The 70,773-nt window shown below is 35.4% G+C and overlaps 7 protein-coding genes across 11 annotated transcripts in view; 5 read left to right on the top strand and 2 right to left on the bottom strand.

Moving 5' to 3' along the window:
• Positions 1-17,482: 17,482 nt before the first annotated feature.
• On the top strand, positions 17,483-24,264 carry LOC112285370 (paired amphipathic helix protein Sin3-like 3). 3 transcript variants are annotated; one of them, XM_024526125.3, is made up of 7 exons: positions 17,483-17,906; positions 18,143-18,227; positions 18,641-19,555; positions 19,744-21,920; positions 22,086-22,446; positions 22,765-23,665; positions 23,877-24,264. In XM_024526125.3, the coding sequence occupies exons 3-6, from the start codon at positions 18,744-18,746 to the stop codon at positions 23,540-23,542; spliced, it is 4,128 nt and encodes a 1,375-aa protein (XP_024381893.1). In that variant the 5' UTR covers positions 17,483-17,906; positions 18,143-18,227; positions 18,641-18,743; the 3' UTR covers positions 23,543-23,665; positions 23,877-24,264. The 3 variants fall into 3 exon arrangements, with proteins under 3 accessions (XP_024381893.1, XP_024381892.1, XP_024381894.1); XM_024526124.3 differs by having other exon boundaries at positions 18,493-19,555; XM_024526126.3 differs by lacking the exon at positions 17,483-17,906 and having other exon boundaries at positions 17,913-18,227; positions 18,493-19,555; positions 22,086-22,451.
• A 3,136-nt stretch (positions 24,265-27,400) lies between these two features.
• On the bottom strand, positions 27,401-30,877 carry LOC112285296 (GABA transporter 1). The gene is made up of 7 exons (XM_024525976.3): positions 30,274-30,877; positions 29,659-29,889; positions 29,312-29,409; positions 28,947-29,133; positions 28,634-28,764; positions 28,309-28,545; positions 27,401-28,181 (listed from the first exon to the last, which is right to left on the bottom strand). The coding sequence occupies exons 1-7, from the start codon at positions 30,395-30,397 to the stop codon at positions 27,801-27,803; spliced, it is 1,389 nt and encodes a 462-aa protein (XP_024381744.1). The 5' UTR covers positions 30,398-30,877; the 3' UTR covers positions 27,401-27,800.
• Positions 30,878-39,189: 8,312 nt separating this feature from the next.
• On the top strand, positions 39,190-40,725 carry LOC112286039 (small ribosomal subunit protein uS10c). The gene is made up of 3 exons (XM_024527548.3): positions 39,190-39,452; positions 40,004-40,150; positions 40,258-40,725. Exons 1-3 carry the CDS (start codon positions 39,345-39,347, stop codon positions 40,570-40,572), a joined length of 570 nt encoding a protein of 189 aa, XP_024383316.1. The 5' UTR covers positions 39,190-39,344; the 3' UTR covers positions 40,573-40,725.
• A 150-nt stretch (positions 40,726-40,875) lies between these two features.
• Positions 40,876-45,764, top strand: LOC112286038 (hexokinase-1). The gene is made up of 9 exons (XM_024527547.3): positions 40,876-42,427; positions 42,826-42,976; positions 43,145-43,336; positions 43,434-43,511; positions 43,642-43,785; positions 43,884-43,982; positions 44,089-44,219; positions 44,357-44,438; positions 44,588-45,764. The coding sequence occupies exons 1-9, from the start codon at positions 42,135-42,137 to the stop codon at positions 44,978-44,980; spliced, it is 1,563 nt and encodes a 520-aa protein (XP_024383315.1). The 5' UTR covers positions 40,876-42,134; the 3' UTR covers positions 44,981-45,764.
• Positions 45,765-53,703: 7,939 nt separating this feature from the next.
• Positions 53,704-54,877, top strand: LOC112285548 (uncharacterized). The gene is made up of 2 exons (XM_024526457.3): positions 53,704-54,123; positions 54,412-54,877. The coding sequence occupies exons 1-2, from the start codon at positions 53,862-53,864 to the stop codon at positions 54,510-54,512; spliced, it is 363 nt and encodes a 120-aa protein (XP_024382225.1). The 5' UTR covers positions 53,704-53,861; the 3' UTR covers positions 54,513-54,877.
• A 7,040-nt stretch (positions 54,878-61,917) lies between these two features.
• LOC112286126 (MLO-like protein 13) lies at positions 61,918-67,690 on the top strand. 2 transcript variants are annotated; one of them, XM_024527742.3, is made up of 16 exons: positions 61,918-62,616; positions 63,159-63,216; positions 63,353-63,546; positions 63,728-63,844; positions 63,950-64,013; positions 64,132-64,232; positions 64,357-64,431; positions 64,604-64,689; positions 64,908-64,957; positions 65,119-65,159; positions 65,276-65,503; positions 65,833-65,868; positions 66,080-66,147; positions 66,328-66,388; positions 66,650-66,947; positions 67,253-67,690. In XM_024527742.3, the coding sequence occupies exons 1-16, from the start codon at positions 62,491-62,493 to the stop codon at positions 67,420-67,422; spliced, it is 1,773 nt and encodes a 590-aa protein (XP_024383510.1). In that variant the 5' UTR covers positions 61,918-62,490; the 3' UTR covers positions 67,423-67,690. The 2 variants fall into 2 exon arrangements, with proteins under 2 accessions (XP_024383510.1, XP_090108744.1); XM_090252618.1 differs by lacking the exon at positions 61,918-62,616 and adding an exon at positions 62,795-62,961.
• A 365-nt stretch (positions 67,691-68,055) lies between these two features.
• Positions 68,056-70,773, bottom strand: part of LOC112286127 (uncharacterized) — a 4,819-nt gene continuing 2,101 nt past the window's right edge. For both annotated transcript variants that reach the window (XM_024527746.3, XM_024527744.2), the window contains 7 exons: positions 70,252-70,535; positions 69,878-69,960; positions 69,645-69,701; positions 69,373-69,440; positions 69,130-69,242; positions 68,878-68,951; positions 68,056-68,501 (listed from right to left, as the gene is read on the bottom strand). In XM_024527746.3, the coding sequence (XP_024383514.1) occupies positions 68,385-68,501; positions 68,878-68,951; positions 69,130-69,242; positions 69,373-69,440; positions 69,645-69,701; positions 69,878-69,960; positions 70,252-70,535 (796 nt within the window). In that variant the 3' untranslated portion in view covers positions 68,056-68,384. The remainder of the gene's footprint in view (positions 68,502-68,877; positions 68,952-69,129; positions 69,243-69,372; positions 69,441-69,644; positions 69,702-69,877; positions 69,961-70,251; positions 70,536-70,773) is intronic.

The raw sequence follows: 70,773 nt of genomic DNA, 5'->3' as shown, positions 1-70,773 counted from the left end.
AGTCAAATTAGCATCTATGAAGCTTCTAAGAAGCTTTTATAGTAAATATTATAGAATTAACTTACTTTTATCTACTTTGATTTACTTCTACCTATTTATACATATAATTATTGGCTTACATATGTATGTCCGTGATAATACTCTTTTCTTTGATTACCTTAGTTTTAATTTCAAGTTGGTTGGTAATGTCACTTGAAATGTAATTTTTTGTAGAGCCACAATGTACAAGCTCTCAACATAACTATCTTCCTAGTAATTCCATCAGATGCAGCAATCGATTCTTTTTATAGTTATCCAAGGCCATGCCACTTGTCTCTAAAAGATAATAGCTATATCTAATACTGGCCCTTGATGGCTTTATTGAAGAGCCTTGTTTCTCTCATCTACTTCATTATTGACTTGGTGAATTTCTAAACTATGAATCCACCTTATTTTGTTGGTGATTGAATTTTGATATTTTGAATAACCTCCAATCTAGTGGCTTGACTTTTGACAATAGAAATACAATTTCTTTTGCACTAATATTTGTCATCTTTGTGATGTCAATGATCCTTATAGGGCATCAATTTCTATTGATATTGATTGTTGTACCATAGTATTAGATAGCAACATAGGACTTCATGCTATAGGTCATGCTCCAAGATTTTTGAAATCTATAGCATTGATCATCTTTGTAATCCTAATTGCTTCTTCAAATATTTGTAAATCATTTAATTTCATCTCTCCTAAAGCTCCAAGTTTCAAACCCTGTAGAAATTGATCCATCACCTTTGCTTCTAAAACATTGACAATTTGGAGACATAGGGACTTGAATCAGGAGACATAATCTTACACCAATCTAGATTGTATAAGATTTTTTTATTCATTGCGTGCTATCTTTTCCGCATCAATAGGCCGAAATTGATTCCTAAACTCGGTCTTAAACTCCTCTCAATTACAAAATCTACCTTGAACTCTATAGCTTTTAATACAATGTTGCCACCAAATGGCTGTCACATCTTTCAAATAGCTAGTTGTATACATAATTCCTTCAATGGTATTAACTCCAAATAGTTGGAGGTATTATCGCATATTGAAGAACCATTGATATACACTTTCTTGTCTTGAAGTTTGAGAGTATGTATTAAGCTTACTCAATTTCAACCCAGCATATGTTTACTTCTTATCCTAAAGGCTTCTATTTATCCTTGTAAAATAGCTATTTGGCCTAAGAGGTGTTGTATTTAAGCCTCTATATGGGACTGCTTTGCCATATCTTCTATGCTATAATTTCTTCTCTAGATTCCACTATTGTAATGCCTTCTCATCTTTCAGTTGATTTTTTAGGAATAGCTCAAGATAGCCTCAATACAATATCTACTATGACCACAATAACAAATCTCGATTTAGATGATGGTTATCAACACACTACCAAAGAATAATCTAATATTTACTCTGATACTAATAAAATAAGAGTAGTCTATCTTAAAAATCTAAGACTTATCTAATCCACAGTCATATAAAATCTCATCACAAAATAGGACAAAATAGACCAGAATAAAATGAAATAAAATTAAATAAAACTAAACAAAATAGGACACAAAAGACAAATCCGAGCAAAAAAAAATAGAATAAAATAGAATTGAGCAAGAAAATACAAAACCAAACTTTACCAAGGGAGAAGGTCCAAAGCCATATCTAACAAAATGCCAAAAAAGTTCGTAGCTAGACCTATTTATACTTGTTTTACTATCCTCGACCTTCTAAAATATTCCTATATGATGGACCTTATTTTAATAATTGTCCTAAAGTCCTTCTAGAAGATTCAATAGTAGACTCTATCTATATAACCACTTCAAGCCTTTTCTAAAAGGTTTGATGGTGGATCCTATCTAGATAATCATCCTAGGCTCTTTTGAATATGTTCCATATTGAATCCTACATGGTCCACTAATCTAGCTCCAATTCTAAAAACTTCCATAACTTTTCAAACATGATTCCAATCATCTATCTCTATGTGTAAACAATACAAATATCTTATCTATATCTTGTTACAACATAAATCTCAAAGAAAAAAAATCTCAATACATTCTTTTTTCATTCAAAAAGATTATAAAATCACTCAAAGATTATAATGTATTAAATTAGAATGGCTATTGCCAAAGATAATAAGACTAAAAAGTCTTGAAATAAGATTAAAGATTAAAAAGGCATTGATAAGAGTGAAGAAGACTTCACTTTTGCCTTCATATATACTATCCAACTAGAAGCTACATAACAACATCCTATAAAAATTCTAATATGTGTTCAATTTGTAAGATACATATCTTAAATTGCAAGGCAAGTTTCCTATATGTGTACCATATTGTTAGCTTATTGTCACGGCCATAATCATGTAAGCTAATAATTACATATAGAAATAGGTAGAAGTAAGTAAAAGTAGATAAAAGTAAGTAAATTCTATAATATTTAATATAGAAGCTTCCTAGAAACTTCCTAGATGATGCTTTGACTTCATATGTATCTTTAATTGACTTTTTGGATTAGAAACGTGGTCAACAAGTTGGCCATGTGCCACACATGTTGTTAGCTTGAAGATCAAGCTAACTATGTGGCCCACACGTAGAAAAACTTGCCTTGTAAGTCAAGGCATGTGTCCTACAAAGTCAACACATATTGGAGGTCCTATAGAACGTCGCCACGTAGCCCCTAGTTAGATAATATATATAGAGACAAGAGTGAAGGCTTCTTCACTCTTGTCAACTCCTTTCTTGCTTCTAGTCCAGGTTCAAGAGTCTTTAGTTTCTTGTCTTGTGGCAATAGCCATTCCAGTTTCCTTTTAATATACCTAATTGTTTATATTTTGACTTATTATATCGAGATAGCCTTTTTGTGTATATTTTCCCTCATCTAGTCTTTGTCCTTGACAGATTGACAAGAATGCACTTACAATATCAGAGCTTTGTTTTTCTTGAGTAAGAGTGGATTACCCCTTTCTCTTGATAAGACATAAGCATATTAGAAGTTTGCGGATTACCCACTTCTAAACTGATATTGTTCTTAATATCTTCTTTGTTATCAAGTCTTTCTTTTCTTTTGTCTTGAGCAGTATCAAACAAATTTTTCTTCTTAGTGTCATTATGGCAGAGCTTGTTGAAATGAAGAGTGCAATGGCACAAATGCAAGAGCAAATGAGGGAGTTAATGCTTGCGATGCATCAACTCAATTCACCAACACAGGAAAGAACAAGAATGGCAGAAAGTGGGGATATAGAGATGATCAGAGCTGCTTCAACATCTATAACAAATCACATTCTTTCTCCAATTGTACAACACCCTGTAAGCACTAGAGAACCAAGAATTGCCTTACCCGAGAAATTTGATGGTACAAGATCAAAGTTTCGAGGGTTCATCAATCAAGTACAATTGGCAATTGAACTTCAACCGCAAAGCTATCCAACTCCAGGATCACAAGTCAGGTTTATTGGCACTCTACTTTCTGGTTCTGCATTATCGTGGTTTTCGTCTTTTCTTGAACAACGAAATCCAATATTGGACAATTTGGAAGCTTTTTTGGCGGAGTTTCGATCTATGTATGGTGAACACGATGCAACTCGTGTTGCAACAAATAAGATCCAAATTCTGCGACAAAGAAATCGCTCAGTAACAGTGTATGCTTCACAATTTCGACAACTTGCAATTGACATCAAGTGGAATGATGCTGCACTCATCAGTCAATTTCTTTATATATTGCAATACGAAGTAAAGAAATTGATGCTCAACTTACTTGATCCTCAAACTTTGAGTCAAGCAATCGATTTGGCGGTAAAATGTGATAATCGACTTTTTGAATTTCGATCCGAGAATCATTCACGGGAACCTCAACGTTATTACTCAATGACAACATCAACATCTTTGCCAAACGTATATTCGAAAGTAGAAGACATGCAAATTGACGCGGTATGTTTTAAACCCCTAACTCAGCAAGAAAAGATTCGTCGTCATCAAGTAAGGATTATGTTTATAATGCGGAGAACCTAAGCACACTGCTCAACATTGTCCAAAGAAACGACGCAACTATAAAATGAGGGGTACGACTGTCAAAGAAGACAACATGTCGGAAAACGGATTTGTCCAGCTACAATAGGGACCGTGCAGCTAGAACCTTGTACAATTCCTAATGAAGGTCCTATCCTCTCCTCAGAACCCTCTCCTTGTTTTATAATAGACTTATATTTAGGACCTAAGAATTACAAAGCCTCTGCTTTATTAGATTCGGGAGCCTCAACATATTTTTTAGATGAACAATTTGTTAAAAGTCGTAAAATACCTTTTGTACAGAAACCTAAACCAGTACATGTAGAAGTCATAGATGGTCGTCCCTTGTCTTCTGGAGATGTCACTCATAAAACTCATCCTATAAAAGTAACAATAGACGGTCATGATAGCTACATAGCTTTTAACATAATTAAATCCCCATCCAATCTAATTATTTTAGGTTTATCCTGGCTAGAAAAATATAACCCTCAAATAAATTGGAATTTGCGTAAACTTGACTTTTCCCAGAGCGTTATTAATAGTTCTACGAACCAAGTCAAAAATTATAAGTCTAGTATAGTAAAACCCGTACTGATAGGTGCAAAAGCATTTATACACGCAGCAAAAGAAGGATCAACTTTTGCTATTTATGCTGCACCTATTTCTGAAAATGTAAAGACTTCAAGTGGCATTCCAAGTCAATATCAGGAGTGTCAAGACGTTTTTGAGAAAAAGAATGCAGATATTCTTCCTGAGCATCATCCATATGATTGTTCAATCGACCTTAAGGAAGGAACTCAGCCACCATTTGGACCAATTTACAGTTTATCACAAGATGAGATGGCTGAACTTAAGACATATATTGACGAGAATTTAGCGAAGAATTTCAGACGCCATTCAAACTCTTTAACAAGAGCTCCAATTCTATTCGTAAAGAAAAAAGATGGATCTTTACGAATGTGTGTTGATTATCGAGGACTCAACAAGATCACAATCAAGAACAGGTATCCATTATCTTTGATATCAGGACTCCTTGACCAGTTGAATCAAGCTAAGATCTATACAAAAATAGATCTAAGAAGAGCATATAATCTAGTACGGATCAAAGAAGGAGATGAATGGAAGACTGCGTTTCGAACCAGGTATGGACATTTTGAATATAATGTCATGTCCTTTGGACTCACGAATGCACCAGCTGCTTTTCAACATCTCATGAATGATGTATTTCGTGAATTCTTAGACAATTTTGTCGTCTGCTATCTAGACGATATCCTGATCTATTCTAAGAACGTCGAAGAACATGAAATACATGTTCGTCAAGTACTATAAAAACTTAGAGATGCATGATTGTACGCCAAGATGGAAAAGTGTGTATTTCACACTACTCAAGTTGACTTTTTAGGATATATCATTTCAAATGATGGTCTCATGATGGATTCTAATAAAGTCCAAACAATCATGGATTGGAAGATTCCAAGGACAGTAAGAGATGTCCAATGTTTCTTGAGATTTGCCAATTACAATCGGATCTTCATCAAAGATTTCTCACGAGTTGCAGCTCCACTTACACGCTTGACTAGTAGAGATAAATTCCAATGGAATCAAGAAGCGGAAGCAGCATTTGAAGCCTTGAAGACATCGTTTGTCTCTGCACCAGTCTTATATCGTGTTGACTTTTCCAAGGCATTTTTTATGGAAACAGATGCATCAGATTTTGCCTTGGGTATAGTTTTATCACAAATAGGATCAGATGACAAACTTCATCTGATAGCTTTTCATTCAAGAAAATTCTCAGCAGCCGAGATCAATTATGAGATCCACGATAAAGAACTTCTTGCGATCGTGGATTCCTTTTAAGAATGGCGTCATTATCTAGGAGGCGCTTCTAGTCCAGTCACTGTGTATACAGATCATAAGAACCTCGAGTATTTCATGTCAGCACGCGTGTTGAATCGTCGTCAAGCTCGTTGGAGTATGTCTTTATCAAGATTCGAGTTCATTATCACTTATCGGCCAGAAAAACAACAAGGTTTGTCTGATGCCCTATCTAGACGTTCTTATTTTGCACCAAAAGAAAGAGATGCAGCTTTTGAGCAACAAAGAACGGTCCTCTTGAAACCGGAGCAATTTCATCTCCGAGCAATGAAATCAACATTGACTGTTGATTCAACTTTTCTCAAGCAAATCCAGTCCAGTATGTCCTAAGACCCTCTTGTTCATGATATCGAGAATAATTCTTTCAAGTCTCATGATCCTTCTAAGTTCGAGTTCAAGAATAATCTATTATATTTTGAAGGACGCCTATATGTTCCAGAAGGAGAAGCACGTTTACGTGTTCTTCAAGCACGTCATGACTTTCCAGCAGTAGGGCACTTTGGATATAATAAGACTTTGGAACTCATATCAAGAGATTTTTGGTGGCCACAAATGTGGAAGTCAGTCAAAGACTTTGTACAATCATGTGATATTTGTTCAAGATCAAAAATTCCTCGTCATCGATCTTACGGACTTCTTTAGCCATTACCTATACCAGAACAACCATGGTCTTCTGTTTCTATGGATTTCATCATAGATCTTCCAAGCTCAAGATCTTATGATTCTATATTTGTGATAGTAGATCATTTCACCAAGATGGCACACTTTGTGCCATGTACAAAATCTATCACAGGTGAAGAAACAGCTAAGCTTTTCATTGATAATATCTATCGCTATCATGGATTACTTAAAGATATCATATCGGATAGGGGAACTCAATTTGTGTCAAGATTCTGGAGGACCCTTTTCAAGATTTTAAAAGTGGACATAAAACTATCTTCGGCTTTCCATCCTCAAACTGATGGACAAACAGAGCGTGTAAACCAAGTCTTGGAGCAGTATTTAAGGTGTACTATCAACTACCAACAAGATGATTGGATAACCCTTCTGCTATTGGCAGAGTGTGCTTATAATAATACAGTACATTCTTCCACGCAACAAACACCTTTCTTTGCCAATTATGGCTATCATCCACGACTTGATACTTTTGATTTTTCAAAAGTTGATAATCCTGCAGCAGAAGATATGGCAAATCGGTTGTCAGAGTTACATGCAATAATGAAGACACAATTGAAGGAAGCTCAAGAACGACAAAAGATAAACGCAGATCTATATCGTAAGGAGCAACCACAACTCAACGTGGGTGATAAGGTATGACTACTTCGTTGCAATATCAAGACTACTCGACCTTGTGACAAGTTGGACTATCGTAGGCTTGGCCCCTTTTCTATTTCTGAACAGATCAACCCAGTTGCATATCGGTTACATCTACCGGAGTCAATGAAGATCCATCATGTATTCCACGTGTCTCTTCTTGAACCATATAAGACAGTGGATATACAAGGAAGAAGATAAATGCCACCGCCTCCTATAGAAGTAGATAATAATGAAGAATTTGAGGTGGAAGAGATATTAGACTCAAGGTGGCGCCGAAATAAACTGGAATATCTTGTTCATTGGCGCGGATATGGTATTAGTGAACGCACATGGGAGCCATCCAGGAATCTAGCAAATGCATCAGCTAAAGTCAAAGTTTTTCATCAACGACATCCATCAAAACCAAGATGAAAATCTCTCTTATAAAAGAGACAAGATTGAGGCAAGATAACATTCAATTTCCTATCCTTGTTTATAACTTCTTTGCATTTGTGACGCTAATTAGATGGAGAGCCAACAACCAGCGGATTCAACTCAAGAACCTTTGTTTGCTGACCTGCCGGACGAGACATTACGATTGTCACAACCTTCAAGACGATGCAATCGTGATGAAGATCTTCAAGAACGACATGTTTTTCCTCGAATAGATGGTGAGATACAATGCGTTTGGTATCACGATTTGGGAAGGGACTCCCGATGTTTGGTGATTTTGCTAGAGGTAGGAACAACTCTTAATGGTGTTCCAAATATTCTATTCGAAGGAAGTTATGAAGGCCTCAACAATGATCAAATAACTGGGTGGTCTTCCCGCCCTGGTATGGGATACTACCGATGGTTGAGAGGCCCTATCAATCATCTTCGAAGAGAACAAAGATCAGAGTATGTGGCGAATACAATTCGTCGCATCATAGATTTCCTCAACATATGATGACCGCTCCTCGTGGAACTCGTCTCTAGAAGGGGGGGTAATGTCACGGCCATAATCATGTAAGCTAATAATTACATATAGAAATAGGTAGAAGTAAGTAAAAGTAGATAAAAGTAAGTTAATTCTATAATATTTAATATAGAAGCTTCCTAGAAACTTCTTAGACGCTGCTTTGACTTCATAGGTGTCTTTAATTGACTTTTTGGATTAGAAACGTGGTCAACAAGTTGGCCATGTGCCACACATGTTGTTAGCTTGAAGATCAAGCTAACTATGTGGCCCACACGTAGAAAAACTTGCCTTGTAAGTCAAGGCATGTGTCCTACAAAGTCAACACATATTGGAGGTCCTATAGAACGTCGCCACGTAGCCCCTAGTTAGATAATATATATAGAGACAAGAGTGAAGGCTTCTTCACTCTTGTCAACTCCTTTCTTGCTTCTAGTCCAGGTTCAAGAGTCTTTAGTTTCTTGTCTTGTGGCAATAGCCATTCCAGTTTCCTTTTAATATACCTACTTGTTTATATTTTGACTTATTATATCGAGATAGCTTTTTTGTGTATATTTTCCCTCATCGAGTCTTTGTCCTTGACACTTATACTATACGCTATCTACCAAATGTCTTGTATCTTGCCATCTATTTAAAAAAAAACTTGTTGTTCTTTAGGCTCTTCATCTTGATTTTATTATCTTGAAGGTTCCACAGAGAAATATATTATAAGCAAACTTTGCCAATGATAAAAGAATTAATTAATCATCTTATTAGTAACTGATACTACATCTCTAAAACTTGATTTACACACTTTATTTTTTTATTAGTTTGAAGATGAAAAGCCAAAGATAGCTTTATATCCATCTTTAAAATCTTAAAAATGATTATTTAAAATCTTGATACAATTGAATTTCTTTATTTGATATAATATCTTTAAGTAATTCATGATAGCAATAGATGTTGTTAAAAAAAAATTAATTATTTTTTTATCAATGATAAATTTTGTATATGGTACAAAATATGCCATTTTGGTAAAATGTTCTACTATCACAAACATAAAATCATACAAATCTAAGACTAGAAGAAATGTGATAAAATCCATAGATATAGAAGATTATGATTATTTTGGAATAGGTAATAGCTGAAAAAGTCTATAATATTGATGACAAGAAGATTTTGATCTTGAAAAAATGTCACATGACTACACAAAGTCTTTGATTGCTTTTCATATTTGAGGCCATCAAAAATCTCTTGATATTAGCTCCAAAGTCTTATTGTATCCAAAATATCAAGCTGTTAGAAAATTGTGACAAACTTGAAGAATGTTTAAAAAAAGGTACTTAATAAACCTTATTATTTTTTGAATCAACAATTGATCTTAAAATCAAATCTTAATAAAGACATGCTCTAATAGACTTAGAAATGATTTAAAATATGTACCAATGTAAAATATTCAAAGTTCTTATGATTTATATATATAGTGACTAGACTAAAAATACCTTTTAAATAATGATGCCATTCTTGAAATGAATCTACAATTATAAGAAGCTCTTTTTTGCGGATCTTATAATTAATCTCAGTTTGCTAAAAATTTCTCAGAATAAAAAGCTATCAAGTAGAGTTTATCATTTACTTCTATTTGTGATAATATTATATTTATAGCAAATTTTCATGTATATGTTTCTATTGAAAATGCCTTAAAAAAGTCAATGCAATATAAGATTGGTGTATAAATAAATGTTATCTTTAAGGCTTTAAAATATGATTTAATTTCTTTATTCCATTGAAGTTTGTCTTTATATGTTAGATGTATAAGAAGAGTCTCAATTTAAAAAAAGTTCTTAATGAAGATTTGATAATTATTAGAAAATCTCAAAATATTATATGTCTTTGATTGTTTTTAAGATCTTTCAATCTATAATAGTCTAAACCTTCTTAAGATCCATTATTAGGCCATCATTTGAAATGATATATTATAAAAAGTCAACTTAAATAGTGTAAAATATAAAGTTTTTTATCTTGATAAATAATCTTATATTTCTAAATTTATGTAGCATGTAACAAACATAAAATTTATACTTTTTTATGTTCTTAGAGTAGATTAAAATATTATTTAAATAACAAACAATAAAATCATTAAGAAATTCATAAAAAACATTATTTATTAGATGTTGAAAAGTAATTGATATATCTATAAATCCAAAAAGAATGACATTATATTTGAAAAGTCTATATTTCATTCAAAATACAATCTTCTATTCATCTTCTTCTTTAATGCATATCAAATTATATGCTCCTTATAAATCTATTTTTGTATAAATTTTTGCTTTATTGAATTGAATAAAAAGTCTTGAAATCAAAGATAGAAGATATCTATTCTTGATGGTGATTTTATTAAGTCATCAATAGCATACATATGTTTGCAAAGATCTATCTTTTTTCATCAAAAATTAGATGAGAGCTCTATTTGGAGATTTAAAATGGCATATGAAGTTTTTAGCCAAGTTCTCATTAATGTATTTCTTAAGTATAGCCAACTTGTTTTTCGATAAGCTAAGGTTTCGTTTAAATGGTGGTTGAACTCTTTTATAAAGATCAATTGAACAATCATACAGATGATGCTATGTAGCAAAAGTTGACTATTTTTTGTTGCATGCATGAAAGCTCTTGTACCTACCAACAAGAATTTGGTTGTATTGGACTAATGGATTTATATTCAATTAGCAAGTCTTGAACTAAACTATAAAAAAAATCAAAGTTATGAGAAGTCTACTCTATTTGAAGATTATACTTCTTCAGCCATAATAATCCTTAAATAACTAAGATTGAATAATGATCTAATGATATCAAATATTACTAAATTATTATAATTTTTATTTGTTAAAAGAATTATTTTTTAGATAACATCTCCAAAAGACAACAAATGACCATCTACGACTTCTACATGCATGGGTTTATTTTTCTTAACTATAGATATTTTTTGTTTTTTAATAAAAACTTCATCTATAAAACAAGCTAAAGTCCTTAAATCTAGCAAAATAAAGACTATGATTTTTTGATTCTAAACAAACTTCTATTACAAAATAAGATGAAGGATTTGATGAAAGAATAGGACATTTATTAGGTATTATATAAGATTCTAATTACATAATCTCTAATATAATTGAAAAAATATATTTATTGATATATTGTCTTTTTTACAATTATATTCTTTATTTTGTAGTATATATAATGGCTGAACATGATCCTTATTGTAAAGATACAAGTTTGATCTCTACTATCTTTTTTCAATGACTATTTTTAAGAATGATCGTAAACACTTCTAAAATATATATATAGATAATAGTGGCAAATTATGTTCAAAAATTGATTATAGAATTTTTTATTTTTAATCACTTAATTACTTTATTTTTTTCCTTTAGATAGAGTGCTAGGTAGATGCCTCCATTTACGACATAGACACCTCCTTATGTTTGCAAAAAATATCTGGAAATACAAAAAAAAAATCTAAAATAAATTATAAGAGATGTTATATCAAAATCTACGAATACTATTAAATATCTTGTTATATCAATATAAATAAGGAATAAGAAAAATTATGCTTTTATATATATATATATATATATATAAAAGAATGTTAAAATGACCCAATGTTTTACGAAATTGATCCACCTCCTCATTCCCAACTCTTACTCATTCCGTTCCCAACCTTCATCTGGATCCCCTCCGTCACCGTTACGAGCCCTCACATTGATCCCTATTTCTGTATCAAGAGTCCATGGTGAATGTGACAGAACAAAGAAAGAAAATGACCAAGCAGGTATGTCAATCGACCCCAACTCATTATCCAACGGCTCTATCGCGCTAAATCCCTCGTCAGTGAACACCTATTGGGAATCCGACCAGCTCATCAGGCTAGAAGCTGGTGTCTTGAGCTCTTCAGATTTCTCATTGCGCCCAGAAACAATTCAATTTTGCAGACTCAGCAGAGACATCAATGTGGAGTGTTGGATGGGTCATGCACAGAGCAGCAATTGTTATACAACCAAGGTTAGACTAAAAAAACACGGCCATGGTTGCATTATCTAAGCACTTAAAGAGTGGAACCCGAGACACAAGTTGCTGCAGCAGCAAATCTTGCTCTAGTCTCTCATTGTTGTGGTTCTGTTGCAACACAAAGCCCAAAGAGCTGGTAGCAATTTCTCGGGCTTGATCAGTGGCTAATTGTACTTCTGCATGAGTTGGTTGTAGCCTCCCTCACCAACTGCAGATGTCGCTGACTCTAGCCAATTGGTCATTTTCTCCTTCTTCCAAAGCACTTACCCTGCAATTTGTTGTAAATCAGCCGCGCTGCAAGAATTTAGCCAATCGTCCGAAAGGTAATTCTCCAAGTGGTCTGCTAGCTTGCAGTTATGGTTTACCAAGTGGTGCAAATCGGCAGCAAGCTTCTGCACCTGGTTGTGCAAGAACATCATGTTGTCCAGCTTCCTCTTCTCTCCTTCCTCTGGCGCCACACCTTTGTAGTGGTGCAGCACGGAGTCCAACTTCGGCTGGCCCCAGAGTAGTGGCGACGACCCGGCCATCTGTGGATGGTGGCACATGACCGCCACTTCTACCCTGCACAAGATAGAGAGCTCCTTCACCTTCTTCACCAGTTCCTTCTTCCTCTTGTTGTACGTAGCTGCTCGAGAAGCATTGCTCTTGATAGAAGGTCCAATGTTAAAACTCACAAGCTCATTTTGAGCCCCCCATCACCTCCACCCTTCTCTTCAAAAGCTGAACACAAATTTACAATTGCGGGACTCCTAAACTCTATCACCTCTATTTTAAACCTAGCCCATGTACGCACCTTCCAACACCACTCTGTACAACCCTCGAAGTTGATGGTATTCTTGCAGCGATCGCTCACAAATTCTAATCTCTCATTCTAAACAAGGAAATGGTAGTTTTCGGCACAACTACAACATTTATGTGGATTTTCAGGGAAGCCGCAGCATGTCGAAGATCTTATATATGATCTCGGCAACTGATTCTTTCCAAAGAGCAAGGACTTGGACAGCAAGCGGCCTGAGGTTGATGAGAACTGCAACAAAGACTTGACTGAAGACTAAACAACAAAGCAGACTTACATAATACTACTGGTCCTTCTGTTTGTCGTAGTTGCTGTGTTGTATTTTGTTCTCAGACTAAGGTGGACAGTTTTAATTCCGACCCTTCTCTTGGTAATGTTGCTGGCTGTTGTAACATCATTAGAAGCTTCGACAGATGGACCACATCGGCATTGCACTGCAACTAATTACAAAGACATTAGGTCCATCTTGGCCTCTAGACCTGAGTTGGTAATGCTTTAAACTATATTCCATAAGCTTCACAAATCTTAAATTTTTTTTTTGTGCTTGAAGGTTTCCCTCCATGTTGTGCCTTGGTTTGGTTTGACCTAAGTTAAGAGACCTTCCTATTGATATGGATATAGAATGTGAAGTATTATTAAGATTGTCTCATCTTCTTGAAATTATTGAAAGAGAATACAAAAAATTTAATCTTATGTGCAATCCACATGTAATGCAGTATTGGAAAGGATAGTACTAAACAAGACTTTTGGTGGAAAAGAAAAATCATTCATAGCTTTTGCACTAAGTGACAAAGCTCTAGAAAAAGCTTTCAAAAACTATTACTTAGTTTGTGTGCACACTTTTAGGCATTGCCTTGCATCTCCAATGTAGATCTCCTTTTCTCCACCAAAAAAATAGGAAACAAGAGGATAAAGACCCAAATCAATGGCCAAACTAACAAAAGCATCTTGTAGAAGTTGTGTATCAACCCTAGTTAACACTAGCTTGTTCATCTTTTTTCTTTGTTTTAGCACATCTTCCCCTCTTCTCCGATTTCTTCTTCTTTGAATTCATTGCAAACTCTCAAAATCATAATGGTATTGGTATAAGAGCTAATAACAATGATGGGGGATGAGAACTGCAATTGAAAATGGAGGGGATTAGAATGAGGACTAAGAATGGAGGAGGTTGGAATGAGGGTTAAGAATAAAGGAGGTTGGTATGAAGATTGATAAAAGTAACAAGGCTTGAGAATTGAGGTTGGGAACAAAGGAAGTCAGAATGAGAGCTAAAAATATGGAACAAGGATTGAAAACAAAGGAAGGAATGTTGGAATAAAGATTAGAAATAAAGGGGGCAAGGACTTGGAAAGAGGAAGATGAATCAATTTAGTAAAATAGTGGATCATTTTAATACTTTCAAATATATATATATATATATATATATATATGGATTTATTAATGCTACACCTCAACTTTGTTAAAGCTACACTTTCAAACCTTATAGTAATTCATTTAATCCTATCTTATTATACTCCCATGTTACATCATCATTCTTCATGAGGTAGCTTGTCTTTGGTGCCCAATTATTTCATTTGCTTAAGACATTGTCCAAGATTGCCATAGGTAGCTTTGTCATGATTGTGCAAGACTGAGATAGCTTTGTGCAACTCCTCACGATTCTCAATTGTCTGTGGCTATCATGGCTAGCAAACATCAAGAAAAGAGAAAGACTCAAAACTATAAAACTAGAGAAGTGTTTGTTGATTGGGATGGAATACACTTCATACACTTTCTGAATTGGCTTCATGATGGCACCATCATATCAGAGTTGGAGATGCCCATTTATCATGAGCTTCTACAAGAAGCAAAGTATTACAAGCTCCCACATTTAGTAGGTGCTATCGATTCATATTTGACTAAGAAACATGAAGACAACAGCAAGTAGTTGAAACAAGCAAAGTTGAGTGGATTGAAGAGTTTACACCCCTCTTTGAGAGAGTTGACGACAACAACAACTTGGAAGAGGCTAAAATGAGTTGCCATGATGTAATTGAATTAATGCATAGTCGACTATGATTGCAAAGAACAAAACTTTTAGGTCTAAACCTATCTGGTTTCAATTTAAGTGGTGGAAATTTTTGAAATATTTATCTCATCAATACTAATTTTCTTTTATTGATATTAAGAATACAAACTTGGAAAGTTGTGAGGCAACTAGGCTAATTTCAAAAAAGTAAGACTTTTGAATTATAATTTTTCAGATACGACAATCTTGGATTGTTTTGCAACAATGACCTCATTTCTATAAAAATAAAACATTGGTAGCAATTTAGATTTCAATTGATCTCATACTTGGTTAAACCTAGAATATTGCACGAAGTGCATTTTTAAATTCAGCTACCTAAAGTTACTGTATTTGTTGCTTCTTTGTTAATGTATGACATTTTTGTAGGTAATCAAAATTTTCCACAAAACAGTTGTTACAATACAATTCATTTTACTATCTAAAATTTTTAGTAGAATGAGGAGATTCATATTACTTACAAGACTCTTTTTTCCAAGTGAAGAGATGATTGAGGCAGTTCTAGATAGTAAACATTCAAAGAATGCCAAATTTGATAAAATACACCTTGAAAATGCAAGCTTTCGCAAGACGAATCTATGTTGCATGACATTTGATGGCACTAACCTTTCTAAGCCAAATATGTTGAGAATATGGTTAGTGAGAGCATTGTTTAGAAATGCCAATCTTACCAAAGCAAACTTGTCGCATGTAAACTTATATGACAAATATGGCTATTGGAATGGTGGTGTAGCTATTTTGACACAAGCAAGGTTCATTCAAGCAAACTTCTTTTGAGAAAATCTGAAAATTTTCAATTTTAAGGACTTTGTACACTACCATAGTGCTATCAATTTGAATATAGCAATAGGCTATACACTAACTGGATACATGGGCTAAGAGAAAATATCAATAAATTTAGAAATATTTTATCCAAATTAGGGCAAAGAGTTGTTTAGATAACTCGTCATTGTAGTAGTCACTGAATCAAAAGAGGTACAATTTTGAATGTAAACTGGACATCTAAAACCAATTCTAAAAGTTGCTTTTACTCATTGACATTTCACACCTCAATGTCAATTAAGTATTTCTTCAAGTGGCATGTGTTTTGCAAGTAGATATTCTATTACAATTTATTGTATAGCACAAAAAAATGAATGCTATGTAATATAGTTCAAATTAATACTACCACAATGGATTTGTACTAGAAGCTCATATATCAAGTTCAAACACTATATTGTTTTTGCACCTATGCCTTTCATTTTTGAATAGGAGTAGCGATCTGGACTTGTTCAACTTTTAGGATGTATCAAACTCCATACAACCAGATTTAGAGCAGCAAAATATTTAGCAAACAATATGAGACTAGTCTCAAGCACAGCTACTCGCCATAGTCTTAGGCAGCGTCTCGGGCAGATCAAACGATTGGGCACTAAGGACGGGCTACCTCATGGAGGATGATGATGGAATGTGGGAGTACAATGAGATAGGTCTAAATGAATCACAAGGTTTGAGGGTGGCTTTAACAAAGTTGAGGTGTAGTTTTTACAACTCCCTGTATGTATGTATGTATATATATATATATATATATATAAGATTGAAGTTTTTATTTTCTTATTTTTTTATACTTACATATTAAATTTTAATAAAAGAGCATAATATATTTATTAGTTTAACACAGATTTTGTTTTATTTTTAAAACTCATATTCCAAAGAATGATTAATAATATTTGTAAACATGGATAGACATGAGGGGGGAGGTGTCCACATATCTAAGTGGAGTGTCCACATAATAAAAGGGGAGGTGTCCACCTAAGAATTCCTTAAAAAACACTTCAAAGTCAATAAATATAAGCAATAGTGTTTTTTGTGTGAACAATTGTTTTAAATGATTGAACATATGATTCCAAAGGACAACAATCTCTATGTATATTTTAAAATAAAATCCCACAAAACCATTCATATTCAGAGACATGTTTACAGAAACAAAACCAAGTCAATATTTTTGAATATCTCCACCCTACATTAATTTGTTCTGATAAACAATTTCTGAATCATTCAAAACTTAATTACCACCTTCAACACCAAAAACATAACTTCAAAACAAACACAGCAAAAACGTTCAAGAATGCCAAGCACAAGTGCAACCAATGTTCTACACCTCAGGGTTTAGGGTTTAGTGTCCATAATGGCCCTCATTCAGACATGCAGACAAAGTTTGCCTATCTATGTGTTAAAGCAGACGAAGGTTGGATGCCCCTGAGACTCTACACCATAGCTCAATAACCCATAGACCCATTGAAGCTGCAGTCTAAAAGTGCTAGTTTTGCTATACAAAAATTACCAAAAAAACACAAAAATAAATAAACACACAGCGTACATTCTGAGTCACACAATCTTGCTGCAAGGTTGGGACGAATTAGGATTTTGTGGGGGGAAGCGGAGATGGACGGGATATGGCGAAGGACGTCAGCGATGGGGTGGGGGAGAGGCGTGCACAACGAGACTGCATCGATTGACTCCCGCTCAAGTCAATAATTGAGGTCATCGATTGAATCCCGTTGATCCGGAGCAACGTTTGAGAGCAAATTTGAGAGCTGCGTTTGCTTGTGGAAGGATTGTTGCGGAGTGTTGGTTTTTTTCCGAAGCCACCAGATCACGGCATCGGTCGCTGCACACGCGTTGGGTTTTGAGTCATGTCTGCACAACAGCGTGATCGGTAATAATCAGGGTCTCCGTTCCGGAGAGTAGGGTCTAAATTGGGTCGTCTTGGTGGGCCAACCTTTTTTTTTTTTTTTTTTTTGTTGATTCTCGATCCACGTAGCGGAGATTAACTTCGTTCGCAATGACTGAAGGAAGGCTCTGACGGCAGGTTTGGACTGGGTGAGTTAGCCTCTTGCAAACTCCTGCTCTACTCTCCCTCCTCTTGCGCACATGCCTCCTCTGTGCGCTTTGCCCTTGCGCTTCTCCGCGTCTCCTTGACACGATTGGTCGCTGCGTCTACTTCTTCTTCTGTTTTTTTTCTCTTCTTGTGAACCCTACGACGTGGCTCACTCATTGTCGGAATCTGAGGAATCTCGCAGACGCTGAAGTTTATTGCCTCCTGTTCTGTGGGCCAGTTTGGTTGCTGGGGAAGTCCATAGTCGTGGATCTCGCGTCTGATGGATTGCTCGAATGGACATGACCCGGGAGCGCATGTGAGAGGTAAGTGGAGAAGTTCTGTACGTGGCGAAGTGTTTTGTGGGTAGTTGTTATCTCTGGTTTCGTGGTGGTGTGAGAAGGGGAGCTGAAGTGGATGGGCTTTGATTTTTTGTGTGCTGTTCGGAGATGAGAGGATGCAGAAGGAGAGATGTGGGGGAGTGTGGAAGGCAGGAGCGGCGAGGTGTTGTGCGGAGAGAAGTTCATGTTTGTTTGTTGATTTTGTCGGGAGAATTGAGGATTTTTCATAATTAGTTGGATGGATTGACAGGTGAATTGCAAGTCCCTTTAGATCATGGGAAGGAAGAGAGCCCTTGCGATTGTAGAGCGCTTGATTTGGTGACTGTTCGATGGTAATAGTGGAGGTTGGCGGAGGGTGGAATCGTGGCGGGATATCAAATTTGGTGTGTTGGATGCAGGAGATGGGGCTGTCGGTATTAGGCCACGAGATCGCGGATTTGTGAGCACCATTTGTTGTTATTATTCAAATTTATAAAAAGGATTGGGCGTAGTTTTTGAAAGATGAAGAATCGAGAGAGTGGGGAAGCTGAAAATGGATTTTTCCAAGGGAGGAGAACCGCAGAGTCAACGGTGGGCGAGGCCTCTGAGACCGTCGCGGACAACAACCCTCTGGCAGCTAATAGACCGCGACTTACCACTGACGATGCGCTGGCCTACTTGAAAGCTGTGAAGGACAAATTCAAAAATGACAAGACTAAGTACGAGGAGTTTTTGGAGGTTATCAAAGACTTCAAAGCGCAGAAATTGGACACTGCGGGCGTGATCAGTCGTGTAAAGCAGTTGTTCAAAGGATATCCGAAATTGATTATGGGCTTCAATGCATTTCTTCCCAGAGGGTACGAGATCACGCAACCGGAGGAGGAGAAGCCTGCGGTAGAGTTCGATCAGGCGATCAACTACGTCAACAAGATTAAGGCTCGGTTTGCCACAGAAGAGATTGTGTACAAACAGTTTTTGGAGATTCTGAACTATTACCGGAAAGGTAATAAGACTATCAATGAGGTCTATCAAGAGGTGGCTAATCTGTTTGCTGACCATTCCGACCTGCTGGAAGAGTTCACATGCTTTCTGCCTGGAACGAGCGGTACGTGTATGGGAAACGATCGCCGCAGTTTTAAACGCGCGCAGCCAAATGTACGCCAAGCGGACGAGAAAGGAATTGGAGAAAGTGGGATGTCATCAATCGACAGGCTCAGAATTCGTGATGAAACGTCCTCTTATGTACAAGGCGAACTAAGTCGAGAACGCCCATCTGAACATCGTGCAGCCAAACCTTGGAAGGCCGGGGAGAAATCAGACTGGAAGGGAACAGGGTGCGTCGCAATAGCAAAAGCACATTACAATATGTTAACACCCTAATACGACGAATGAGACTACTTGCCATCCAGCGCCACAAAAAAAACCGCCTTGCATTTGTTTCATGAATTTGTGCCTGCATCCATAACTACATTCATAACCGTGCCATCATTCCTAACCTTGTTTCATGAATTTGTGAGGGCAGGCACAGGAAGGACAGAGTCGATAGGGAGGAAGGAGGTCGGGACAAGCAGAACGAATTCGCGGAGCAGAAGCCCGCGAAGAGGACGTCTGCCCGTAACGCGAGCGATGCCATCAGGAGGCAGTCGCAGGCTCGCGAGGGAGGTGAGGGATTCTCCGGGCCTGTCCCCCAAGCGTCGACGGATGACAAGAAAGCTGTGAAGAGTGCGGTCGGCGTGCATCACCCGTTTTTCGACAAGGTGAAGGCCCGGCTGTGCAGCCGAGACACGTACCAGGAGTTTCTGAAATGTCTGAACATCTTCAGCCAGGAGATCATCGGCCGCGAGGAGCTGCAGAGTCTGGTGGGCGACATCCTGGGGAAGCATGCGGACCTGATGGAGGGATTCACCGAGTTCCTGACGCACTGTGAAAATGTGGAAGGATGTATTGCAGGGGTGTTCACCGGGCTCAAGCTGGGGGATTTCGCGGAGACGGCACCGCTGAAGGTTGTGAAGATAGAGAGGGACGGTGAACGGGAGAGGAACCGGGAGAGAGAGCGAGATGCGAAGGAGAAGGAGCATGATGTGAAGCCATCGCTGGCTGCGAGGGAGGGGGCCCACAAAGTGGTTCCAAACAAGGACAAGCACATCAACAAGCCGATATCGGAGCTGGATTTATCGAACTGCGATCGGTGCACTCCTAGCTACCGGCTGCTGCCAAAGCATTACACTCGGCCGGTGTCCAACCATCGGACGGCGCTTGAAAACTCGGTGCTGAACGACAGCTGGGTGTCGGTGACCTCGGGGAGCGAGGACTACTCATTCAAGCACATGCGGAAGAACCCGTATGAGGAGAGCCTGTTCCGGTGTGAGGACGACCGGTTCGAACTGGACATGCTGCTGGAGGGGACGGCGATGACGGCGAAGCTGGTGGGAGAATACACTACGAAGCAAGAGGAGCAGAGCGGGGAGGCCAATGAATTGCCTCCGGTGCACGAGTTTTTTTCGGCGATGAGTTTGAGGTGTATCGAGCGGATATATGGGGATCACGGGCTGGACATGCTGGAGGCGGTTCGGAAGAACACGAGCCGAGCGATGCCTTTGATACACTCGCGCCTAGTGCAGAAGGAGGAGGAGTGGACTCGATGCCGGGAGGAGATGAACAAGGTGTGGTCGGAGGTGTACACGAAGAACTGCTACAAGGCGTTGGACCACCGCAGCTTTTACTTCAGGTCGCAGGACAAGAAGGCGCTGAGCACGAAGGTTCTGCTGGGAGAGATCAAGGAGGTGAATGAGAAGGGGAGAAGGGAGGGTGACGCGATGCTGGCGATAGCAGCGGGTAATCGGAGGCCACTGCTGCCGGATCTGCGATACGAGTTCAGCGACCTCTCGATCCACGGCGACATGTACCAGATCATAAAATATTCGTCGGAGGAGATCAGCAACTCACCGGACCACACGGAGAAGACGATGCAGATGTGGAGGATGTTCTTGGATCCAATGCTAGGCCTATGGTCGCGTTCGGAAGGGGTAGAGGACATGGAGAAGGGAGTGAAGGGGAGGTCGTCGGAGGGCAACGGCGGGGATGAGACAAGCATCCTAGAGCGTAGGACCACTCCACATGAAGGAGGAGGCATCGTGTGCGGAGATGTAGAGGTGGTGGGCGTGGAGGGATGTGGGGCTCGGGTGACGGCAGGTACGACGAATGGAGAGGCTCGGCAAGCAGATGGTAATGGGGAGAGGAACTCCGAGGACAGTGCAGGAGGAGGAGCCGGTGAGCGAGGTGGGGATGGGGCGGGAGAAGGTGCGGTGAGGGCTACGGTAGAGGATGATGGGGAGGGCACGGCTGCACGAATGGGAGGATGTGGGTGGTTACACACAGGAATTGTTCAGGAGAAGCAGAGCAGCGGGGCAGCAGAACGAGACGATGTGAAAAAGCGGGAAAATGCGGGACATGATGAGAACAGGGGAAGGAGATCGGTGGCGAATGGTGGCGGTTTCGTGGATGATGGCAAAGACAGAGGTGGTCGTGGCACCCCAGATGAAGAGGAAGGAGAAGTGTCTCCTGTGTCGGAGCGGGAAAAGCGAGAGCAGTCGAAGTGCAGTCCGCGTCGGGGGAGGGGAGAGAACGGCGTGGTGAAGCTATTCGATTATGAGGAGGTTGCAGAAGGAGCGGGTGGAGCTGAGATGGAGCATGAGCAAGGTACTTGTGGTTTGTGAGGGGTTAGTGTTGGCATCAGTGACGTATAACTGGACACGAGAGTCAAGCGTTCGCAGTGGTTCGATTTGTTTAGGAGTGGTCGTTGTGTGGTTTTGACAGCAAGCTAAGTAGTGGAATACTGGTTGACGCTGTTGTTTTGGTGTTTAGATGCATACGACGAAGGTGAAGAAAGTGCTCAGAAGTCGAGCGAGGACAGCGACACTCCGTCGGAAGGTGGGGAAGAGGTTTTGCCAAGTGAGGAGTCTGGGGACGATCAAGCGGATCATGATGATGATGAGGAGGATGCTGAAGGGAAGGTAGAGAGCGAAGGGGAGGCGGAGGGCATGACAGATGTGGAAGGTGGAGACGGGAATGGGAACTCGCCACTGGCTAATTCAGAACAGTCGTATGCTCATTGCAAGCCACTTGCAGCTCATCCCGGACCAGGTGCAGGGTTGACGGTAGTATCGCATTCGAAGAAAGGCGGAGGAATATTTTACGGGAATGACACACTTTACGTCCTGTTGAGGTTAGGTGTGGAATCCTATATGCTTTTTTATTGGCGATGGTGGTAATCGAGTATTTTGTTGATAAGCAGCAGTCATGATTGGAGGGGTTGGTTTTGCAAATGGAGTAGTATTTGTCCAGATCATCTCTATGGGCAGAGTGCTGAATGGTGGGAAAGTTGTTCTATGGACATCTCGTTGTCGTCCATGGCGACGAAGCGTGAAATCGTGCAGATGTGGTGACGGTGTTTGTTGCAAGGATGGAAGTGCAACATGTCTAAGTATATGTGATAAAGAGGTTATGTGGTGAGGTGTGTGACGAGGCTATTCTGTGTGTTCAGGCTCTACCAAGTTCTGTATGAGAGGCTTCTGTCAGCGAAGATGAACGCAGAGTTCGCATCGAAGAGGAAAGGCAGCGATGACGGCGCTCCCCCGAACTTGTATTCCCGGTTCATACAGGTGTTGTACGGGTTACTGGACGGTTTCGTGGACAACTCGAAGTTTGAGGACGAGTGCAGGGCAATCATAGGAATACAGTCGTACATATTATTCACGCTGGATGAGCTGATTTTCAAGCTGGTGAAGCAGCTTCAAGCAGCAGCGACAGACGACGTGGTACAGAAGCTTTTGGCACTGCACGCATACGAGTACGGGCGGGAGCCTGTGGATCTGGTATACTATGCGGATGCTTGCATGCTGCTACACGACCAGAGCATATACCGTTTCGAGCAGACGTGGATTCCAAATGAGTTGCTGATACGGCTGATGGAGAATTCAGACGTTCCCGGGAATAGTTTCGAGAGACCATTTCAGAAGTACTTGGATGGGCTTTTGACGTCAGTGCAATCAGGCAAGGGTAGGCAGGTATTTGTGGCACGAAACCTGAAGCGGAAGCTGGTGGTAGAGCGTTTGGATTACGGGGAAGATGTGAAAATATTGAACGGGCTGGAGATAAAGATGACATGTCGGACGTCAAAAGTGTCGTACGTGCTGGACACGGAAGACGTATTTTGGAGGTCAATGCCAAGAGGCAAGAGACGGAAGGTGAAGGCGAGGCCGAAGAGAGTGGGTCTGTTTCATAAGTGGATGCAAGAATTGGAAACTCTAAAGGGTGCGTAGGTAATTACAATTCGATGGGTATTCCAAGCCGGATGAGAGTGATCTAGCATCAGATTCAACATCAAAATCTTTTTCTGCATTCCGCCAAGACTAGAATGAATGGGTTGCGCTTTTAGTCATCAGGTACTTTCCTCAATCTCTTAAGTTTCCTAATGTGTGATACTTTGTGGCAGTCAGTATGAAGGTGTACTTGTAAGTACTTGTAAGTACTTGACAGGCACAGTGGTGATGAAGGAATTACTTAGAATGAAGTGGGGAGAGCATTTATAATAAGCCGCACTTAACGAGGTTTGTATCTGATCATTATGTGCGATTTGATGTGTGTTTTGAGCAGATTGCTGTGGACACGAAAATTGGGGTCCTGATTCCGGCGCGTCCTATTTTAATTTTGTGGCTTTGGGGAACTTCTTCTGACGAGTGTACAAGCCCTTGCTTGCATCCAAACGTGGTGTGACAAATACCTGGAAATGACGATCCCTCAAATCGAGCCCATTCTGAGGTCAGATTCTCTGCGGTGCTTGACAAATCTCGTGTTTATCTTGGGGTGCAGATGTGGTTAGATGCCATATGATAGTCATCTAGCAAAAACGAAGTCCACCTGCACTGTTGATCCCCCATCAAATGATGTTGTCAACGGTATATGGAGGATGACTGCATGGGGTCCATATGGCATTTGAAGCATAAATGTTTTATCTTTGAGGATTCAAAAATGGTTTTGTGCATATTGGTTGTTTGTGACTATAAATTTGTTGAATATAAAAATGTTCTATAAATGATCTGGTAATTGAAACTTGTGATATTTAATTTTTTGACACACACACACATATCTATATATATATATATATATATATAATATATTAAAACCTTAAAACTGAATATCTTTGCAAAATATTGACAAGCTATTTTGCAGAATTGCAATTTGTACATATTTATTCACAACACTGATAAAAGTTTGAAAGATTCTCAAAATATTTACTAAAATAAATATTTTGATGTATAATTTTTGCAATTCAAATTCTCTAATTTTATGATGTAAGAAAGTGATAAATTATTCACTTGTATTGACCAACTTAAACAATCAATAAGACCAACAATCAAAATGTTTGAACAATCTTATTTTAGGAGTAGAATGGTTATTATAATTTTTTAGAATTTATTATCAAAGATTTTGTGACAATCATGGATATAAGGCCTATCAAAGAATGAATTAATGATTTATAACTTTAGGATTATTTTACAATCGATTAATACTAAAAATATTAAAAAATATAAAAAATCAATAATATAGATATGGCTCTTCAAACATGTCTAAATAAAGCTCTAATTAGTAAGATGAAAATTCAAAGAAGTTAAAAAATTGTTAATATTAAAAAAATTGATGTGATTATAAACAATAAGAAAATCTAAGCTACAAATACGATTTGATTCTAAGATTGTAAAATACATATTTTTTAGTAATAAGTCAATGAAATATATAATAAAAAAATTTAAAGAATAAAAAATAAAAAAAATGCCATATGCCATTGCACAAAAATCTGTTATTGTGAATTTATTCTAAATTGTTTTGGTATAAATGAGAGTTTCAATGTATGTATGCTGAGTTGTGTAGTATGGAGGAATGTCTACTCAATAAAATGAGAGTGACAATCTATCAGTTTTTTTAAAATATTTAAAATTGTAGCTAATAAATCAGAGTATAAAAAAAATAATACTTTTAAAGCCATAAAATATTTTTAAAACTTTGGAATAAAGCTAAAATAATTCTAAATGGTTAAATTTATCTTGTAAAAAATGACCAAAAATTAAATGGTCCAATAATAATAATAATAATTTTATTTTTATTAGTATCCAAAAAAAATTATAATTTTAAAAATAATTTTTATATAATTAGTAATTTTAAAATATAGATAAATATTTATTTACAATCAATATATTTATATTACTATATTAAAATATTTTATAATTGATTATATTATACTTTTATCCACCTCAAAATAATCTAACATAAGATTAATTAATATTAAATTTTTAAAAATAAATTCTTCTTCATTGGTAAAATTATATAATAAAAATATAAAAATATAAATTTTAAAATATAAATATAAAAGACTATTTAAAAATATTCATAGTTTACTAAATTTAATCATATTTTAGTAATACTAAATATAGTTAGAATTATATTGAGATTTAAATTTCTTAAAAGATAATGATCAATTTAAAAATATATATAATAATATTATATATACACATATATAATTTCTTTTGAATGTAATTCAAAAATAAATTAAATAGACATTAAAAATAACACCTTTAAGTTTGATTAAGAACTAGGTTGACATGAATGTTTTTTTAAAATGTTAGAAGTTTTTATTGCTAATAGATAAAATAATATAATCTAATACAAAACAACTTATAAAAAAGATTGGGTAAATTTGCTAAATCAACTCATTTGCTACAATAATGATTTAGTTTAAGAATTTGTCTGCCAAAGGTGGGGGGTGTATACTGATGGGTGGGTGGATTTAACAATTCCCTTAATAAGTAGATAGGCTGTTGCTATTCTCTCACCGAAACTGGATAGAAACTTATAAATAAAAACTCTTTGCTTGCTGTCATAAATTGTTAGGCACAATGACGCTACCGACGAGAGTTATACAGCAGAAAACTTGTGATTCAGCTCTAGCTTGTTAGTGAAGAACATAAAAGTTTACTCTGTGGCTGCAATCATCAACAGCGTTGCAAATGTCGTGTGAATTGTGGAGAGATTTTATATGTAGAAAACATGGTAAACCAGGTTTGTGGAGAATGTGATTGCAACTTGCTTGGAGCTGCGATTTGTGATTGCTTCGAATGTCTTGCGATCCCATCTACGTGGGATTTGTAGCGGATGCGACCCCCGTTGTTGCTCCATCGTCCCACGCCGACACTGGCCAAAACCCAGTTCAGAAAAAAAAAAAAAAAAAAAAAAAAAAAAGCAGATTGCTGCAGATGGTCATTTTTGCGTGGCTGTTGACAAGCAATATTACTGAGCGATGGACAACAATGCTAGTATGGGTGAGAGAATAGCAAAACTTAGATATTTTAAACCATGTATCATAGCTAAAAACAGAAAAGGATCATTAATTCTACTTGGAAAATGAAAAATACAATAATTGTTTTAAAAGTTAGAAACAATGTGTTCCTTCCATTAAGTCTTTGTAATGTTTTTTGGAAGAAGATTAGAGTAGAGCATGTTCCTAATGAACTACAGACTTTTTTTTTATTTCTTTTTACTTAAAAATAACATATATTAAAAACTCTTAATTTTATGATATGACAGACATTTCCTGCACAAACAAGCATATAGAGACTGTAAATCATTTCTTTTAATATGTGAATTGTGTCACTTGTTAACTGTAATAGGACATATTTAATTTTAATCATTGAAAATTTTCATTCTATATAAAAATCAAAATAATGAAATGTATTTTCACAGCTTTTAATATCATTATACTACATAAATCAAATAATCAAATAAATTAATCATGCAGCTGTCAATTTTCAAAATTATATTCAACCTGGTTCTCGTCTTTTAATATAACAAAACACTTTTTTTCTACATCCTCTTTTTTTGCCACCCTCTATTACTTGATATGTTCTATGAAAATAACCCAAAATCAATATCAAGTTTGCACCACATCACCTTTACGAATCCCACATTTGATAGTGAATTATCTTGATTTTATTTTCTCTTTGTTTGTTTAAAATCTTTAGGGAACCTCATAGTCAAAGAAAGGATAGGAGAAAAATGTTTTGAGAGGAGAGAAGTCAAAAAGAAGGTCGACATGGAATTCATTAAAAGATACAACTTTCTGGTAGTGTAGGGAAAAGATGATCTGGTAGTTTTAGAAAAATATTAATCAAGAATATGAAGAATAAGTCTAAAAGTCATGCATTCTATCTAAAACTGCTCTCCAAAATTTTCTGCATCCAATTTGAACTAAAATAAAAAAAATAAAAAATACGTTTTTAGTGAAGACTTTGTGCTCTTTTCGGAATAATGCTGTGTAGATTCTTCTGCGATTTCACCTGTTTTAGGAAGAAATGGTCTTGTCTCTTCTCACGAAACCTAAACAGGTGGCTGCAGCTGTGCGGATCTACGCTTTCGCAATTGCAATTGCAGTTTGATCACCAGCTGATTTAAACTATGGCTTTCTCTCATCTCTCATCTCTCTCTCTCTCTCTCTCTCATCTGGCTTGCGTGAACCTGGGCCTTTTTTCATACATCCCCGAACAAATGATACTTTTGCACATTCATGTAGATGCTGCGGAAGGAAGCTATGCACCCAATCACCCCAACGACCGTGAACACTATAATAATCGTCCAATTCAACCAAAAGATTGGTTTCTGTCTCGATGGCTGGAACACAATCTGGTAGAACAGCATGGGCAGGACGAAGTCAAGCGGCGTATACCCAAACGCTCCAATCAGGGAGATGATGTCTCCGAAGAATGGAAGCATCGCCGCCAAGAGCGTTACCACTGCCAAGTAAAGAGACCGGAAGACAAGACGAGGCATTACATTTCGGATACTGTACTTCCCTTGTTTTGCATCTCCAGTTTTGCTTTCCAGCACTTCAGAGATGGGTTGTAAATACACCTACATCCAGTAATCGATTACCAGTTAAACCACCAGATTTTGACTGCATTGCACAAAAGTGTAGGGTGCAAGGGTAGAGAATGATTCATCAAACGAGAACATCCATGACGCGCGGATAACGGCTTACCAAACCAATGGCGAGAAGCTGTGCAACAATGGCGATACTTAAGATGCCCAACAGCCATGTCGGCAAGAGATCGGGACCTTTGTCAGGGGCGAGATTGTCGACGATGTTGCCTGATGCTTGGTTACCAAATGCCCAGTAGCCAGAGATTGCAACAGGGTAGAAGGTGATCAACACAACTGTGTAGCATAAGGCGATACCTTTCTGCATCTTCCCTGTTACAGGAGGCGCCACTGTTGCCTGCAGAGGTCCAAGTTCACAAGCTGTTAGAATAGGCAAATTTGGTGAATATTATACACCCGGAGAAATGCAGCGTCATGAAGTTTACCTGTATTTCAGGGATAAGAGCCACACCATATACTCCAGCCATGATGGATATAGCTGTGAAGACTCCGAACACTTTCTGAACAGGACTACCTGTTACGCTGTAGTTTTTCGGGGGTACATTTGGATTATGACCTGAAAAGGAGTACTTGACATTATCAATTTAACTGGTAATCTCTATCCAGAAATGCATGAACTCATTTCAGCTCTTTCCTTTTTTCTTTTTTTTGTTTTAATTGACACAGAAGGGGTATACCCAATGCATTGATTAGTGTTTTGTACCCACTTCAGCTCTTTTGAAAGTATTAGAGTGATACCTGCAATGATAGATCCGATCACGGCGCATGCGCTGTATGCTAAGCAGCAGAAGAGGGAGAAGAGACTCAAGTGTCTCAGTGAATGGAAAGACGGCAGCTGTGCAAGAATCATCATCACTGCACCAAATAAGGCTACAAATACCCACAAGCGAATTGCGCCATCCGGAACTAGTCCCAGATAGATGAGCTGCAAAGGCACGCACACCAAGCATCTTAGTATATTTAGAGTTGAGAAAAAGGTATCCTAGTTAACGGCTTTGAAACAAAGAACAGCTTTACAACATGTGACTCTACTCTTGAATCATCTTTGCTAACGGTTGAGATCTTAAACCGCCTATGCATGCATACAAGTTCGATCCTCTCACCTTGCAACCATAGCCACCAGTTAAGATAACTCCGATTAGCGTCACAAAACATACTCCAAACTGCACGGGTATGACAAACCAAATCGTCCATCGTTTCCCTGCAAAGGATTTGGAAACTTGTCATTCAGAACCTTCACATCTAGCCATGAACTACGTTCCTTTAACCCAAAATAAGACCGGGATTGTGCTGTTAGGTAGTGCCATTGAAACTTGGTTCGAAACTGAGTTTATGTAGATTAAATTGCATGCCAATACATGCTTAGAAGCAATTTAGAATTCACCAATTTTACTCTGCTTTGGCAATGAAAAACGCCGTTTTAGGTCGAGCTAGGTAAACAGTTACGAACCTATCACAACGTCGGATAGATCTCGAAACCGAAGGCACCGTTTCCCTTGAGAGGCATAATGTTCCAACACCCTGGATAACAAGCAGTACGCATAACTTGATACAGCCCCAGCAATGGTGAGCGCGAATAATCCAGGGCCCCACCCCAAGAAATGGAAAGCATACGGCAACGTGAGCAACGATGGCCCGGCTATAGCTGTGGTCAAATGATACCCTGCATGAAACCATGTTCCTGCAATAGAAACACCAAAAATATGAATCTATCATTATCAACAACCACGCACGCCGTGATTCCTACGCTATACCGCTACTGACGGCCGGTGAACTACAGGAAATGAGGACTAGCGACAGTCGACAAGACAAAGTTTTGATTTGCAAGGGCTTAACATCAATCAGGGCTCAAACAGCACCACAGAGACGCAAGACATGAATGATGCTACGGCAACACAGACAAACATTCCCCGTATAAGCTCACTGAAATTCTACCATAAACCTAACATTCGGCATCGAATAGCAGACCCTGAAGCACTTGCCAAGAGATGTAACGCAGCACCAGCGAAGAGAAAAACAAAACAAAACAAAACACGAAAGGCCAAGAGTTTGAATGCACACAGACCCTTGGACTCGAGCACGAACAGCGCCCCTGCATCCTTCGCCTCGAAACCCTCCTCCTCCTCCACAGCAGACCGATCTCTGACCAAACTGCTGTAACCCGTCCCAATCACCTCGAAAGCACGCATCGCTCCAGGCTAAATTCGAATCCACGACCCCAGGTGCTACTTCACCGACGATCTCACATTGCGCGCTAACACATGACGCTTGAGAGAGCACGAGAAGAAAGAGAACAAACACAGTCTTCGACCTGTTTGAGGTAGCTCCACAACCTAGCAGCAATCGCACCACGCCTAGTGCCAGACTCCACAACCAACACTACGCTCTCCTACTCGCCAGGATTCATTCCCCATTTCTGCTGCCCTGTCATGTCAACACCTCCAGGTTTGTCACATCTACTACGGTACTACTGCTACGTCGGCGAGTGGGATAATGTTGCAAAGCACGATTCTCTAGTAAGCTGGATCGTGCCTGCTGTAGCACATGAGCCAATCTCTATTCCCGTCACGATATTGTACAGATGTACTCCGGTTAAACTTGTTGCGTTTCTATCGTGGTCGACACAGATTCCGGCTTGCTTCTCCTTTTTCTTCGTTTTCCTGGACTGGGGCCCGAGTAAGTGGGTGGCCGCGTCCCTCCCGAGGGGCTTCACGTCGCTCCTCCACCGACACCTCGTCTTGGTTTGCAATTCCCTCCTTCGGTGGTGTACTTTCTCTTCTTTCTTCTTTTCTCTTTACTTGGAATAAATGGAATGTTTGTAAAACTATTAAAAACTATAAAAAAAAATAAAAGTATATATATATATATATCATAGTAAAATATATATAATAATTTTTACCATGAAATATAAATATGAATCATCGAGCAACTTGAATAATAATAGAGCCAAGCATATATATATATATATATATATATATATATGTATACTATTTTTTTTAAAAAAATTTAAGCCATCTATGAGAAAATACAAAATTTTAAAATATTCTTCTGAATTATACAATTTGAGTGTTTTAAAATTATGTAATTTTAAAACACTATAACATTCTTCTAAATTTAACTAATTTTTACAATTAGAGTTGTTTAAAGTAAAAATAAAATTGAATTCTATAAATAAAAAAAAAGTATTTTATTTATTCATTTATAATTTATACTCTATCAAGATTTTATTTTTTATTTTTGAACTTTGAATTTTGAATTTTCTCTATCATGCCAAACTAAGCCATTCAAACTAAGAATTTGTAGAATTAAGCCCTCTATATTTGTAAATAAATAAATAAATAAATCATATTATTCTTTAATATGGAATTACATAATTATTGTAATGAATAATTACCAATAGCAAAAGATAATTACATAATATACTATATTTATTATAGTTTGTAAGTCTAAGTTCTTAATTAATATTCTTATCTAATAAAATATATTTACAATATGGAAAGTTGGCCAAATAGTCAACAAAGGAAAGAAGAAGCAATAAGTGCACAACTTTCATTCACATTACATTTATATGAGATGAACATCAATCTACTATAATATTTTTATTAAAATTTATTATCCAATATGATTTTAAAACATTCTAGTTGTAAATTGATTAATATTTTCTAAATTTAACTAAATTTTAATAAAAGTATTTCAGTGTTTTAAAATTATATTGGTATAAGTAACTTGAATAGATAAAATTTAAAATAAAAAAAATAAAATAAAAATAAAATATTTAATTATAAAATTTATATTATTCTTTAATATGGAATTTAATAATATTATATTTAGAAGAAAATGTTTGTTTTTTTTAAGTATTTGTTTTTATAAAAATAAAATTGAAATTTTTCTTAAAAGGTGCCTTCATATATTTCAAGTGGTATGAATACAAAAAAAAACATCTCTTTCGCATGATTGGGATACGAAGGAACTTGAGAGGATAACTTGGGAGTGAAAGAATCAGTGGTATGGATTGAGTGATATTGTTTTCCCTCGTTCGGCACCAAAACGGCGAGTTCGTAATCTGCGACCTTCGCATTTCGATTTCTTGTGGAGGAGAATGTGGAGCGAGTTGATGTCTCTGTGATTGATTGGCGGATCTGCGTTGTCGGTGAAAGTAGGCCATTCAATGCTTTTGAGTACGGCAAAATCTCATCAATATAATGAATCTTAAAATTCTCTATTTGTCTGTTTACATAATTATTTGTTTTCAGAATGGAGATTGCATGCTGGGTTTCACAACTAGAAACATACTAGATCCCCCACACGTCAATTATTACTTGATGAGAAGTTGTGTGTACCTTCCTCCATTATCAATCAATGAAGTTGAAAGTCATATCTCTGTGGATTAAACCATCTACGTATTATTCTCAAACTTAGAAGTTACATCTCGAACATCTCTCCAAAATGTGATATTCTCCTTCTTCAAGAACAGAAACTTTGTGACTCTAAGACTCAAAAATTGGATCACAAACTTTGGTCTAATGCTGGTTTCATTGTTTTTGAAGCTGCATGTAGTTGTGTCGACAATGGCGTAGGAGTAGGATGAATATGTACCTTCATTTTTTCTTCAATCAAATGCTTAACTCACAATGTTGGTTCTTGTATGCACAACAAAGTTTTTTGGATTACTCTTGATAACATTTCTAAATTTTTTTTATGTGAATATAGTCAAAGTTTATACTTCTAATAAATACCAAGAAAAAAAATCCATGTGTGGCTAGATTTAGTAGATATACTGTCTCCTAGCACCTCTTATATTTTTGGAGGAGGTTAGAATATGGTTGAAGATGCAAAAAATAAATCCTATTTTTGTAGAAGACTTCTCATCAGAGACAAGGAGACTAATTAGAATTAATTTTAATCTCACTTTCTTCTTGCGGACTCCTTCAAATATGAAAATATATTGAATTACTCTTAGAACAATAAAAGAAATGCAGTTTGTGTATTCACCAAAATAGATTGATTTTATATCAATGCTATCTCATTATTAATTGACTACATCCATGATAATTGTATAAGAAGAGATAATGTATTATTTGACTACCTTCCAGTTGAGTTTACACTCCAACTTCAAAAATCTAAACAAAGACGTTTATACTACACAATAAATATCTTCAAATGAATGATCCTCATGTTCTTTAACATCAAAAAGAAACATGGACTTAACAAAGTAGTAGAAGATTTTTCGTCCATTAAATAAGAGTTTTTGTATGTTTTTATAGATCTTTTTGTAAAGAACAAGCATTCTTAAAAATAAGATGATACACTAAACTCTAAGATTAATTACAAGATGCCTATACCTATCTTCATGCAAAAGTTTTAGATCATAATATACAAATACATATTACAAGTATTTAAGACCAATTCAATTTGTTTAAGGATTGTTAATGTGATAGATAATAAATCAAAGAATTATTTAAAACCATAAAGAATTTTCATCCTAAACCTATTATCACTAAATTCAAGAATCTCTTGGATAATCTACAACAAAATTTCCAAAATATTGAGAATTTTGTTTTGATTTCTACTCAAACCTTTCTAAAAAAAACAACATAAGTGTATAGAAACAGTAGAAGCTTTTAACTTTTAAAAAAAAAAAAACAATATTCCCTGCAAAGTCATTGGTAGGATAAAACATTGAATTATCTCTTCTAATTAATTTAGTCAAATGTTTTTAAAAAATTAGATGAAATAGCTAAAGACAAGGCCCCAAGTCTTGATGCTATTAGAATTAAATTCTTTGAGATCTTTTGAGACATCATTAGGAATGACTAAATTCAAATGATTAATTTGATATTAGTTAATTGTTGTTTTCTTTTAAGTTTAATTAAAGGCCATCAGGTCTTTCTCCACAAAAGAAAAGAAAAAACCATGTTGTATAACTAAAGACCTATAATCTTAATAAAAACCTCTTATAAGTTATATGCCAAAGTCTTCCAACAATTAGTTCAATCAATACTCATAAAAATAAACCTTCTTAACCAAATAACCAATCTTCTTTTAAGATTCATCTTAGATAATGTATCAATCACACAAGAAATCGTAAATTGGCTTAAAGCTTCAAATCAATGTATTCTCTCTTTAAAATTTGATTTTTTTAAAGTCTTTGATAAAATATCTTAGAATTTTAAATTTTATGCTTTGAATGTTTTTGATTTTAATGCCTTAGTTCATCATGTAATCAAAATTTTCTTGTAAGGTACCAATTTTTTTATTGGTATCAACAACTTATTTATCAAATATTTTCCAATTAAAAGAAGTGTGCAACAAGAATGCCCATTGGTACCATATTTCTTTATTATGATGGATAATCTTTTTAATATATCTATTTAAGATGTAATTAAATATCAATAACTTAATAGCATCATCATTTCTTGGAATAAAAACCAATAAATTATACATGAGCATGCAAATTATTATAAAATCCTTATTAAAGATAAAAAGATAAAATAATAAGATTTTAATTATATATATATATATATATATATATAATTAAAAATCTTAAAATTGAGTAAAGATAGAACCTATATATATATATATATATATATATAATTAAAAATTTATTATATATTAAAAAATTAAAGATTGCATTTCAAAATAAATATGGTTCTTTTAAAACTATCCAAACGAAATGTTTTTAACAGTATATTTTGCTTTTTAAACTTACAAATAATCTAATTTTATTTTAGCACTCTATAAATGATGTATATTTTCAATTCTTAGATTTTTTTTCATAAGTATTTTGAAAATATTTTTGCTACTCCAAAAATATAGAGGATTATAAATTCTTTTAAGAACCAAGATTAATTATAAAATCTACAGCAAGGAATCTCTTGCAATATGGGTTCATTTAAAAATAATGTCTTTATTTAAAGGATGCATCTAAAAGTACGATTTATTAATTACAAGACCCTTACGTATCACATATCAGCATGTATCTTAAATTGTTGTCAAGTCTATTGAAACATGTATTTGTTATGATTTTTAATTAATATTATATTTTTTTAATAAACAAAAAATCTTATCAAATGTCTTGTATAGATGTATTTACCTTGTAGAAAAAAGATGAGATGTTGAATAGAATCAATAATAGATTATTTTTTAATTAAAAAACAATTACAATTATAAATCATAAAGTCAAAAATCCTACATTACAATATTTTTCTTAATAGAGTCTCTTTAAGTAGGTCAATATTTTTTTTTTCTAACTAATAAAAATAACAAACATAATAGCTTTAAAAAATATATATATATATATATATATATATATATTATAAAATCTATTATAAAATACGTTTATTTATTTCATAAATTTAAGCACAACATAACCTCTCAAAAGCACAATAATTTGAATAAAAAAAAAAAAAAAAAAAAAAAAAAAAAAACTAGATTTATTTTCAATAAATTTTTTAAAGCTTCAAATGTCAAGCAAATAAATCAAGACATAACTCTGAGAAAATAACATAATCTCGTGTCATTAAAAGAGAAAAAGATGTTATTATAAAAGTCATTGATTTTGAGGTCTTTAAGACTAAATTTTAAAAATAATTGAAAGTATCAAAAGATAAATTTTTAATAAGATTTTACTCAACATATTTTTTTTAAATCATCAATATATTTTGCAATAAGTTGTAACCTAGTCTAAATAGTAACTAAGTTTTCTTTTGAAGTCAATTATCTAATTATAAGATTAGATTTTTGGAAATCTATTAAAGACATAAATCTAGAAAAAATTCTAAAAGACAATACAATCATATATCACTTGAAAAATGAGAAAGTAATAAATAAATAAATAAATAAATAAATTGAAGATAGAAATAAACTACAATGGATATTATCAAATATAAAGAAACTAGAGAAACTTGAATGAATAATAGAATACAAGAAAATGAATAGTATAGTTTTATTCTTGATTGTATATACTAAGTACCAGAAAATCTTGTAGAAACTTTATAAGAGTTAAAAGATTTATAGTCCAAAGGTTAAGTTGTATGTTGCTTCCAATGCAACTTTTAAAATGTAAGAAACTTGTAAGATAAGTTTGAATAGCCACATGACATATCTATAAGGATTTAAAAATCTAATTTGTATTCAAAATAATTCTTTAAAATCTCTGAAAGAAGATATAATTTACCTGACTTATTTTTACCTAATTTAGCTAATTTCTATTTATATAAATATAATTTTCATTTAATACACGAACCTTCTTTCTAGGGTCAAGATTTTTTATAAGTTGATAAAGACTTAGATTTGTAAGATAGTATTAGTAACAACTTTTAATCCATATTTTGCACAAAGTTAGTCAATAGATTCCTTAAGCCATCAATAATGTCTAATTCAAATATAAGAAAAATACTAGGTTATTTAAATATCATTAAAGCCGTTTTAAATACTTTTAAAAAACATATTTTGAATACTGTTAGATATAGTGTCAACTTTTAGTAGTATCATAAATATCAAGGGTCTCTTTTTAGATTATTATATCATGAATTTTGCATCTTGCTAATTTTTTCAAAATAATATGTAACTTTAAAGATTTTTCATTTCAATTTTGACTTTGTGAAGGTTAAAACAACCTAAGTACTTCATCTACTAATCCTCCAAATGAAAACATTTAAAATGAATTTGTTGACTATTCTCTATCCTCCAAAATTGTTTTAAAAAATTGACCCATTATTATGTTTCTTGTGATATTAATAAATATTTTTAAGATTAGGCTGTCTACCACCAAAAAAATAAAATAATAAGAATTTAAGATTAGAATATTTATAAAAAATTATATTTAAAAAAATTAGCCAAAGTTGTTTTCAAATAGGTAAAGGTCAAAATTATTTAAATAATTCATGATATTAGGTTCTTGCATTAGAATACGTATCATAAGATTGATTAAGTATTTTAACAACTTTTGACATTATAAGCCATTGAACATCTTTTAATGTAAGCTCCAAAGCTTTTTTATATGAAGAAATGCCTTGCTATTAGAAATTCATGTTGTACTTAATCTTTTAGAATTTTAAAAAAAAGACTAATAAAAAGATATTTAAAAAATATTTATTAAAAAATGTGATATCAATTAGAATTATTGATTTAATATTTCAAAGATGTAATTGCTTTGGTTTCAAAAGAAAAATATATTGATTATTATATATAATATTATTTTATTTTTTGGCATAATAAAAAAGATTATATGAAATAATGATATTTATATAAAATTTCTAATAAATATTTTATTTATTTTAATACTTTTTCAATGATATTCTTTAATTCTACTAAATTAGACATAATTATAAAAACTTAATAATTTCTAAACCCTAAATCCTAAATCCTAAAATATAAAATATAAAATATTATTATAAAAAAATAATGAAAAGAAAAGTTCATCTAAAACCTCTAAAGCACTATCATGTTTTTTATTTTTATTTTTAAATAAATTAAATTCCCTCTTTATTAAAAAAATCAAAATTTATTATTGCATATATTAATCTTGTTATAATATACATGGTATCAATTTGAACGAATTTCTAAAAAGTTAATATATTTATATATTACTTTAAAAAATATAAAAAAGAAAAGAAAAGAAAAGAAAAGAAAAGTATATATATATATATATATATATATATATATAGATAAATGCCAAGTATAAAGAAATTAAATAACATTAGACCAAGACCAACATATAAAAAAGATACTAACAAGATTAAAGATGGCTATAGTCTTGTTTCTATATAAACTAGCTACTAAAAAGACTTTATAGAAGCTTCTTAAGAATTACATAAATTTTACTCGAATAATCCAAGTTGTAGATTGCTTCCAATTTAACTTCATAAAAGTAGAAAACTTATAATAAATATATTAATATTCATGTGGTACATAAAAATAAATTTAAAATTCCAATTTGCATCAAAAAAAATTGCTCAAAATTTATTATGGAAGATAATATATATTTAACATGTTTCTATCAATTATTTCTTAATTTATATACTTAAGTAATATATCCATTTTTTATATTTGATTTCATTGGACATTAATATACTAAGTTTTTAGCTTGATTTATTGCTAACCACTCAATTATTAAATCACAATACATTAAAGAATGTTTTGCTTCTTTTTAGTATTATCTCTTTATTTTTTCTTTGTTGCAAAACAAAGATCCAAAAGCATTTACAAAGATATATTAAAATTGAATAAATTATTTTTATATTAATATATATATGTATTATTTTATAAATTTTATACATATATAGATTATAATCTAATAATAAAATAGAAAATCTAATTAATTTTTATGATTATATGGATATATGGTTTTTAATTTTTAGTTTTTATTTAAATTTATTTCAAACAAATTTTGTCTTAAAAGAAATTAAAAGGATACTTTACAAGCTATTTAATTTTTCTTTACAAACTTGAGAACCACAGTTTTAATATGGGTTTTACTAATTGAATACAATGATTGATCTTCTTTCCGAATCAAATATTAATGATTTATACTTTAAAATTTTATAAATATTTCTTATTATTTAAAAGTTCAATATATATATTGTAAATAGATACAAAACTTACATATATATATTCTATTAAGAAGAATGAACTAAGAAACAAATCAAAACACAAAGTCATTGTATTGTACATTATATATATATATATATATATATATGTATATAATATAAATAAAAATTTAAATTTAAATGAGATGATTATCAACATAAAATTGAAAATGAAATTTACAAAATGATATAAATCCAAGTGTACATTTCGTACAATGATTTTTTTATTTTTTTTTATTTTTGAGAGAGGATGATTGACCGTCTCGAGAACCATCCACCCCTTGTTTCATCCACCACAGGTTCATCCATCCATGTTTAATCCATTCATCGTTGGGGGGGAGGGGGGGGGTTCTTATCCGGAGGCAGGCACAGAGAAGAGAAGGCCAGAGAGCAAGCGGGCGGAGAGCGGAACGGGGCACCTCCCTCCCTCCCTTCTCCCTCCCTCCTTCCTGCTGCTGCGTGGTGCTATGTGGTGCTGGTGTGGGCACAGAGACGATCTCCTCACTCGCGCAGTAATTTGGTGACTGACTGGCTGATTGTCGCAGCAATGGCGTCCTCGGCTACTCTCACAGTTGCTGCTGCTGCTGCTGCTGCTGTGGGTTTGCCCTCCGCGGCCACCTCCCGCGCTACCACTCTGCGAGCTTCGTCTTTCGCGGTGAGCTATTTGTTGTCTTGCCTTCAGCATTTACTTCCTGCTCACAATTCACGTAGGGTTTGGCTCTTGGAGCTTTTCCCTATGAATTTGTGTTTGTGTGTGTGTTTTAATTTTGGAAGTTAGTTTCGAAGGCTGGCACGGTGTCTCTGTTGTGTTGAAGCCAATAGGCTACGTGAGGTGCTGATAATGCAGATGTGGGAGAAGGTTTTTGGAGGTTTATGAGAACCATCTGTATGGTGTAGGGTTTCTGGTTGCATGACATCTTATTTCTGTTTGGTTTCGTTGGAGGGGATGGTTTGATAGTTGTAGAATTCTGTTGTGTCAGAGAGCTGCAATGCGAATTGATTTATCTAAGAGTTTGTGGTGGAGGGTTAAGTTGCATGGTAATAGGATTGAAGCCAATTCAGCTGCACGCTCCATTTGAAGAAACGATGATTCTAAGTAGGGCATGTCCAAGGTGCACATTTAGGTGGCACGCTATTTTGCTCTACTCTTCAAGTCTATTCTTAATGATGCTGATTGTCTTTCTAACCCCTAATCTTATTGTGTAGGTTCATCTGTCGACATTTGAGGGTTTGAGGGCCGAGGGATTGGTGAGCAGCTCGAACTTGGTGCGGCAATCTGTTGCCTATTCTTCCTCTACTCCCAGTTACCCCAGTTTCTCAGTGAGGGCTGCTGTTGCTACCGAAGCCCCTCTGGTACGTTGCATTATCTTATTCCCTGCTGTCAAAACCTGATATCCCAGTGTGTCATCATATTCCTCTGCCATAGAATCCTTCTGATTTTCTTCGTGGCTATTAATCAGACTTCGACGAAGCAAAAAATCCGTATCAAGCTTCGTTCATACTGGGTCAACTTGATTGAGCAAGCATGCCAGCAAATCTTGGAAGCTGCACGCAGCTCGGAAGCCAAAACCATGGGTCCTGTTCCTCTGCCTACCAAGAAGAGGGTGTACTGTGTTTTGAGGTCACCTCATGTCAACAAGGACTCTCGGGAGCATTTCGAAATTAGGACGCACAGGCGCCTCATCGATCTCGAGAACCCCAATGCGCAAACCATCGACGCCTTGATGCAGCTGGATCTTCCGGCTGGTGTTGACGTTGAAGTGAAGCTATGTTAGTTTGTTAGAATATTTTGGTCGTAGTAATTTACAGGTGCCAACGAGAAGCGACTTTCATTAGCATTTCCTAAGTGTGAATCTCTCACTAATTTCTTTTGTCTTTCTAATAGACCCGAGAATGATAAGGTTGAAGAGCCAACTATTTTGCTTTCATGTCCAACTTTTTTTATTTTTTATTTTTTATTTTTTATCGTACCATGCAGTGTGCCGTTTCGAACGATATCGCTGCCGTAACAGCATTCACTTTTCGAGAGTAAGGTGTTTCTCATTCTGAAAAGATAAGTCGTAGATGTATTGTATCCAGAGATTTAACGCTGTGTGTACAGCTTTCTCCAAGGCTCCACTCAGATTTCAAACGCTCGCACTGAGTAGTTCGGAATTGTCGCCGGAGTGAATTGGTTTAGTCCGTGGGTTACTCGATCGGTTGTGTATGAGTTGGATGTTACCGGCAGGAAATACTGGCTTCCTGTGTCGTAGATAGGAGCGTTCTGTAGGCATGGAGATTCGAGAACCAACAATTTACATACATCCAAGGTTGGAGGGTATTGGGATGTCCTGCAACTTAACTCTTGGGAAGGAGGATTGGAAGGGCTATGACGCAGTCCAACCCTTGGGTCCCCACGCGATTAGCTTGCAACTCTTTTCATCATCTCTACCATCGCCGGTGTCCTCAACCGTGCGCATCGATGGCGTGTGCTCTAAGGCGGAAGTGAGTATGTAGCATTCCGATGATCTGGTTTTAATGAGCGTGTGGCCCTGCTCGTTTCAATCAATCCCGTGCTTTCTCTTTGCGAAATGCTGGGCGTATAGGTGCCTTGTGCATTTCAATGCAGAGTCGCTTCGCATGATCGGATGTTCCTGCTTATGAATTGGCCGTAGTTTGGTTGCAGTTGATCGCCAATTGTCGCATCAGATTCTTATGTTGGTAGGAAGAATGCTTAAAAATGGAAGCGTATCAAGAACTGCGCTCCAGTTACGTAGGCTGAGATGAACTTCATGGCAACGCTTCTTTGCGAACTCTAGCAGCTGGACGCATATGAGAGTCGACGAAGGCTACGATAAGAAAGATTTTCACTTGACTGTGAATGTGCTGAGCCTGGTCGTATACGAATCTGAGCACTCTTGAGCATGATAGGGTTTGTCACGAAAATCTGCTGTGTCTCCTATTTTTTATTCTTGGTGAACACTCTCCCTGTCCCGTAAGCATCACAGTTTGCGATGACTATGAGGTATTATGGAGCTCGAAAAGTTGCAACATGCGCATAGACTAGAATCAATTCTAGCGCATCGACCGAGAAGGGCGTCGTCACTTTTAGGGCACCTAGCGTCTCCAAAGAATAGCAAGATTGTCACGATGTATTGAATCGAATCGGAGCAAGGAAAAGCAGAGCAAGAATGGCAGCTCTTGATAATGGCTGGTGGACTATGACGATATTCTGATGTTACGATTGCGGTCCTAGAGTAGTAAATCAAGAAGGGAGGATTCAATTATGGAAAGGAACATGGAGGTCCTCTAGCGAGCAACAAGCTTGTGCAGGATAGCTTGTCGAGAACATCCCCTGATGGCAGATAATAAGGCGTGGATTAACGCCCTCACAGCAGGTACGGCAGTGGTTGCTGTTGCCACTGTTGTTTGTGTGTGGCAGAGGATGCAGGGGAGCACACAAACAACGAGAACTACTCGCCACCAAGCGCTCGGGCTTTTACATGAATTTCAGCATGCTGCAGCGACCCCCTTGTACGTTTTGCGACAGATCTCGGAGCACATGGCGGTAGAGATGCGTGCCGGCCTAATGACAGAGGGCAAGAGCAGCCTGCTCATGCTGCCAACTTTCGTGGAAAATCTTCCGGACGGGTGATGATCGCCCACATCCCTCATCCTTTAGAGCTGCATCACGGTTTTTTGCAAACATCCGCAACACTATGAATTGTGCCACAGTTTCTTACTGTACAACAGTGTGCGGGTTCAGAGCTGTAAGAGTTAGGAAGCCTTCAGTTCAGTCCTTGCTCTGGATTTGCACTGAACGATGGGTGGTTTGAAAAACGCGACACTTCGAGGACTAGACCTATCTAAAGGAATGATTTCAAGCTGCATTGCTAAATAGCAGCCTGTAATCCACGCTTTCAAACCTAGGACTCTGGAATAAGTGAGGTTAATTAGTGTTGTTACTCAGGTATCTAAGAGTGTTTGAAGGAGGCGACATTGCAAACGGCGTGAAGGTCAGTTCTGAAATGCAAAGCAGGATTTTGCAGAAATGAGACAGGTCTGTTCTACGCCTTGGATTTAGGCGGAACCAACTTTCGGGTTCTGCGCTGTCTCCTTGGGGGAAGAGAAGGCAGAGTACTGAAACAGGAGTACGAGGAGGTCCCTATTCCCAAAATACTCATGTTTGGCACAAGTGAGGTATGCCACTCTACAAGTGACACCCAATGTGATGTAGAATAGCTTCAGATTAGTTGTTTTCGCAACTCTTTTGCTCATGATCTAGTTGATTATGCACGTTCATGGATTGAGGGTTAGAGGAGATTTTGTTTTTCATCTGAAGGGATTGAGGTGATTCAAGTTGTGCAGGAACTTTTCGACTTCATAGCCAAGAAGCTGGTCGACTTCGTCAACCGAGAGGGGGATGAGTACAAGCCGCGCGGTGGCCGACAACAAACAGTCCGCGAACTCGGGCTGACGTTTTCTTTCCCTGTGAAGCAAACATCAGTAAGATCTGGTGTTCTCATCCAGTGGAGCAAAGGCTTCTTAGTTGCTGACGGGGTATGTCTCTAATGCCATTTCTATGAGTTGATCACATGGGTATCCTGACTGTCCTTGAGAAGCACATGGACTCAAGAATGAACACAATTTCTTTTAGGTTGGAGCAGATGTGGTGGCGCTGTTGCAGCGTGCGATCAATCGCCAGCATGGACCAAAGATTGAGGTGGTTGTGCTGGTATGACTCCTAATTCTTTCCATATCAGGGATTAGTCGGAACCCCTAGCTAATTTGAGCTGTATACCTCTTTATTAGCCAAGCCTTTGGAAGTGATTTTTACATTTGCATTTAGGAGTCTCCTCGTGCAGGTGAACGACACGGTGGGCACTTTGGCAGGAGGGCGCTATTGGAACGAAGATGCGATGGTTGGGATGATTCTGGGGACAGGTACCAACGCTTGCTATGTGGAGCGTGATCTGCCTGCCCATGCCAATTCCAGCACGGGTGAAATGGTCTTCTTCTCATCCTGCTTCTCTCCTTCGCACTCCCCATGTTCACAAAGATTATGAGCGTTGCGAGCGTGATTATCTCCCTGGTGGCTTTTGGTCAGGTTATCAACATGGAGTGGGCTGGGTTCTGGTCGTCACATCTGCCACGCACTTATGCCGATGAGCAGCTTGACAGTGAGAGCGTCAACCCTGGTCAAGCGGTATTGCTCTGTGTACCTTGATAACAATGTTCGTGCCACTTGGAGTAATTGGACCTAGAAATCCGCTGAATGGAAATCAAAACCTAAGAATGTGAGAGTCGTGTAGGGATTCGAGAAAATGATTGGAGGCATGTACTTGGGAGAAATCGTCCGTCGTGTATTGTTCAAAATGGCGGGGGAGGCTGCGTTGTTCGGGGATGAAATACCGCACAAATTGAAAGAGCCGTTTGTCTTAATGTAAGTATCCCAAGCGCTGAGCACATAGTTTGGATGTGCGTGTCACAATGCAATTATCAGTAGTACTGGTAATGCTTACGCAATGCAACTTGTAATCTAATAGACATTGCTTAAAAGTATGATATTTTTACTCGCAGGACTTCGGAGATGTCGAAAATGCATGCTGATGAATCCAGCGACTTACGGGTGGTGGGCACAATTTTGAGAGATGTGTTTGGGGTAAAGTTACTAGGGAGTGCTAATAAACTTTCCTAATACAATTCACCGTGTGTGCATTGCAATTCATTCCATGGACAGCCTTGGGCAAAATTGTTGTTAAGGGCCTTTGAGTGATTGTTATTTATCTAATTTGCGGATTGCGCGATCAGATTCAAAAAACCGAGTTGCCTACGCGTAGGATTGTGCACGACGTGTGCGACACTGTAACCTTGCGCAGTGCAAGGCTGGCGGCAGCTGGAATTGTGGGCATCTTCAAGAAAATTGGCGGGGACTCGTGGGACTCCCCACATCTGAGCGGGACCTCCAAAGCAGTCCACCACCACTCCCGAGTGACTAGCACAGGAGTAGGAGCCGGAAAGACCATGGTGGCCATGGACGGAGGACTCTTCGAGCATTACATCCAGTACCGGATCTACATGCAAGCCGCTGTTAGTGAGCTACTGAGTGAAGCCGCAGCGAGTCGCCTGGTGATCCAGTTGGCTAAAGATGGATCTGGTATTGGAGCGAGCATTCTTGCAGCCTGTCACTCCAAGTACAGGTAACAGGTACTCGATCAGTCATATGCTGAGCTGATGATGCTTTTCCGGAGCTGAGTGCTCAGCCAATTGAATCTCTATGCTTTGCAACACACCCCCACATCGCAGACAGTCAAATTTCTTTTTGGTCGTGGTGCTGAATATCATAAGTAGTTGGCAAAACGAATGTGCGTTTCTCATTCACCAAGAGAGTGCGTTATCCATCCTTGAATGCTGAATGCTAGACTGGGTCACATTTTGCCGAAACAAACTTATCGTTGACGTGGCGCGCTTCTTTCATTTACTGTTGTTGACGCTTGTTTGTTTTACCGACATTGTAGAGATCAGTCGAGGAGTGACCATAATACTCGAATGTAACCGAATCTGTCGTTTATGAAAATTGTTGTCTGAAAGTAATGAAACAATACATCGTCTGTCTAATTCACCAACTTCTCAAAATGTACACTATATGAGACACAAGCTTTACAATTTTTGATTCATGCTCTGCTTCGTCGTCACAAAGCCTTCTCAATTGAGCTCCGTAGCTAAGCAACCGTGTCGGTAGCATCCACAAAACTGTCTGTATTAAAGTTTAGAGTGAGAAAAGCAAGGAGTCGAAATTTTAAACAAGGATGCTGAATAGTTGTCGTAAAAACGTAATGAAAACATTAACAAACTTGTATAATGTATATTAGAATTTTTTTAAGTTTTATATGTTACAATTCCATTCATTAATGTATTGGTGCCCAATCAATATCAAAACTTTAACGATCAATAATAAAGTGATATATTACATATTTTAATTTATTCATATCACATATTACAATATATGATTAAAAACTTCATTTATGCTATGAGTATAATAGTAGTATTATTTTATTTTAAGATTTAGTTGGATATTATGCAATAATATTATGTAATATTAAAACATTATTACATAAATGTATAGTTTGATTAGCTTATATGTATTATATGTAATATTAAAATATTATTACATAAATGTAAAGTTTGATTAGCTTATATGTATTATATGCAATATAAATTATTAACTATAAAATTTGAATACTAGTTTTATTCTATAACATATTTTTTTAATTTACTCAAAAGACTTATATAACATTGCATATGTAGTTTTGAAGTAATATTTATAATCATTAATATTCATCCTATTTCATTTCCACTCTTTTTTATTATTCTTTTCTAACATACTATATATATATATATATATATATATTTAAGATGTTTTAGATATCAAAGTATGTATATTACTTTGTATCATTTTGATTAATATATTCAACTATTCCATTGTGATTTAATTATTATGTAAATTTTAATAGATATTTCAAATATGATAATAAAAATAAATTAACTAAGAATTATAAAAAAAAAAATTTAAAGTCACTTTTTTTCTTTTAATAATATGTATAATTTCTTTAAAAATACATATAAAATATGTTTTTATTATATATTTTTTATGCCTTTATTGGTTAATATTGTAGTTAATTTATAAATTCAAAGATAGCTACTATATATATACATGTTTTTTTTTTGTATTTCATTCTTGAAAAGAATCAAAATAATATAGTATAGTTTTTGTTTATAGATAATTTTTATTCTATAAAATCATTTATAAATACTTTTAATTTATAGGAAATTAATCTTATGCAACTAATGTATTATAAATGTATTTCTAATCAGCTTAAATAATTTAATTTGAATGATAAAATAAATATATTTCTACCTAAAAAATAACTAGACTATTTTTATAAGTCAAGTATCACAGTTATAGATAAATGAAATACTAACATGTACTCCAATTCAAAAGCAATTGTCTTATATATCATAATCTACAATATCATATATATATATATATATATATATATATAAAAGAATGCAACTTAAGTTAAATAAATTGAATAAAAAAAAATGTAACAATAGTGCCAAGCTTGTCTACAAACTAGGCACTATCAACAAAATTGGCATAAAAATATGAAACCTTACAAGACTTCTAATAAAATTTCTATCAAGGAATAGAGACGAATTGTCTTACATATACATAAGGATTCCAATAAATACCTATATGATTAGGTAGAAGTAAGTAAAAATAGATAAAAGTAGGTTAATTTCTTAATATCTTCTAGAAAAGCTTCGTAGAAGCTTTATAGATGCTACTTCGACTTTATATGTGTTTGTAGTTGATTTGTAGGTTAGAAACTTAGTCAATAAGTTAACCACGTATTGTTAGCTTGTGAAACAAGCTAACTATGCGGCACTTATATAAAAAACTTATCTTGTAAGTTAAGATACATGTCTTATAAAGTCAGCACATTTTGGAGGTCTTATAGAACATCGCCATGTAGCTCCTAGTTAAGAGTAGATAGATGCAAGAGTGAAACCTTCTTCACTCTTGTTAAAGCCTTTTTAGTCATTGGTCTTGTTTCAAAACATTTTAGTCTTTTTGTTTTTAATAATAGCCATTTTAGTTCAATTATGTACCATCTTTGAGTGACTTTCTACTTCTTTTCAATGTCACAAGAGTGTATTGAGGATTTCTTTCTTTGAAATTCATGTCCTTAATAGTTTGACAAGAGTACTAACTTGTTGTTTCTATCTTCTTTCAAAAGTGAGTGGATTATGCTACTTCTATTGTTGTATTTTGAAGGTTGTAGAGTACCCATCTTTAAAGAAAAAATCTTGTTTTCTAACACTAATCTTTTCCTTGAAGAGAGTAGATTATCCTTCTTTGTAGAAATTTTCATTTGATTTTAGAGGTTGCAAATTATTTTCCTCTAATTTAACTTTTTTAACTTGTGTGAGTTGTTTATAGAAAGAAAGATTATCGATGCTACTCTCAATGGAAGTGAGAATAGATTTGCAATTATTGCAGTTATTTATAAGCTTGTCAACACTTTAAGAATAGAAATCTCATGTATTTCCAACATAAATCATAGAGGTACTATTCCTACACTTATGGAAGAAGTTCAAAGTCTACAGTAAGAAGTTTTGCAATTGAAAGAAGCAAGTAGATCAACCTCACAATCAAATCTAGAAAATTTTGCTTTTACAAGTATGATAAAAACTAGAATTAATATGCCTGAGAAGTTTGATGGAAGAAGATCAAAATTTTAAGGATTTCTACAACAAATCAAGCTCTATCTGAGGTTGCATCACTTCCAATACCTTGATGGATTATTCAAATTGGATTCATAGATGTACTTCTATTAATAAGTGCTCTCTCTTGGTTTGCACCTTTAATAGAAAATGATTTTTAAATTCTTTATGTTTTGAATTCATTCTTAAAAATATTTACGACTACATTTAGAAAAAATAATTGAAAAAGAATAGCAGAGACGAAGCTCTTATTTTTTGGGCAAGAATGATAATCAGCCACCATATATGCTAGTGAATTCTAAAAACTAGCTTGCGACATGGACTAGAATAACAAAGCCCTTATTAATCAATTTTGATATGAATTGAAGGATAATGCCAAAGATTTGTTATTAACAATGTCAAAGGCAAAATCTTTGAAATAATTTATTACTCAAGCTATTGTATGCTACAATCGATTCTTTAAAAGACATCGAAAACAAAGACTTAATTGAAGAAGAATAAATTTAATAATAATGACAACTCTCAAGTTTTCCAAAACACATTTATCTAAGCCAAAACCAATATAAGTTGATACTATACGTTTTAAATCTTTCATAAAGTAATAAAGACTCAATGACGTCAAGAGGACTTATGTTTATATTATGGAGAAGCTAATCATACTGCTCAACATTGTCCAAAGAAACAATGCAACCACAAAATCAGAAGTATAGTTGCTAAAGAAGAAAATGTATTAGAAAATGAGTTTTTTCAACTACATTAGGGATCGAGCAGCTGAAATCTTATGTAATTCCTAATAAAGGTCTTATTCTCTGGTTAGATCCTTCACCTTGATTTATAATAGAAGTTTATTTAGGACCAAAAAATCACAAAGTCTTAGCTTTATTAGATTTAAGAACCTCAGCCTATTTTATACACAAAGATTTTGTTAAAAAATAAAAAATATCATTAGTTAAAAAAACTAAACTTGTACATGTAGAAGTCATATATGGTCATTTATTATCTTTTGAAGGTGTTACGCATGAGACTATTCCTTTAGATGTAGCAATTAAAGATCATAATAATATAACAATATTTAATATAATAAGATCTTTGTTCAATCTAGTTATTTTAGGATTATCTTGGTTAGAAAAGTATAATCCTCAGATAGGTTGGATTTCTTGTAACCTTAATTTTTGTGAAATTTTACTCCAAAATCTCATTAGTTAAATAAAAATTCATAAGTCAAGTACATCCAAATTCTTATTGCTAAGTATAAGAACTTTAATGCATGCTACAAAAGAAAGGTTATCTTTTGTTTTATATGCCATGCCCATTTTTGATGCTGAAAAGATGTCAAGTGGTATTCTCAACTAGTATTAAGATTTCTAGGATATTTTTGAAAAAAAAAATATAGATATTCTTCTAAAATATCGTCGTTATGATTATTCCATTGATCTTCATGAAGAAACTCAACCACCATTTAGACCAATCTATAGCCTATACAAAATAAGTTGAATGCACTCAAGAAATATATTGATGACAATTTTGCTAAAACTTTCATACATCATTTTAAATTTCTAGGCAAGACTCCTATCTTACTTGTGAAGAAAAAAAATAACATATCTTTTTGGATGTGTGTGGACTATCGAGGATTTAATAAGATTACCATTAAGAATAAGTATCTTCTACTTTTGATTTCAAGACTTTTTAATCAAATGAATCAAGCTAAAATCTATATAAAAATAGATCTACAAGAAGCATATAATCTATTACGTATTAAAAAATAAAATGAATGAAAAATTACATTTTAAACCAGGTATGGGTATTTTGAATATAATGTAATACCTTTTAGACTCATAAATATACTAGTTAATTTTTAACATCTAATGAATGATATCTTTCATGAGTTTCTTGATGATTTTATCATCTATTATTTAGACGACATCTTAATCTACTTTAAGAATACAAAAGAACATGAATTTTATGTTTATTATTTGTTACAAAAACTTAGAGATGTAGGATTATATGCCAAGTTAAAAAAGTGTGTATTCTACACTACTTAAGTTGACTTCCTAGGATACATCATTTTTAAAAAATGGCTAATCATGGATTTGAAGAAGGTCTAGAATATCATAAATTAGAAGATTTCAAGAACAATAAGAGACGTGCAATACTTTTTAGACTTATCAATTACTATTGGATCTTCATCAAAAAAAAAAATTCAAGCTATAGCTCCACTTACAGGTTTGACTTGTAAAGACAAACTTGAATGGAGTAAAGAAGCCAAAGCATTATTTGATGCTTTAAAAAAAAAAAAAAAAAATACACTAATCTTCTATTGTGTTGATTTTTTCAAGGCATTTTTTTATGGAAACAAATGTATTATATTTTGCCTTGGATGCACTATTACCACAAATACGAGCAAATGATAAACTCTATCTATTAGCTTTTTATTCTAGAAGTTTTTTAATAGCAGAGGTTTATTATGAGATCCACGACAAAGAGCTCCTTGCAAGCATAGATTCATTTTAAGAATGGCATCATTATTTAGAATACGCCTCAAGTTCAGTCATAGTGTATACAGATCAAAAGAGTCTCAAGTATTTCATGTCAACATATATTTTGAATTATCACTAAATTCATTGAAGTATGTCTTTATTAAGATTTAATTTCAAGATCACTTATCAACCCAAAAAACAAAAAGGTTTTTTGGACGCCTTTTCTTGATGTTCTTATCTTGTACCAAAAAAATTAAATGCGTATTTTGATCAACAAAGAATAATTCTCTTTTCGGAGTATTTTAACCTTTGAGCAATAAAATCAATATTGGTTGTTGATTCAACTTTTGTTGAGCAAATTTAATAAAGTATATCTTTTGATCTTCTTATCTATGATATCAAGAATAATTCTTTTAAGTATTATGATACTTCTAAATTTAAGTTTTAAAAAAATCTACTCTATTTAAGGAACAATTATACATTCCAATAAGTGGAATATAATTATGTATTCTTCAAACTCATCATAAGTTTCTAACAGTTGAATATTTTGGATATAACAAGGCTTTGGAGCTAATATTGAGAGATTTTTGGTGGCCTCAAATGTGAAAGGTAGTCAAAGATATTGTACAATCATGTGATATTTGTTGAAGATCCAAAACTCATTGCCATCAACCTTGTGCACTTCTTCAGCCTTTATTTAGTTTAGAACAACCATAGTCTTTCGTTTCTCTAAGTTTTATCATGAATCTTTCATTCTTAGGTTTGTATGATTCTATATTCATGGTAGTAGATTGTTTCACCAATATGGCACATTTTGTACCATATACAAAATCTATCACAAGTGAAGAAATCGCTAAGTTTTTTTTTTAAGAATATCTAAGAGTATCTTTATGTTATCACGGATTACCTAAAGATACTGTATCGGATAGGAAGACTCAATTTATATCAAGATTTTGGAGAACCCTTTTTAAGATTTTAAAGGTGGATATAAAGCTCTCTTTAGCTTTTCATCTTCAAACTGATGGGCAAATAAAATGAATGAATCAAGTTTTGGAGCAGTATTTGACGTGTACCATGAACTATCTTCAAGATGATTAGACAACTCTTTCACCATTAGTAGAGTTTGCGTACAATAATTTGGTATATTTTTTCACTCAATAAATAACTTTCTTAGTCAATTATGGTTATCATCCATGACTTAATATTTTTGACTTTTCAAAAATTCATAATCTTGTAATCGAAGATTTGGAAAATTGTTTGTGAGAGCTATGTATAATAATGAAGGCATAGTTAAAGAGAGTTTAAGAACGATAAAAGATTAATGCAGATGCTTATTTCAAGGAACAACCACAATTCAACATAGGTGACAAGATATTACATCCATTCTTGTCATATGTAATATTAATGAATGCACATCGGAATCAACAAATAATTTTGCAAATGCAGCAAAGAAAGTTGAAGCTTTTCAAAGATCAAAATATGTGGCAAATATAATTTATCGCATCTTGGATTTTATCAACATATGATGATTGCTCCTTGTGGAACTTGTCTTTAGAAGGAGGATAATGTCATGGATATATATAGGTACTCTAGTAAATATTTATATAATTAGGGTAACTTATGTAATTAGGGTAACTTTCTTCAAAATTCATGTCCTTAAATTACTACAAATTAATCTTACTTATATAAGTAATATTTCTTTTTTCATAAATAATTACATAAGTAAGATTTCTTTCTTCAAAATTCATGTTCTTAAATTACTACAAATTACAAATTACGAATTTTGAAGTAAATACTTATATAATTATTAAACTATTATTACTCACAATAATATACAAGAGTGTATTGAAGATTTCTTTCTTCAAAATTCATGTCCTTGATACAAATTTATCAAACTAACTTATGTGATGGATAATAGAATTTTTGCTATCAAAAAATCTCTTTGTAAAATAAAAGCGATGTCATTAATAGACAAAATTCAATAGTTTTGGCAATGTCTTTTTTGTCAACTAATTGCCTATAAACAACTTTGGTAGAAAAAGAAGAAACTATTGTACTAAGCAATATTATTCTCATTCTAAATCCTAAAGTGAAAAAAGTAATATACATGATAGATGGATCAATAAAAGGATGTCATTTATTTCATTTGAAACATATAGAAGTTAGTAATTTTGAAAAATAACACCCTTGATAATTTTAATCAATACAATAGAGTCTAAAAACACTACAATATGATTTAGTAAACCATTATAAAAGAATAAATTGAGTACCAATTTATCATAAATATTAAAAATTACACCAATATGCCACACAATTTTTAAAATGTTTTAAAATAACAAAAGTATGTTATTCATGAAATTAATGTCAACAAAGATTCATGATCTTTAACAATTGATGAAACTATTGGATTTTTTTGCTGAAAGGAGTACAAGTAGATAGAACTTCTAGTATAAAATTCATAATAATAGTTAGAATAGATTTATTTTTAAAAAATATATATATATATATATATATATATATCATTTAGGAGTTAATTCTATTTTAATCATTCTTCAAATATATTAAGTCTAGTAGGATAAAACCCATTGAATAAATAAATATAAAATCCATTAATTACATAGAATAAAGACACTAATTACCACAATTAAATATTAGATAAATTTTATAATTCTAAATTAGAAATATAGCCAAAAAAACTCACTCATTTTTCTTGGTCATTATTAATTATATTAAATGAAAATCAAGTACAATTAAAAACCAGGAATCATAATAATACAATTGGGATTGTATTGTAGTATCATTTGAACGTATCCAATACAATAAGCACCTGGATAACCAGTCAAAGGTTCCCGGTGACGGATGACCGTGTCGGGAAGGGAGCCCATCTCTATGACCGTGGATCAGAGAGATACCAGCATTTGAGGGCTTCCTGAACTAAGGCGCGAATCAGCGATGACGTGTTGACAGATAATATCTGACACGTCATCGATCCTTCGCGCCAAAGTTCAGAAAGCCTGCGCTGGAGATTCTCTTCGACGCTTCGGCTCCTGTTGTGCCGCCAAGTGTCCTCTCTGTCAAGTAGTGTGGGTCCTATGTAAATGGTATGCTTCCATCGAAGTTCAAATATCACAATGCGAACTGCACTTCTCAGCATTCTGTCGTGTACGTTTTCGATCGAGACTGGCTCTGCGATTCCTCTGAATTTTTCTCTGAGTTTGAGAGTTCTGTGAGACTCATCATCTTTGCCTCGATAAGTCCGCTTGTTGTTAAGTGTTTGATCCACGTCTTGAGGCTTCGTGGTTGTGGGAGAGAGTTTGGGGATGGCGAGAACGAAGGGGAAGAAGACTCACGGAGCGGGACGCGCTGTGGTGAAGAACAAGGTCAGCCCTGCGATAAAGTTTGCGGACATGAGGGCCAATGCAGGACGGAGCTTTTCGGTTGCTGGAGCAAAAATGTCGGAGAAGATGACGCTCATTCGTGCCAACCTCATGCTCAAGGTGTACCGATTAAAACATCCGGCGAACCCGGTGAAGCGAGTGGCCGCCACTGAGTCCATCAAGGAGATGAAAGCAGCTGCTACAGGTACCATCTCCTTCATGACTGCAGTCACTGCATTTTGTTTGTTGTCATTGTGGCCAACGCCTTCTTGGTGGCTCATTTTGGTCTCCTCAGCTCCTGTAATCGGTATGAAGTTTGACTGTTCCGAAGATAGTTGTAACGCTCGGGATCAGAAGTGCATCGATGGAGTGATTATACCGCGCTATCTTCTTAAGTAACTTTCTTGATCAAATTTTTGCTGCTTGTGAGAGAGACCACTATTGGCCTAAAGCATCCCAGAAATGACGGTTGATGTTGCCATGCTGTTGCCAGAGAGGAGAATCCAGAAGGTGGCTCGTGCATCGGATGTTGCAGCTCGGAAGCGTGCAGTAGCGCGTGAGCGTCGCGCTTTGGACATGGCCAAACACACGTAAACATTGCACATTACAGAGCACCCTCGAGAGATTGGTGAAATCTGCTACTGTTAGGTGCTCGATTGTGAGCACCAGTTCTTCCGAAAGCTGCACGTTATTTGATAAGGTTCCTAGTGCTGCCTAGGATCTATACAGCAAAAATTCTTCATGAATCGAAGTTGCCCTAGATGATTTATTTATCTTTACTCTTACCGTTTTTGCATTCTTCGTAGGATATTTATGAGTTTCCCCCTCTTAATTTAGAGTTGGGCAATTCTTTTAGGATAACTCAGGTGATGGCGCTATAAAAAGTACTAAATGTACACATATGTTGAGACCCCCACCATGTGAATACAAATTCTCTTGCTTACGCATTATAACTCTCAGATCGATGTGCGCAATGTGTCAATCTGCTCACTCTGTTGGCTAAAAGCGTAGGTAAATGTTTCAGCAATAAATTAGATTTTGAAAATGGGTGCAGTTTTATTTGACGCATTTTGAACACTTGGCACAACCCTGATTTGTGTCTGAATAGATGATCAAGGTTTTAGTAAAAGGCTAACCTTCACATACAATACCTTATTGAAGAAGGACGCTTGCTGACAACCTTGGATATAAAAGGATACTCAAGATTTAAGTTGTAACAAACTTCAGGTATTAAAAACTCATAATAACACAGTTTGAACTCGGTTCTTCATATTCTTCACTTTCATCGATGTATCCTTGGTAAAGCATTCCAGACCGATCCTGGCTCTTCTCAACTTGTCACTTAAGAAAAAACAAGTCAAACGTGAAACTCCACTTACTTCGACTGGACAGTCTCCTGAGGGTTAATTTCAACTTCGGCCTCAAGTTCTGCCGCTTCTAAGGAATCGTTGCCTTTCAAACCTTCATCTTTGGTTCATCGTAGAAATTGTAGCCCTCGACGTCCAGGCAATACTCTCTCCGAAAGCATTGACCCACACTTTCTATCCCTGCCACACTTCTAATTAAAGGTAGTCAAAGTTGTCAGATCTTCCAACATATTTGGCATGAAGACAAGCTCAAGCATCTTGTCATATCTAAAGCTGTGAAATATATGAGATTTTTGTATTATTTGGCAATAATATCAAATTTAAGAATTTGTTTATATTAAAGATAGTAAAAGATATCAATTTTGAACATTCTTATTTCTTTAATATAGTCAAAGATGTGAAGTTGTCCAATTCATATGATAATAATGTCAACATTTAGTATTATTTTATATTAAAAAATATATTCAAAGATGCAAGATAGTACAATTCATTTGTCAATACTATCAAACCTCAACATATTTTTTTTTGTAATTATAGTTAGAGATGTTTGGTTTATTTGGCAACAAAATTTAACTTAAATATGTTTGATATTCTAGATAGTCAAAGTTGTGAAATTGCATAATTTATGTAGCAATGATGTTAATCTGAAGTACCTTTTTATATCTAAGGTTGTCAAATATGTAAACTTCTCTAGTTTATTTGGCAATAAAATTGGGTCTAAATAATAATTAGTATCAAAGGTAGTCAAAGATATAAGATTGTACCAATGACATGAATCACAATAAAATCCAAGAGACAACATATTCATGTGTTCTTGAAGAAGAAAAAAAAAGTTAAAAAGAAAGATATAGTTGTAAGAAAGAAAATAACTAAAATGGCCTATGGCAAATACAAAGTGACTAAAGAATCTGAAACTAAGATTGCAAACACATAAAAAAAATAAAATAAAATAAAATAAAAATAACAAGACTACGAATGGTTTTATTCTTTCTTATATATATACTAGCTATGAGAAATGTCTTCTAATAGCTTCATAAGAATTGTAAGACTTGTCACCCAAGCATCAAGCTTTGAGTGCAATTTTTTAAAACTAAGAAATATATGGCATAAGTTTCAATAGCTAGGTGGCATATCTACAAAAGTCTAAATATCTAATCTATGTCTAAGAAACTTACTTAAAGCTTTTTAAAGAAGGCACTATCTTCCCGACATGTTTTTATCTACTTCTACTTGCTTCTATTTATTCAAATATTATAGATAATTATAACAAGTTATTTGATATATTTAGAAATAATGTCAAGTTTGAACAACTTATATCTAAGGTAGTCAAAGATGTGAAGTTGCTCAATTCATTTGGTAATGATATCAAGCTTAAGCAATAATTAATATTGAAAGTACTCAAGGATGTGAAGTTGTTCTATTTATTTGGCAATAATGCTAACTTTGAGCACCTTCTTATGTTAAAGGTGATGTTGTCCAATTCACTTGGCAATAATAACAAGCTTGAACACTTCAAAATATTCAAGAATTTATCACTACATATATAATAATATAACTAAAAATATGTAATATTGCTAAAAAAAATATATCAAAAATACATTTGATGAAAATTTTCTTTAATTCTACCATAAAACTATGAAAACATTTTTGTTTCTAAGTCTAATAGCATGTAATATATAAATCAATAAAATAATAGAATTATTTTAATTAATATTTTTAATTATTAAATAAATAAATAAATAAATACATAGATACATATAAAATTTTAATATAGGATTTTCATTAATTTATTATAAAAAAATAGTAAATCATTTTTATGTTTCATTACTTTAAAAAAAATTAAGAAAAAAAATAAAAAGATATATTAAACAAGAAGGCTGATTATTTTAATAGGCTGTTTTTATATAGAATAACTACAATATTAATTAAATGGTTTTAGAAAATGATATATATTTTTTTTATTTTTATTTTGGATCAAGAAATTGGATACTAGTTTCAATTTATTTTATTTTTTGCCTTGTCTTTCATACAATGACAAATAATTATTAAACAACACTATGTAGATATTTTCTTAGTTCTTCCACATCACAAATTATTATATATATTTTTTATTATTTAGATTAGTAATTTTAAAAACAGTTAAAGGAATATTATATTAAATCAAATAATATTATTCTTATTCATCTTTTAGATCTCTTTTTTATTTTTTTACTAGTGAATAGATGCAAAAATAATTCATAAAAATCAGAGTTGATCTTCTTTGGAAAAAATTCTGTTTCAACTGCCATAAACATATAAAAGTAAGGCTTTTAAAAATTAAAATATTTTCTTAAAAAATATAATATATTTCTAGAAAACTAAAAACTAAAATCTTAAAGCCTTTTGTTGTCTTCTACTTCTAAATTATTTATTTCCAAGATTGCGCTTTTTTTTAATCTGACAAACTAATGATATGCTTGTTGGACTATGTATTGATATCTTGGCTATTATTTTAGAAAGATGTATTGGCTTTTCTACAAGAATAGAGTTGTTCTCTAAAAATAGAATCTGATTAAATTGCTTCCACTATTAATCAAATTGATATGAACACTTTGTATGATACAAGCTGAATAAATTAAAGAACATTCTATAAATCATAAGATTTTGCTAGTTGGACTAGGAAAAATAGCTCATAAGTATAAAGATGACCAATGCTTTTAATTATCTCTATTGTTTCTATTTATTATATAAAAACTAAGAAGTTGTAATATAATAATATTTTTTTGATGCAATATTAAGAAAATATGTTGAAGAATTGGAATACACAACCCAATAGAAAAACATGGTTTATAGAAGATTTTACACTTAAAATTAAGAATGATTGGAAAACAAAATGATTTAAGTGAGAAGAAATATCTGTGTGACCATCATCATAACATGTGTTACAAATAAATTATTGGTTAGGAAGCATTATGCTATTGTTGTGATGTTGAAAAATTCCACAAATGTTAAAATATGATGAAAAGATTAATAATAATAATAATTATAATTATAATTATTATTGTTTTTTTTTACCAAAGACAAAGAAGTAAGATTTTTGGACAAGATTTGAAATAAAAATTGTAAAATTATGCCACTAGAACTAGTTGCAATAGAATCAATACTCAAATTCTCTTTATTGGGTTATGGAATCTTTTAATATTAAGAATCATGGTCCATTCAGCCCTCCCCCCCCATTGATGACGTCACCTTTTCATTATCAGCTAGGTTGTTTCTTACTGTGGTAAAGTCTACTTTTGGTGTTCTAGTGTCTTTAATACGGATATTGCAAAGAATTAAAATATTAATTTAATGATTTTCTGTTCAAAAACAAATCCAGAACAAGTGGTGCATTAGGATTAATTTTTTTGATTAAGATTGTTAAGTGGTTTCATATATCTTAGTTTCCTAGAAGTAATTTTAGCATAATTGTTATTGTTAGAGTAAGAGCATAGTGTTTGTATGAATTCTAATGTTTGAAAGAAGTGTCAAAGGATGAATGAGGTAGTAATATTGTGTCAAAATGGATACTTCCAACTAAAATATATATATATATATATATATATATATTCATGTGAGAAACAGAGACATCTTATTTAGAACTTAAGGAGATTCACATCTTACCTTGAAGCTTCTATCCACCATATTTCCTTGTCAATATTCGAAGCCTTGGTTGTAAGATTGGTATTTTGTGATTTTTCTAGGAAAACCAATACCTTCAAATGTGTGATCTATGCAACAAATGTCGGTGTTTATTGATGTTTGCTAATGAAGGGGATGACAGAAGAGAAAGACTCAAACCAAGCAATATTCCTCTCAACCCATGTGCCATTGATAAAATGTCCGTATATGAATACTGCTACAAATAGATGAACAAATAAACAAACTTATGAAGTTGCAAAAATAAATGTAATGGAGGGATTCACTTGGACTTGTCTTTTTTGAGTGAAGAAAGTGACCCTCCATTTTTACCCAAACTGTAAAGCATTTAGCTTTGCCAAAGTGGACCAGATCTACAAGAGTTTTTATTTGTAGTTGCAGAGGTAATTGTTTTTGAAAGTATGGAATTATGATAAAGTAAGCCCATGTCCACTAAAGTCTATGCACAATATGGTTAGTCATGATCATTGTATTATATGCCATTTGTTCAAATCATGCCAAACCACAATATATAACATAGAAAACTAATACAAATCTATTTAAACTGTTTTAGTCTGTCTATTTGGTGTAATGCAAGTTGAGTCAATTTACTAAGTGTGTGTGCAAGTTACAAGGTGTGGTTTATGTTGCACATGTGGTTGCAGCATTGTAGGGCTGCAGTGACTTCCCAAATTTGCAAAGCATATAGAACCACCAATTTTTGTACACAAACATATCATAGCATGTTCCTTCACAGTATCAATCTATACTCTTTATTATTTTGTCTTAACAACTTGAATTAACAGGTTTATTGTGTTATTTTATTTTGTTCATAATACTTGTTACAAATACACATATTATGCATCCATATATATATATATATATATATTGTACACATATACATACACATGATAACCTAAATCTCATTTAGTTTATATATTTTTATTGATACTAAACATATTTTAAACTAATACCTACATTTTCATTCTATATAATGTATGTGTATTGAACATCATATTGTTTTTATTTTACATAATCTGGTCAGTTGAAAACTTCTCAGTATCATGTATGAAATTTGTGATATTTTTATCAATTTATCAAAACCAACACAAACAGTAGATATTAACAGTCTTATTGTCCACTGAGCCCTACACCACAAGAAACTTGTTTGGTGTCGAAGTTGGTTATATACTTGGGAATACAACTCAACAACTCAATTTTTTTAATAAAAGAATGCTTCATTTTTGAAGTTGGCAACACGGTTTGAAGGTTGAACCCATAATACGGTGTCTGCAAATTCATCCCATACTTATTAACTGTCATTACATAAGTGTACTGTCCATTGATTAAAAATAACTTATGTAAGAATAGCATTAAATTTTTAAAAAACACACACACACACACACACAAATGAATATATATATATATATATATATATATATATGCCATATTTTGTCTATTTTGTCACTCGTGTTCAGCAAGCACCTCTTATTTGTGTTTCTTACTTTTTGAAATCATATGAAACATAACTTATGATCACATGGAACCAATCTTAGAAATGTATTTCAAGTCAAAGAATGTTAGAGAAATGCAAAAGTTTCAATGACACGAACTGAACATAATGCATCCATCCATTATAACGAAATTGCAAAGTTCATCGGACTTTAACACCGCAATAAATCGAGAAACCCGGCCCGTCCTCGACGGGCCGGGGACAGCTCCCCACGACTCCGATCTCCAACAGCACATGTGCGCTATTGCTTACGCGATCAGGTCACGACGATTACGGATGAACGACGTTCATCCACATATTCGTAGATTGGGTGCGTGCGCTGTCCTTCGCAAGGCACATCCCTAATGGCTTTTGGATTCGGGTCTCTTTTTAGGGACTACTTTTCTGCTGAATAATTATGGTCTACGGTCACACTAAACTCGCTCCTTCGCTTGAGTGTTGTCTCACAATCTGTGAGCCATGCCTGAAAGTTAGAAGCTTACGTGTTGTCATTCCTGTCAGATTCTTCTTAATTCGCAGAACCCAACAACAAGTTATAGTTTTTTGCATTATAATTTGCTGGAAGAGCAGGTAGTAATTGACGAACAATGCAAAACATGTAGAAAAACCGACAATTGAGTGTGTATATGCAGATAAATGATATTTGGGGTTGGTGACCACTTGAAAGGACCACGACCTAGTTAATAAGTGATTCTGCAACTGTATTATTTTTCTCAACGCGGTTCCCACTTGGTGAGAAGGATTGGAGGTTTGTTACGCAGTCAACTTAAAGCTACCCCACAGGTGAAGTTCGTGGGTGGACCGTACCTCAATTTTACATTCGCTCACCAAAAATTTCATCTACTTGTTCATCCACGAGTGCGACTCCCCATGATTCACTGTTTTGACTCTTTCCATCTCCCCCGCGTATTGTTCATCCTCATCCACTCTTCTGTCTTGAGGTCCCACGATCCTTAACACATATGAATATTCTAAATGATTCTTTAATACTTTGATATAATAATAATTACGTGACAAGGATTGTCGCTTATTCACTTAATTGATCATACTACCATAAAAACTTTAATAATAAAGGAAATAAGAAGTAAACTCTATATTTTCTCAACACACTAAATCGACACAATATGGAACGATCATAAACTGCAAGTAAGTTGGAATATTCCGGGACACAATTGGGAAATCCCCTTCATTCACAATGGACCTCTGAAAGGCAAATGCAACGAATCCAACGGCACCATACCTTTTTAGAGTCGACCCGAAGTCGCATATTTATTTTTTCGCGTCACAGCGTGATTCGGTGTGTCCACTTGTTCAGCAGCGAATGGGGCCGAGTTACCTTTTTATTTTTTGTATTGAAGTTTACGTCGACTTTATTGTCGACTTTGGGAACCCCTCCCAACGTTTTGTCGATTTTTACTTACGTCCACTTTCGTCCCCTTCGTCTTCCTCTACGAGGCAGAGTTGACGATCCCATGCAAGGGTGGAGACTGGGAGGGGGGAGAGGGGAGGGGGAGAGGGGCCATGGATGGATCCGACAAGAGGCGGCAGCAGTAGCAGAAATCGCGGCGTCCTCGTCGGGACGCGACTATTCCGCCTAACCCACAACGCACAAATGGTTTCTGTGAAATATGGGGAATTCGCGTCTCCGCAGCCAAGCACTCGGTGCGATTCAAATTGTATTCCCCGATTTTTGAAAACAGTTCCTCCGCCCATCGTATCCCCCTAAATCGGAATACGTCCTCAATCTGAGTGTGCACGCACTTCAGTGTAGTGCAGTATGCACGCACGACTAGTAACCCAAGCCTTGGCCCAGTTGGCCGATCTCATTCCCAGGTGGTAGATTGCTCGTTTGTTTGTTTGTTTGTTTGTTTGTTTGTGTGTATGTGTTTTAGTGTGTGGGTCAGATAGGTAGACTTCGTTTTGTGTTTTGATCATGACCCAGCTTCGGTCGTGGCCACTGGATTTGGCTTTGAGGGGAGAAGGAGAGAGTGTTTATGTAATACTGCTGTGAGGTGGGGAAGAAACGAGTGAAGCAATGGCGGGAGGAACTGGAGAGCAGAAGTCGTTGGAGCAGACGCCGACATGGACCGTGGCAGTGGTGTGCACGGTGTTCGTGATTGCGTCCCTTTTGGTGGAGCGATTAATTCACCGTCTTGGCCAGGTACTGCGTTGTTCAATTGCGCGTCGGTGCGTCGGTGCCGGACCGGTTCGCCATGTTCACAAATTGTGTCGATTGTCCCAGCCACTTGTTCCTCCCGTCGCCGCCGTCTTCTAGAGTTGCCTTCTTTCTGCGCTTCGCCACGTATGTAAGGGTTGGTCAATCGGATTTTTGAGTCCAGGGTTATCGTTGATTGGATCGGAATTGGGAAAGGAGTTCAGAAAGTTGATGAGCACCGGTGCTGAGAACTCTTATTGAGCTAGATGAGTTCTTCGAAGCTCGATTCATGAGTCAGATGAGAATTCTGATGTTGGTCTTGTGAGAGTGCGTGACACCATCCATCTAGTGGTAGGATCTGATCGAACCTGCTCATCCAGTTCGGTGGTGTCGACATGATTCGTTTGAACTGCTGAGTGAGAATCTAGCATTGGCCTGGTATTTGAGTGCGGAATTGCCTGAAAGAGCTGGATCTATGCAGTTTTTTTATTTTTATTTTTATTTTTATTTTTTACTGTTTCCGGTGCATTCTTGCGTTCTTTTTGCAGAATTTCAAAAAGGCGAAGAAGAAAGAACTGTTCCATACGCTTGAGCAGATCAAGAATGGTAAGCTGAACATTCAACACAACTGTAGTCTTGTGTTTAAAGTATATGCAAGAGAGCACTATGCGAGTACTACCTGGGACAATTTCCTCATGAGATGAATTTGAGGGCACATGAACGTGGTGCACTGGTTTTGCAGAGTTGATGATCCTGGGATTCATTTCCCTATTCCTTACGGTGTTTCAAAACAAAATAGCCTCCATTTGCATTTCGGAGTCGTTGAATTCCAAACTGCTACCTTGCCCATATAGACCTCCTGTGGCCGAGGCTCCAGTTGCACGGCGTCGGCGATTACTTGCAACCGAGGCTGTTTCTCAAACTGGGTGCAAAGCGGTAAGCCTTAAGTTTGCTGGTGCAACTGTTTTTTTACGGAGTGGTTCTTGGAACCACAAAAGAGCCAGATTTTTATGTGTTGAACAATTCGTGTTGTAGTTTGACTCACTATGAGATTTTTTTTCTTAATGCGACTTGAGATGCTACGTCTTTGCTGAGCTTGGGGATTTACTCGTTGCAGGGCTTTGTGCCAGTGATTTCTGTGGAAGGTCTCCACCAGCTTCATATATTTATCTTCGTCTTGGCTATCATTCACGTTATTTACAGCTGCATTACCGTTCTTGTAGGCGTGTTGCAAGTAAGTAGCACGTGAACACTTCTTTTTTTACTGTTTTCATTCGTCATTTGAGTTCTACCAGTTTCGAATATGAGCGTTTTTTCTAACGCTTTGGTATGAAATCAGGTGCACAGCTGGAAGAAGTGGGAGTTGGATTCCCACAAAGACGCACTCTCAGCTGCAGACGACGGTATGTCACTTATTTCTGCCGTGGACACCAGAGAGTAGCTCCTTCAATAAAATAAAATAAAAACTAAAATAAATTTAATGAAAAGGAGTCTCATGAGATGAGGATTGGTTGTGGGCAGCCTTGGATACGAAGCACACCCATCACCAATTTGCTCAAGACCGGGTCAGATACAAATTTCTCCACACGACAGTAACTGGCCTGAATCTCGACAGTTACATCGTAAGTTTGGCTACACAAGCTGCTCTACAAAGAACACTCGTCAACGTTATTTGGCTCGCAGGATATGAGTATTATCTTTCCAAGTTTTAAACTAATGGGTTGAGAACTCTGAATGTGCGTGCAGTACAGCTTCTTCAGGCAATTCGGAAAGCCTATCTATAGATCCGACTACTTAAGTCTTCGTTTGGGCTTCATTGCTGTAAGTCATGTGTTCATCTTTCCAGTCATTGTTTAAAATAGTCTACTTGACATTCCAGATGAATCTTATGAACGTATACGAATTTAGAAAAATTGTCATGAGAGTCGTTTCCTGCAGATTTCAAGTCTTTGGTTCTCTATCTCTAATTATCAGACCTCATGCTTGACATCAGAAACACAGACTTCCTGTAGATTACGATTTCCACAGTTACATTGGACGCGCTATGGAGGACGACTTCAAACATGTGGTTGGCATTAGGTGTGAAAGCATCTCTGTACTTTAAATATTGTCTATGTGGCTTCTCAATAACTGCCGGACACATGGTCATACTTGTCCTTCTCACTTGCATATATGTATAGATGTAATCTTGTCTTTAGTTGGTTTTTTTTGTGTCGTACTTAATTCTATCCGTGTCTCTTCATACACTATTCCAGTTTTTTAACCAGGCAGCTAAATAAGGCTTGTGTTTCTGACAGTATTTTCTTATGGGGGTTTGTCTGCCTTTTCCTCCTCTTGGATCTAGACGGTTTGTTCCACCTATCATCTCTGAAATCTTATTTGATTTATGCCAGTCCCCTGCGAGAGTTTTTCGATCTTTGCAATGTATATGTGCACACCTTCTAGTATGTATGTGCTTGCTTTGACACCTGATTCCTACATTGTGCCATTGGTATTTCTTTTGAGCAGGCTGGTATACTTATTTCTGGATAGCGTTCATACCTACAATTGTGAGTTTCTGCAACCTTGCCTCTGATGGGGAAATACCAGTGCGTAACTGTATGAAATGAGGATTCTTGCCTGTACTACTTCAATGTGATAACCGAAATGTGTTCTGTGGTTGCAGTTGGTACTGATCGTTGGAGCAAAGTTGCAGCATATCATTCTCACTTTAGCAATTGACGTGCGAGGAGGTGTGAATACGGTTGAACTGAATTCAGCAAATGACCTTGATGACAGTCACAAGGATGAAGAAACACTGGACAAGATCGTCAAACCGGTTATTCGGGATGACTTATTTTGGTTTGACAGGCCCACTCTTCTGCTGAAATTGATTCACGTCATTCTCTTTCAGGTATTTGATTCTGTACTGGATGCTATTCGTTGTGCAATGAAAATTTCTCAGTACTAAAGCTTCAAGGAAGAAGGTTAGATTGATTTTAGTTTTTGCTTACTCGTGTATGCAATCGGTACTTATTGCATGGGACTTTCTTACTACCTTGGTCATCTTCAATCTGGATAAACTCTATGAACTCTATACATTCTCTATGCCGGTATACATGGAATTGCTAAATAAATCAAAACAACTTCTAGTTCAGATGTGCACAAAAAATTTCAGGAGATTTGTGCTTCAATTTTTACGCTGTGCTATTCAATGACGTGTTTCTCACTTTTGCGCTGCAGAATGCCTTCGAGCTTGCCTTCTTCTTCTGGGCTATGGTGAGGAAATAGACATTCTTGGGCTGTATCTGCTAAACTGAGTGCGTAGGCAGAGAAGGAAACTCTAGCATGATAGTTCTGCTTTTGATGCCGTTGGATACTCAGGCACTAAGCTAATGGTTTAGTTTACTCACTTCATTCGCACAGATTTCTTTTTCTTCTTTATTTCCCTTGCCCTCTAACCATGTACAGAGTGCTCGATGTGATGCAGTTTACGTTTGGTTTTAATTCCTGTCTAGTAGGAAAAAGATGGATGATCCTCGTTCGCCTTGGGATGGGGTATGCTTCCAAAATAGATAAACTCTGGCTGTCTTTGCCTATTGTTTTGCCTCACTATCGTACAACTAAATAAGAAAAAAAATTGCTTGAATTTTTTTCTTATTGAATCATTTCTCTGTGATTTGAATCGTCGAATTTTGTAATACTAAAAGAAGCGCGTTGGTTGGCATGATTGCTCAGCGTTTTTGTGCAGGTTCTGTGCAGTGCGAGTACTTTACCCCTTTATGCCCTGGTCAGCCAGGTGAACAACCTACTCTCAATATCTTCATAAAATGAATGTGAGCATTAACAACAATGAAAACAGGGGCCCTAGAAGTGCCAGGAACACAGTTCGCAAGCCTTCATCTTATAGATTATGTGGGTCGTTATCCTCCTCCATTATGCAAACTGAGCTTTACTAAATGATAAGCTCTGATGAATCTTCTATCCATCTGAACATGCAGCTACGCACAATAGTGTTCGTTTTGTGTCTCCAGAGTTAATCTCTTCATTGTTATGGCAGATGGGATCCAACATCAAGTTACAGCATGCTTTCTCTGAAACCACACGATCTGGCATTTCAAAGTGGCGTGAAAAAGCTGTGAAGAGTTCAAAACCACATCCCAAGCCCAAGGAAAAATTACATTCCAAGCCTAAGGAGAAACCACGGCAATTGGCTGGCATTGTAGGCATCAATAAGGAAGTAGATGAGCAAGGTCGCGCTAGGAGCATTGAGCTTCCTCAGCGTGGTACTCAGCATGGTCACAAACAACATCCACACCCTCACGGTCATCACCAGCACCCACATCCTCCTCATCATGGTAATAACTCAAAATTATTTGTGGTTCTTGTTACGAATTTCTGCAACTGTAGATTTCAATACTTCTAATGCTTTTTCGTTCACAGGCAGGTTACATGTTGACAGTAAAGTCCACCTTGATCTTGCAAATTTTAAAGCAAAAACCTAAATAGTTACACCTAAAATAAATATCCCTTCTGGTGTTGGATTTCAGCTCTTCGTTGATTCTGGGTTCCTCTACCCTGCCTTCACGGATGTATACAGTTTTTCCATCGTTGGATCGCTTCATTCACTAATTGTTGACTGTTCTGATGTGTAATTTTTCAGAGGGTTCACATGTTGTAGAGATTAATGACGCACCAGACATGAACATTCGAAGCTCTGCATCTAATACAAATTCAGAGAACGCGTCTTCTGTACCCAACATTTTCCAAATTGCTGCTGCAAAAATGGCAGAGAAAAAGTCTGGAAGTACACAAAATGATAGTACACCCTAGATTGTGAAACCTGACGAAATCACGTACATTTTTCAATAGATTCAAAACGAAGGTCACAGGACCCTGTCATGAGAAAATACGAGTATTTCATTCTCTGGGTTCCACAGGTTTAAAATTATGAAAAAGGGCTTTTTTGAGGCCTGTGACTAACGCATTAGTCTTTATTGCACACCTAGTGAAATTCCGAGTTGCAAAAAATACTACTACAGCCAGAGTGAAAAGGCAATTTCTACAACACATCGAGTAAATCGTTGATTCTATTTGTCAATTTCCAGTCCTTCTCTTTAGTAATGTATTTCTCTCCGCTTTGATGAACTCACTCTTTTACATTTCTGGTACATCAAAGTTAATAAATAATAATTGTATATAAAAACTGTAATTATGATTTGTTACATCATCGTGACACCAGGGTTAGTTGCCTCACACTTATCGGAATATAGGTTCAAAATTCGTGGAAGCGTCACCTCCAGCAACAAATTAGCTGTGATATTCACCATCTTTGCCGATAAAACCGGTAAATCTTAGAAGCATGAAATGACCTGCCAATTCTTTCATGCATCTGTGGTATTTTCTTTCAACTTCCCTACGCTTCGTGAAGTGACACTGAACAATCATCGAGAACGATGTGAACCATTTTAAAGTAATGATTCGTAATAGTATTTACAAATATGATTTAAAAGAATGATACAATGGAATTGACTTGACAACGCAATGTAAACGATTCATTTACGATAATTTCAGTTGTGCCAAACGCCAACTCTTTAAAAAGCAAAACTATTTGACGAGAAGCTATTGCTAGCACCTCAAAACTACGAGCAAGAGTAATTAGATAGAATTATAAATCAAAACTAGCATACGAGTATCATCCAGACCAACATAATCTGTCTATTCTGCATTATGTGAAGCCATCTTTGCCTATACAGATACACAACCCAACTATTACCTACTTTCTTGCAATAAAATTAATTACCATCAGTGATATTCAATTCTTTGTTGCAAACATCCACCGACTTGATGGTCAGACAACCTTCATTTGGCTCTCCCCAAGGTATCCCATTTCTGACAAGAAAATCAGTAACCTGCACATATAATATAGAACAGGTGTAAATAAGGGGATTGTAGAAACTGATAAAATGCACAGCAAGAACAATCGAAATTAAAGCGCCCAAATGAGCAAGAGGTTAACGATCCGCGGACTTTTCAGCACATGAACTTCCATGCTCTGATACATTACTATCCGCCATCCCTTAAATTTTGGTTATTTTGTGCAAGTGAGAGGTAAAAATTATCAAAGACAAAGCACACACAACCCGGTTGGTTCGAAGCACCCTTACGATTGTAGAACAGATATGCAGGAGCTGAACAAATTAATGAGCTCAATCTCGAATTTCAAGCAGATTTACAAGAGTTGAAAGTTTTCAATCGCGTTAACAGGAATAATTCAAAACTACTTACCGCCGGTTTGATTTTAGCACAGCCATTACTACTGTGAGAGCCATATCCAGTGATCACAGTGAGCATATTCACCGCTGCACAAGCAATCACAGAAGTGAAAATCTACGAACACCAAGATAGAACCTTTTTTCCACTGCATACAATGGTTTTGAAAAACGAACCTGTCAAAGCATCTGTGAGTACAATATCACGATAGGCCACATGCTGTCAGACCAATAACACATGAGGGATGAAAGGAATCGTGTGACATACAAGGAAGGAAAATGAACGTTTGAAGGCGATGCTGCAAAAATCGAAGTGCTTCACCAACATGCAAAGCGTGCAGATCGATCTCAATGTTTACAATGTTTACAATATCTTTGTTCCTGACAAAATACGTAAACAAGTAATAACAATCAGATCCTCACAATGTTGATACCATCCAAGCCAATTTGTTGATCGCAAATTCCTTAAAACATGCTCAAAGATCAGATTCTCGAAATTACGTCAACATACTTGGACTGGAATATGAGCTGACTGGCAAGTTCATCAGCTTGTTGAGCAAGATATTTGTATTCCTTTCCCTGAAAAGGACGAGATTAGTTAGTCAAAACACTTGAAGATGAAATAGGACTATTGATGCATGAATATGTTTATAGCACTTAACAAACCCAATTAGCGTTGCAAATAACGAACAAGATGCTCCCATAATGAGTAATTCTACAACAAACAACTTGAATACGATACATGTCATTCCAGTTAATTAGAACCAAGTTTTGAAATACAACCTTCCCAGACAAAGTGGCAGCACGACAGTGCTCTCCACGATCATAAGCTGCAGCAGCCTAATAAACATAATAGCATAAATAAATAACATAACCAACCGTTCCTAGTACAGCATTACAAAATAGAGCACTACATTCGTTCATAAAGACAGTAAAGATAGCACAATTCAACTTGGGCCAATACCTGTTACAGGAAATGCATGGTGAGTTCGTATTTAAGCTAATAGAATATGCACCTCTTTAAAATAATAATTCATCGTGCGCCAAAGGGCATTAGCAAGGAGACGGTGGCGCCCATATTCATCATTTTCAACTCTTCCTAACAGTTGAAATCCATCTTCCGTGTCAGTATTTATGGCATAATATCTGATCGTTCTCAGGAAATAACATAAAAATGCAGATAAATTCCTTCTATGTGGCTATAATTATAATCAGCACATTGAATTTCTTTCCTGAAAAAAAAAAAAAGAAACAAAAAAACTACACAAAAATAACCGAAAATGTTCATAAATCAGAAGATCAAAAGCAACACATCAAGTTTATGCACAACAGCTAAAGAATTAGAATTACCAAACCCTACAAAACACTGACGGCCCCACTGTGTATTTACCGTGTGAATGGAAGTGAGAAGTGTTCCTTTTTTCAGAGACAGGTTTTCCACATGATCCATCTCTTAAGGACGCTTCCGCCAGACTCTGTTTGAACGGCACCACTGGGTTTTTAAAGTCCGCCCACGCTGCCCTCAATGGCCGTGAGGAATTAGGTCTGTCACAACTGTTCTTGAATACATTTATTTTAAGTATATCCTGGTGGTTTCCGTGTACTTTTGACCCAGGAGAGAATCTTACGCCGTGATTATTAGTTGTTGCATCCGAGCAAAATCTTTTTGCATCCCTGCAGCCCCAACAGCTGACAAGTCAGCCAAAGAAACTTCACGACTGTAAAGTACTGATTAGATAATCATGCGCCTATGAGAGAGTGATCAGAAGAGAGTAATCAGGTGAGCACTAGTCACCTATTTATCGTTCTATGTTAATTGTTGTTACATATATGTGAAAGAAATGACAGCCTACGAAAACACTGGAAAATTGCAGTCCGCCCGCCAACTTCCTTGAAAAATCAGATTACGAAT

The sequence above is a fragment of the Physcomitrium patens genome, chromosome 8 (genome assembly GCF_059467195.1).
Source record: "Physcomitrium patens ecotype Gransden chromosome 8, ASM5946719v1, whole genome shotgun sequence".
Taxonomy (NCBI): Eukaryota; Viridiplantae; Streptophyta; class Bryopsida; order Funariales; family Funariaceae; genus Physcomitrium; species Physcomitrium patens.
The sequence above is the reverse complement of the archived record's forward strand: the minus strand, read 5'-3'. Positions and strand labels throughout refer to the sequence as shown.

What these genes read in the sequence shown, in the direction of transcription:
- LOC112286039 (XM_024527548.3), top strand. Translation starts at nt 39,345, where the DNA reads ATGGCGTCCTCGGCTACTCTCACAGTTGCTGCTGCTGCTGCTGCTGCT. An exon ending in TGCGAGCTTCGTCTTTCGCG is followed by an intron (nt 39,453 to 40,003) that starts GTGAGCTATTTG and finishes CTTATTGTGTAG; the next exon opens with GTTCATCTGTCGACATTTGA. An exon ending in TTGCTACCGAAGCCCCTCTG is followed by an intron (nt 40,151 to 40,257) that starts GTACGTTGCATT and finishes GCTATTAATCAG; the next exon opens with ACTTCGACGAAGCAAAAAAT.
- LOC112285548 (XM_024526457.3), top strand. Translation starts at nt 53,862, where the DNA reads ATGGCGAGAACGAAGGGGAAGAAGACTCACGGAGCGGGACGCGCTGTG. An exon ending in GATGAAAGCAGCTGCTACAG is followed by an intron (nt 54,124 to 54,411) that starts GTACCATCTCCT and finishes TGCTGTTGCCAG; the next exon opens with AGAGGAGAATCCAGAAGGTG.
- LOC112285296 (XM_024525976.3), bottom strand. Translation starts at nt 30,397, where the DNA reads ATGCGTGCTTTCGAGGTGATTGGGACGGGTTACAGCAGTTTGGTCAGA. An exon ending in GATCGGATCTATCATTGCAG is followed by an intron (nt 28,765 to 28,946) that starts GTATCACTCTAA and finishes ACTCCTTTTCAG; the next exon opens with GTCATAATCCAAATGTACCC. An exon ending in CTCTTATCCCTGAAATACAG is followed by an intron (nt 28,546 to 28,633) that starts GTAAACTTCATG and finishes GGACCTCTGCAG; the next exon opens with GCAACAGTGGCGCCTCCTGT.
- LOC112286126 (XM_024527742.3), top strand. Translation starts at nt 62,491, where the DNA reads ATGGCGGGAGGAACTGGAGAGCAGAAGTCGTTGGAGCAGACGCCGACA. An exon ending in TTCTTGTAGGCGTGTTGCAA is followed by an intron (nt 63,845 to 63,949) that starts GTAAGTAGCACG and finishes GTATGAAATCAG; the next exon opens with GTGCACAGCTGGAAGAAGTG. An exon ending in AAACATGTGGTTGGCATTAG is followed by an intron (nt 64,690 to 64,907) that starts GTGTGAAAGCAT and finishes TGTTTCTGACAG; the next exon opens with TATTTTCTTATGGGGGTTTG.
- LOC112286038 (XM_024527547.3), top strand. Translation starts at nt 42,135, where the DNA reads ATGGCAGATAATAAGGCGTGGATTAACGCCCTCACAGCAGGTACGGCA. An exon ending in ATTCCAGCACGGGTGAAATG is followed by an intron (nt 43,786 to 43,883) that starts GTCTTCTTCTCA and finishes GCTTTTGGTCAG; the next exon opens with GTTATCAACATGGAGTGGGC. An exon ending in AAAGAGCCGTTTGTCTTAAT is followed by an intron (nt 44,220 to 44,356) that starts GTAAGTATCCCA and finishes TTTTACTCGCAG; the next exon opens with GACTTCGGAGATGTCGAAAA.
- LOC112285370 (XM_024526125.3), top strand. Translation starts at nt 18,744, where the DNA reads ATGAAGAATCGAGAGAGTGGGGAAGCTGAAAATGGATTTTTCCAAGGG. An exon ending in TCAGACTGGAAGGGAACAGG is followed by an intron (nt 19,556 to 19,743) that starts GTGCGTCGCAAT and finishes TTGTGAGGGCAG; the next exon opens with GCACAGGAAGGACAGAGTCG. An exon ending in TGAGATGGAGCATGAGCAAG is followed by an intron (nt 21,921 to 22,085) that starts GTACTTGTGGTT and finishes TTTGGTGTTTAG; the next exon opens with ATGCATACGACGAAGGTGAA.